This window comes from Drosophila eugracilis, unplaced genomic scaffold, assembly GCF_018153835.1.
Source record: "Drosophila eugracilis isolate 14026-0451.02 unplaced genomic scaffold, ASM1815383v1 contig_2164, whole genome shotgun sequence".
Classification (NCBI taxonomy): domain Eukaryota; kingdom Metazoa; phylum Arthropoda; class Insecta; order Diptera; family Drosophilidae; genus Drosophila; species Drosophila eugracilis.
Genome location: NW_024573049.1, coordinates 112,383 through 184,471, shown reverse-complemented (window position 1 = coordinate 184,471; position 72,089 = coordinate 112,383). Strand labels below are relative to the sequence as shown.

At 38.8% G+C, this 72,089-nt stretch overlaps 1 protein-coding gene and 1 long non-coding RNA gene across 3 annotated transcripts in view; one reads left to right on the top strand and one right to left on the bottom strand.

The window, feature by feature from the left end:
* The first annotated feature begins 26,971 nt into the window (after positions 1–26,971).
* LOC108113822 lies at positions 26,972–43,384 on the top strand. Of its 2 annotated transcripts, XR_001772722.2 has the most exons (3): positions 27,061–27,237; positions 40,162–40,392; positions 42,713–43,384. It is a non-coding gene; the product is annotated as an uncharacterized LOC108113822 (long non-coding RNA). The 2 variants fall into 2 exon arrangements; XR_001772721.2 differs by lacking the exon at positions 42,713–43,384 and having other exon boundaries at positions 26,972–27,237; positions 40,162–40,451.
* A 28,144-nt stretch (positions 43,385–71,528) lies between these two features.
* The window catches only part of LOC121530063, a 2,440-nt gene continuing 1,879 nt past the window's right edge, over positions 71,529–72,089 (bottom strand). The window contains exons 2-3 of the mRNA XM_041818438.1: positions 71,822–72,089; positions 71,529–71,705 (exon numbers count right to left, since the gene is read on the bottom strand). The exon at positions 71,822–72,089 is cut by the window's right edge and continues 137 nt beyond it. Coding sequence (XP_041674372.1) covers positions 71,529–71,705; positions 71,822–72,089 — 445 coding nt within the window. The remainder of the gene's footprint in view (positions 71,706–71,821) is intronic.

Sequence of the window (72,089 nt, the reverse complement as noted above, 5' to 3'; positions counted from 1 at the left end):
TTGTGTTGGTTATAGTTACCAGCATTGATGGTAACGTATATATGGGAAATTGTTTCGCTTTCAGGATTTTGAGCTGCAGTTATATGTTGGTCTAGTCCACTTTTCAACTCTTTATAGATAGGACAACCTCTGCAATTTGAAGTGTGGTTTCCACCACAATTACTACATTTTTTGGCAGAGTGGTTCTCCATGTTTATAGGGCAGGCCTCAGTTAAATGTACGTCCCCGCAAAACTTCATTGTTATTCAAGTGCATAATTTCAGGCTCTAACTCTTCCTTGAACTACCTTGTTTTTATTTAATATAGTCCTAGCCTGTTTGACATTAAAACCCTTGGCACAGTGCTTACAGTTTTCTTGGTAACTTTTGATGCGTTTGTGTTTTTAGCTGACTGTGGGCCTAATCTTCTTTTCTGACTGACGAGAGACGACGTTCGTCTTGTTGTTGCTGCCGAGACTCTTTCATTACAATTTTTTGAGAGAGAGATTTGTAAAAAATTGTATTATCGCTTATATTACTAATTAGAACATTTTATATTGGACATTTCCAATGGACATAGCACAAATACCAATGCGTACACTCTGAGCGTCTTTTCTCGAAATAGAATTCGGCATTTCGGTGAGACTTAATTATACTGTAGCGTGCGCATATAACGAATATACACTCTTCTAACAGAGTATTAAATAGTATTAGTCATAAACAATTAACATAAGTGGTCAGCACTTCTAAGTGCAATCAAAATAATACCACCCAATGTTTACAGTTACTGAATATTTTCCCACCAGTTAAGCTGTGTGAATGCATTTGTATTTATGTGCACGTTGCAAGTCTTGCCCTTCTATATAGTAAGTACATAAGCAGCCGGGTCGCTGCCGACGTAGTCGTCGTCGCAGCCCGCGAAGCTATACCATTGAATAGAATTAAGAACCAAAAATGTAATCAATCAAAAACGGACCGAACGATGAAACCTACCTACATTCTGTTACCTACATGGCGACCGTGAGTAAAAGTTGCTAGAATTAAGGTTAAAATTAAAAGCAACTCACCGAACAAAAAATAAAATGCCAAAATAATTCCAGTGCCAAATAGAAAAAAAGAAAAAAAAACACAACGAATAAAAATAAAATACAATCCGCCCAAATAACCAATAAATCCGAAATACAAATACAAAAGAAAACAAGAGGAAACGCTGTAGTTGTTAATTTTGCTTGTGGAACTTCACAAGGCGCCACCTATTGTCAGAGGAAGTATGTTGGGTATGCTTATGGTGACGTCACTGCCCATGTGAGGCCTTACAACCTTAATTTCTTTATAAATAGCGAAATAATGTTCCGATTTGAAAAATCTTTGGTAAATCGATAAATATTAACAGAAATAAGTTATACAAGGTTAAAAGAAGGTATTCATTATATAATATAAGATAGGCGTTGTCTGCAGTTGCCCTTGCAGAGGCATCTCTTAAATACGTGTTCTTAAGCACAATTTTGTAGCTCTTATAGTTTTCGAGAGTTTTGCATTTTCGGTTTTTCGGGTTTTGTGGGCGTTAGAGTGGGCGTGTCTTGATCAGAAAACCACAATTCGCATTGGGAGCATCATAAAAACCTACATGCTTAATCCGAACTTTCTATCACTTATAGTTACCGAGATATCAGCTTTTCTAGAAAATCCAAAAACCGTCTTTAAAGCCTTGTGGGCGTATGGGTGGGTGTGGCCGCAGAGTAGTACCACTATAAGAATCGCTGGCATCTAAAGATAATACTTTCTGAATTTCAACTTTCTAGCTCCAATAGTTCCTGAGATTTCAGCAATTTTATTTTTTTGCGATCTGTGGGCGTTAGAGTGAGCGTGGCAGAGTGCTGAAACTTGCGCTGTCCCGGGACCTCAAGAATCTTCATGCTTAATCTCAACTTTGTATCTGCTTTAGTTCCTGAGATCTCAGCGTTCATACGGACGGACGGACGGACGGACAGACGGACATGGCTTAATCGACTTCGCTATTGATCCTGATCAAGAATTTATATACTTTATAGGGTCGGAAACGCTTTCTTCTATCTGTTACATACTTTTCAACGAATCTAGTATACCCTTTTTATTCTACGAGTAACGGGTATAAAAACTTGTCCCCCAGATTGTGGAGGTCCTTTACACCTGCCTGCGAGCAGGGCTTGTAATGTAAGCAAACAATAAAAAAAAATAAATTTTTATATATTATATTTTAATTAATTAACATGTATAAAATGAAATGTAAAATATATGGTCATACAAAATTCTAAAATAAATCCATGAACTAAAAAAAAATTGTTCCTGAATTCCATATTGTTACGAAAAAAATGGGTTGGTTTGGATCAGACTCGGCTAGCGTTGTCAATAATGTAAAAATAATTGATCACACTGATGATATTAATTCATTATGGTTATTATTATTAATATTAACTTCTGTTACGGAAGCTAACATTTTCTTCTTATTTTGTATATTAAACACAACAAAATAAAAAGAAACGATACATGAGCAGAGCTAATAACCCAAATGGAGTATGAAGTAATATACCTATGTATTTTTCACACTGTCAAATAAACAATCCTAATGGATTGGAAAAATACAAGAAAAAACTAAAACAAATAAAACTCAAATTTTATAAATCATACAAATGCTTATCTCAAAAATAGGGATACAAAAAACCAACCAATAAATAAACACGCAACTATTTTAGTAGATTCTTTTAATGAAGCAAGACCATTAATTTACGAGCATAAAGATAGTTTCTCAGAAAAACATTGGTCAAGAGGTCTCAAAATTGTTAATAAAACTTAAAGATTACCTTCATGTCATTGTATGACTTGGAATTAAGAATTCCTACAATAATAAATACCCCAATAGAAATCGGAAGTGACCCAAGTATAAGCCAAGAAAAGACGATTCAGAATCAGACGAAACAAAGGACTCTGATAATGAACTAAATATAGGAGACCACACGCTAAAAAGAGAAGACAAGCTAGACTTAACAATTCCTGCTACCTTAACGTTACCAGAATTGCCAAATCAAAGCAGTTCAGAATCAGAACCATATTTAACAAATAGTGACTCCAAAGAATTCGATGGAAAGAAAATCCATCTACAAAGATTCATAACAGCATTGAGACTTATCGATCTTACTAAAGGCACATTTGAAAGCATAGCTGTAGAAGTTATCAAGTACAAAATAGTAGAAGCAACACTATATAAGTGCCAAATTAAACTACTATCAAAGCCATGATAGAAAAACTACAATTGACTATTGTTGGCGATTCATCCGATGTGCTTAAAGCCAAAACGAGCAATATATATCAAAGAGATAAGACGGTAACCCAATTCACAAACGAACCGGAGAGCATCCACAAATCTCTTAAAGCATCTTCATATTGATGAAGGACTAAGTGCTGAACATGCTGACAGATTCAGCACAAAGGAAGCGATACAAACAATGATTAAAAACTGCGAAAGCTGTAAGCAAAAACTATATTTGAGGCAAGCACATTTAATAACAATGAATGATGCCATAACAAAATATATCCATTGTAGCACACAACAACCTAATAGCTTCAGTGTAATGTTCACAAAGTTATAGGGAAATTATTACAGAGGCAATGGTAGAGGTTACTATCAAGGGTAATTTTCCACGGGGCTGAGGATTCATACCAAGGAAATTATCGGGGCCCTTAGAGCGCCATTTTAATAACTACCAAGGCCAAAATAATAATCAAAACTATAACCAACATTATACACCAAGTTATAACAATAACTATAACCAAATTAGGGGTCAACATAACAACAGAGGTAACCGAGGAGGAAACAAAAACTCCCAGGAAAACTTCTAATGCCCAAGTAAGAGCAATTGAAGAGAGAACAGGGAAAACTAAATATTTATGTCCAAATCAATAAACTATCACACAAAAATATTATATACCTTCCCAATAGATCCCGGTTCTGATATATGTACCCTAAAAATAAATTCTGATAATTATGAAGAAATAGACACAAATACCATAGTTTTAATGGTAGGAATAGGTGAAGGTGGTGCTGAATGACAAGGCTTAACAAATATAGAACTACAAACGGGAAAATTCATAATTCATAATGAAAGACTTCCCAATATAATGTGATGGTATATTGGGAATGGATTTATTAAAAGATTGAATTGCCAAAGCGACTGCCAAGTAGATGAAGACTGGTCCGTAATTAGCACCCGAAAATATAAATGACCGAAACTATTAACATTCTTGTTATAAATTCAAAGAAAAACAATTTAATTATCCCAGCAAGATCAGAAGTCTTGAGACAGATCTATTTGAAATTCCCAACAAAGATATTCTAATTAAAAATCAATGTCTATGTTGCAAAAAAAATAACACTTTTTGTCGGAATACTGAACACAAACAATAAAACCAAAATATATTCAGTGATAAAATATATTTTTAGTCATTAGAAAACTATGTAACACCAAAAAATATTGAAATAACAACAAGAAGAAATGAAGTACTATCAATAAATTTTCCAAATAATTTTAGAACTTTGAAGAAGCATAAATTCGGAATAGAAAATGAACCAATAACGACGAATAACTTTTATAAACAAAAATTAAGATTAAAAGACGAAAAAGGAAGAAATAGACAGACAAGTAGAAAAATTAATAAAAGATGATATAGTAGAACCATCGGTATCTGAATACAATAGCCTACTATTACTTTACCAAAATCGGCTCTCCCTGGGCGAAGAAAAATCGATTAACGCCAAATAAAAAACTGCTAGCTGATAATTTCCCACTACCAAGAATAGATATATATTCGATCGTTTGGTAGAGTTTCCACATTTTTCTCATGTCTAGATTTAATGTCCGGATTTCACCAAATAAAGAAATTGGAAGAAAACTCTAGAGATATCATGTCATTTTCAACGAGCCGAACCAGTGCTCGTTGAAATGACATGATATAAACTTTTTAAATGTGTACCCTATGGAGTAAAAATTTGCACCAAACTCGATTCATTCGATTTTATGGAAAGTAGTACTAGCAATTATATTATCTACTTGATCTCCCGTTTGGCCAATCTTTTCCAAATTGGTTAACCATTAAGGCCGGTTCCACCAAATTCCATATTCTAACAACTTATCTGGGTTATATCCTCTTGATGCTATGTCTTCTGAGTTGTCTTCTGACTCTAACACAGTCTCCATTTTACATCTTTAAAAACTACTCATTAGTTCGCCTGGAACAAAATAAATATGTCTTTATTATTCCCATTTTTAATCCATGCCAGTTTGATTGTTGAGAACTAATTCTACATCATTAAACTTGAAAGAAAATGTACAGGTGGGACATAGCTTTTCGATTTTTCTTCGGATTAACCTTGGTAGAATCGACGGCTGCGAATGCTGGCATTTTATCGTGGGACTTAACCCACCGCGGATTCTAATACTTTCAAGTGATGCTAAATTTTCTTTAAAAGACACTCCATTCCTTGGCATCTGGATCGGGCAAGTTTTGAGTCTCATTTGCTCTGTCAACTAGAACTTCCATAAACAATGGTACCAATTATTGTTACTAGAGACAACTAGCCTAGGGGATCATAGATCTTTGCAAGTGGGAGATCACACAATTCGTTTATTAACACTTGGTACCGGGCTCATAATAAAAATGTAATTTAAACTAATCCTTACTCGGCTCCCATTGAGTCCCAGCGTTTTAATCGATTCTTTTTCCGTTTTTTTTCACCAAAGGTTTGAATTTCCTTAACTCTTTTTGCATGCGTTTCATAAAGTTGAAGCGCTCCTTTATTAAATTTTCGGATAATGATGTGTTCAAAATCACATTAACATCCTAAGTTAAGATTCTTTTTTTGAGTTTAACAAATGAATGGATTCATTTATTGAGTCAATAAGCCATTTAATTTGTTTGGATTAATCGTTATCCAAAATGGGCATAGCGCTTGGTTAATAGCTCCCAATCGGCATTATAACTCTCGGCAGAACATCCTAGGAAGTGAGCAACCGTGCTTGTCCCATTCGTTTCTTTCTCCAGAGAAAGTGGGCACTTGTATTTTTGGTAAAACAAGAAGGTCGTCTACTCTATCCATAACCTATACCCTATTATTGAGATCCGTTTTTATCTTGGTAGAATTTACCCTTTCGTTTAGGATATTTAAATGTTTTTGACGTCAAACTCTAATTCTTCGACGGTTTCTTCGAAAGACACATTTTTTTCATATTTCGCGTAAAACCCTTTAATTTTAATATTTGTCCTACTCGATAAAAACTCAATTACATAAGGATACAGGATTCCCGGCTAGCCTTATTAAGTTCGTGATGCGTTTCTTCTAAGTACACCCTTAATTGGTCGTCGAATCGATCGATTACTCCACATATTAGTAAATACGCATGATTAGTACCAAATGGTATTTTTAGATTAGTTAACCTTTGTATTACCTCACTGGATGAAAATATTCACTTAAAAAATAACCTACCACACTTCTGTTAACTAATCTTACCGCAGTAAGTCCTGCTTAATTCACCATTCCACAATCAATGCAGAGCCTAAATCATGGCGTCAAATCATGTCCGCCATATGTGACCACTCACCGGTCGAGATCTAATCCATACAATTATCGATATATATATATACTAAACTATCTTAAGACCTATCGGATGAACTATCGTCCGTCGACATCCCCGACCCTGTGAAGAACCGCTTTACTAAAATACAAAACTGCAATAAAAATCCCAGATATGCCGTTGACGGGTACACGTACTCTAGCGCGTGTGATCACTCCATCCACTACATGTGGAGTGGATGATTCCTCGATGATTCCCTTGCACCACTCTCTTCGGAGCAAGGCTGGATCGCAACCGAAGACCATGTCATCCTGGCGAATCGGCTCCGTTCTCCGGCACCACTTCTCGCGTCGCACAAGCGTTGGCAGGTACTCCAAGACCCACCTCTTCCAGAAACGTTTTCTCAGTAGCCGTGCTATCCTCCATTGCTTCCGTGTAGCGCGCTCCTTGGGCAACTCCACATCTGCGCCAGGCGTGTCCGGCAAGTTGTCCTCTGAGTAGGTCATTTCCGCGACAGAGGCGCTTCCTGGTCCGCATCCACCGGAAAGTGGGTGAGCGGTCGCGAATTGATATTGTCCTCCGCCTCAATCAGGAAACTCTCCAGTATGTGTTCACGCGGCGTCACCTCCTTCAGTGTGTGACGCAGGACCGTCTTGACGCACTGCACCATTCGCTCCCAGACTGCTCCTTGAGATGGGTTTATTCGCCCGGCGGCGCTCGTTGTAACTTACACACGTTACATACTGGGATCACCTTTCGCAAGACTCGTCTCAACTTTGTGTCCCAGAATCTCATCCGGATCTCAGTAATTGTCGCATCCACATTTTGATGCTCCAACTTCGCGTGAAAATGGTAGACAATCATCTCCGTAAGACTGTGTCGATGTGACAGGATTAAAGGCCTCCTCCTCGCACTGTATATAATACACAGTGCGGAATCAACTCTGCAGGTCATCTATGTAGGACATCAGCCCTCGAATGTCGCTTCCATTGGCGACGGCCTTGGAACCCTCTGTCGCCGGCATCTCAAATGCCTCTCGTCGCGCCTGTCTGACCAAGAGGGCTCTCCGCCGCATCACACCCTGCTGCGGTAAGTCCATGTTCCTCAAGCTCGCTTCTTTGTATTCGGCACCTCCGCGTTAACCTTAAGATCCAGCCTGTGGTCCTGAGTAGCCGATTTTAGTTCGAAAATCTCTGAAATTAAATACAAAAGTCGTTTCCAACGCACACTCACTTGAGACTTCCTCAACGTCGTTTATATCCAGATCTCGTTCAACTCCGGATTCAGGCTGTGTCCAGCTGCCCGCTGACTGCCTCAAAACCGCCGGTTCACCTAGCCACCGTGAACTTTGACAGACATCGACGTGGCATTGCGAACGCGTTGCATCATCCGCCTCATTGTCGGCTGTTGGCACTTATCTCCATTAGGATTTCTTTGTCGACTCCAAGATTTCGGCCACACGATTACCGACAAATTGTTTGTAACGACGATGCGTGCTGTATCATTTATGGCCCTGCTCTAGGCTGACAGCGTCCATCAGTCTCGATCCAAGAACTGCTGCCTACAGCTCTAGCCGTGGGATTGATATAGTTTGCATCGGAGCTTTAGCCGTGGGATTGACATAGTTCGCATCGGAGCGCACTTTGTTTGGCACTTTGGCACATACAAAGGATAATTTGCCCTCACTGACTGAAAGAAGGTTGTAAGGTTACTCAAACGGGTTGCGAAGAATACAATCTTTGCTAGGTTGAACTGCCTTGCTCAGTCTGCTGCTGGCGTAAGCTATCACTTGCTCACCTTCCGGGCTTTCCTGGATCAGCACTGCCCTACCCCAAAATGACTTACGTTTGTCTGCAACACAAGCTGCCTTGTGAAGTCGGGGCATGACAGTACCGGCGCTTGGGTCAATCTGGTCTGTATCCGGTCGAACTCCTCCTGGTATCGTGGTTGCCAGTGGAATTTCTTCCCTTTCCTCGTTAGCCCCTGTAGTGGGACAGCTTGCTCTGTAAACTCTGCTGTGAACCTCGTTCGTAGGGGTTGGCGTTGGGAGTCCGCTTATCGCCGCCACCTTATCCGGGCCTGTCCTTATGCCTTGCTCGGTCACAATGTGCCCTAAGTACCTCAGCTCTTTTTGGAAAAAATTACACGTTAATTTTGAGTTTTGTCTCTTGGAGCCTACTGAATACTTCTTGCAGTTTCTCCAGATGTTCCCGTTTATTCCTTCGAATTACTACAATGTCGTCCAGGTATGAGAATGCGAACGAATCCAACTCCGGTCCGATTATTGTATCGAGAGCTCGCTGGAATGTCGCCGGTGCCGTGGTGAGCCCGAACGGCATCACCTTCCACTGGAATAATCCTCGCCTGAGTACCGTAAACGCCGTTTATTGCTTAGTGCCCCCGTCCGTCGGTATTTGTCAATATCGCGACTTTAAGTCACTAATAAACTAATGAACTTGGCCTCCCTGAGCTGGTTTAAAATGAAGTCCATTCTTGGCACTGGGTAGCCGTCCTTCTCCGTTTTTTCGTTCAGCAGCCGGTAGTCCTCGCGCATCCTCCACTCGTTGTTTTTCTTCCGTACCAATACTACAGGTGCGCTGTATGAACTCCGCGAAGGCTCTATTATCCCGAGTTCCAGCAGTTCATCCACTTGTTCGTTTATGATGGCCTGTTGTTTGGGGTTCCGAGGGAAGTACCGCTGCTTTAACCTCTGCTGTTATTTGGAATCCATGGCAGTGCATCCAATCTCCACCTTCCGGGATTTCCTGGGTCAGCACTGCCCTACCCTAAAATCAATTGCGTTTGTCTGCAACACAAGCTGCCTTGTGAAGTCGGGGCATGACAGTACCGACGCCTGGGTCAAACTGATCATTATCCGGTCGAACTCCTCCTGGTATCGTGGTTGCCAGTGGAATTTCTTCCCTTTCCTCGTTAGCCCCTGTAGTGGGACAGCTTGCTCTGTAAACTCTGCTGTGAACCTCGTTCGTTGGGGTTGGCGTTGGGAGTCCGCTTATCGCCGCCACCGGCCGTTCACAATGTGCCCTAAGTACCTCAGCTCATTTTGGAAAAAATTACACTTTTCTGCGTTAATTTTGAGGTTTGTCTCTTGGAGCCTACTGAATACTTCTTGCAGATTCTCCAGATGTTCCCGTTTATTCCTTCCAACGACTCCAACTCCGGTCCGATTATTGTATCGAGAGCTAGCTGGAATGTCGCCGGTGCCGTGGTGATCCCGAACGGCATCACCTTTCACTGGAATAATCCTCGCCCGGGTATCGTAATCGCCGTTTATTGCTTATTTAATTATTTATATTTTATATGATATTTACCATTCATTGTAAAGGTTTCATTTCTTTATCTTATGACGAGCTAAGAGAAATAAAACGTTGTCCCCAGAAATCCATCTAGGGTTTGAATTTCCTTAACTCTTTTTGCATGCGTTTCATAAAGTTGAAGCGCTCCTTTATTAAATTTTCGGATAATGATGTGTTCAAAAATCACATTAACATCCTAAGTTAAGATTCTTTTTGAGTTTAACAAATGAATGGATTCATTTATTGAGTCAATAAGCCATTTAATTTGTTTGGATTAATCGTTATCCAAAATGGGCATAGCGCTTGGTTAATAGCTCCCAATCGGCATTATAACTCTCGGCAGAACATCCTAGGAAGTGAGCAACCGTGCTTGTCCCTTGACAGCGGTTCTAAGGTAATTAAAATTTTAAAGAAGTGCTCAGAAAATATCCCATTCGTTTCTTTCTCCAGAGAAAGTGGGCACTTGTATTTTTGGTAAAACAAGAAGGTCGTCTACTCTATCCATAACCTATACCCTATTATTGAGATCCGTTTTTATCTTGGTAGAATTTACCCTTTCGTTTAGGATATTTAAATGTTTTTGACGTCAAACTCTAATTCTTCGACGGTTTCTTCGAAAGACACATTTTTTTCATATTTCGCGTAAAACCCTTTAATTTTAATATTTGTCCTACTCGATAAAAACTCAATTACATAAGGATACAGGATTCCCGGCTAGCCTTATTAAGTTCGTGATGCGTTTCTTCTAAGTACACCCTTAATTGGTCGTCGAATCGATCGATTACTCCACATATTAGTAAATACGCATGATTAGTACCAAATGGTATTTTTAGATTAGTTAACCTTTGTATTACCTCACTGGATGAAAATATTCACTTAAAAAATAACCTACCACACTTCTGTTAACTAATCTTACCGCAGTAAGTCCTGCTTAATTCACCATTCCACAATCAATGCAGAGCCTAAATCATGGCGTCAAATCATGTCCGCCATATGTGACCACTCACCGGTCGAGATCTAATCCATACAATTATCGATATATATATATACTAAACTATCTTAAGACCTATCGGATGAACTATCGTCCGTCGACATCCCCGACCCTGTGAAGAACCGCTTTACTAAAATACAAAACTGCAATAAAAATCCCAGATATGCCGTTGACGGGTACACGTACTCTAGCGCGTGTGATCACTCCATCCACTACATGTGGAGTGGATGATTCCTCGATGATTCCCTTGCACCACTCTCTTCGGAGCAAGGCTGGATCGCAACCGAAGACCATGTCATCCTGGCGAATCGGCTCCGTTCTCCGGCACCACTTCTCGCGTCGCACAAGCGTTGGCAGGTACTCCAAGACCCACCTCTTCCAGAAACGTTTTCTCAGTAGCCGTGCTATCCTCCATTGCTTCCGTGTAGCGCGCTCCTTGGGCAACTCCACATCTGCGCCAGGCGTGTCCGGCAAGTTGTCCTCTGAGTAGGTCATTTCCGCGACAGAGGCGCTTCCTGGTCCGCATCCACCGGAAAGTGGGTGAGCGGTCGCGAATTGATATTGTCCTCCGCCTCAATCAGGAAACTCTCCAGTATGTGTTCACGCGGCGTCACCTCCTTCAGTGTGTGACGCAGGACCGTCTTGACGCACTGCACCATTCGCTCCCAGACTGCTCCTTGAGATGGGTTTATTCGCCCGGCGGCGCTCGTTGTAACTTACACACGTTACATACTGGGATCACCTTTCGCAAGACTCGTCTCAACTTTGTGTCCCAGAATCTCATCCGGATCTCAGTAATTGTCGCATCCACATTTTGATGCTCCAACTTCGCGTGAAAATGGTAGACAATCATCTCCGTAAGACTGTGTCGATGTGACAGGATTAAAGGCCTCCTCGCACTGTATATAATACACAGTGCGGAATCAACTCTGCAGGTCATCTATGTAGGACATCAGCCCTCGAATGTCGCTTCCATTGGCGACGGCCTTGGAACCCTCTGTCGCCGGCATCTCAAATGCCTCTCGTCGCGCCTGTCTGACCAAGAGGCTCTCCGCCGCATCACACCCTGCTGCGGTAAGTCCATGTTCCTCAAGCTCGCTTCTTTGTATTCGGCACCTCCGCGTTAACCTTAAGATCCAGCCTGTGGTCCTGAGTAGCCGATTTTAGTTCGAAAATCTCTGAAATTAAATACAAAAGTCGTTTCCAACGCACACTCACTTGAGACTTCCTCAACGTCGTTTATATCCAGATCTCGTTCAACTCCGGATTCAGGCTGTGTCCAGCTGCCCGCTGACTGCCTCAAAACCGCCGGTTCACCTAGCCACCGTGAACTTTGACAGACATCGACGTGGCATTGCGAACGCGTTGCATCATCCGCCTCATTGTCGGCTGTTGGCACTTATCTCCATTAGGATTTCTTTGTCGACTCCAAGATTTCGGCCACACGATTACCGACAAATTGTTTGTAACGACGATGCGTGCTGTATCATTTATGGCCCTGCTCTAGGCTGACAGCGTCCATCAGTCTCGATCCAAGAACTGCTGCCTACAGCTCTAGCCGTGGGATTGATATAGTTTGCATCGGAGCTTTAGCCGTGGGATTGACATAGTTCGCATCGGAGCGCACTTTGTTTGGCACTTTGGCACATACAAAGGATAATTTGCCCTCACTGACTGAAAGAAGGTTGTAAGGTTACTCAAACGGGTTGCGAAGAATACAATCTTTGCTAGGTTGAACTGCCTTGCTCAGTCTGCTGCTGGCGTAAGCTATCACTTGCTCACCTTCCGGGCTTTCCTGGATCAGCACTGCCCTACCCCAAAATGACTTACGTTTGTCTGCAACACAAGCTGCCTTGTGAAGTCGGGGCATGACAGTACCGGCGCTTGGGTCAATCTGGTCTGTATCCGGTCGAACTCCTCCTGGTATCGTGGTTGCCAGTGGAATTTCTTCCCTTTCCTCGTTAGCCCCTGTAGTGGGACAGCTTGCTCTGTAAACTCTGCTGTGAACCTCGTTCGTAGGGGTTGGCGTTGGGAGTCCGCTTATCGCCGCCACCTTATCCGGGCCTGTCCTTATGCCTTGCTCGGTCACAATGTGCCCTAAGTACCTCAGCTCTTTTTGGAAAAAATTACACTTTTCTGCGTTAATTTTGAGGTTTGTCTCTTGGAGCCTACTGAATACTTCTTGCAGATTCTCCAGATGTTCCCGTTTATTCCTTCCAACGACTCCAACTCCGGTCCGATTATTGTATCGAGAGCTCGCTGGAATGTCGCCGGTGCCGTGGTGAGCCCGAACGGCATCACCTTCCACTGGAATAATCCTCGCCCGAGTACCGTAAACGCCGTTTATTGCTTAGTGCCCCCGTCCGTCGGTATTTGTCAATATCGCGACTTTAAGTCACTAATGAACTATTGAACTTGGCCTCCCTGAGCTGGTTTAAAATGAAGTCCATTCTTGGCACTGGGTATGCGTCCTTCTCCGTTTTTTCGTTCAGCAGCCGGTAGTCCACGCGCATCCTCCACTCGTTGTTTTTCTTCCGTACCAACACTACAGGTGCGCTGTAAGAACTCCGCGAAGGCTCTATTATCCCGAGTTCCAGCAGTTCATCCACTTGTTCGTTTATGATGGCCTGTTGTTTGGGGTTCCGAGGGAAGTACCGCTGCTTTAACCTCTGCTGTTATTTGGAATCCATGGCAGTGCATACAATCTCCACCTTCCGGGATTTCCTGGGTCAGCACTGCCCTACCCTAAAATCAATTGCGTTTGTCTGCAACACAAGCTGCCTTGTGAAGTCGGGGCATGACAGTACCGACGCCTGGGTCAAACTGATCATTATCCGGTCGAACTCCTCCTGGTATCGTGGTTGCCAGTGGAATTTCTTCCCTTTCCTCGTTAGCCCCTGTAGTGGGACAGCTTGCTCTGTAAACTCTGCTGTGAACCTCGTTCGTTGGGGTTGGCGTTGGGAGTCCGCTTATCGCCGCCACCGGCCGTTCACAATGTGCCCTAAGTACCTCAGCTCATTTTGGAAAAAATTACACTTTTCTGCGTTAATTTTGAGGTTTGTCTCTTGGAGCCTACTGAATACTTCTTGCAGATTCTCCAGATGTTCCCGTTTATTCCTTCCAACGACTCCAACTCCGGTCCGATTATTGTATCGAGAGCTAGCTGGAATGTCGCCGGTGCCGTGGTGAGCCCGAACGGCATCACCTTTCACTGGAATAATCCTCGCCCGGGTATCGTAATCGCCGTTTATTGCTTATTTAATTATTTATATTTTATATGATATTTACCATTCATTGTAAAGGTTTCATTTCTTTATCTTATGACGAGCTAAGAGAAATAAAACGTTGTCCCCAGAAATCCATCTAGGGTTTGAATTTCCTTAACTCTTTTTGCATGCGTTTCATAAAGTTGAAGCGCTCCTTTATTAAATTTTCGGATAATGATGTGTTCAAAAATCACATTAACATCCTAAGTTAAGATTCTTTTTGAGTTTAACAAATGAATGGATTCATTTATTGAGTCAATAAGCCATTTAATTTGTTTGGATTAATCGTTATCCAAAATGGGCATAGCGCTTGGTTAATAGCTCCCAATCGGCATTATAACTCTCGGCAGAACATCCTAGGAAGTGAGCAACCGTGCTTGTCCCTTGACAGCGGTTCTAAGGTAATTAAAATTTTAAAGAAGTGCTCAGAAAATATCCCATTCGTTTCTTTCTCCAGAGAAAGTGGGCACTTGTATTTTTGGTAAAACAAGAAGGTCGTCTACTCTATCCATAACCTATACCCTATTATTGAGATCCGTTTTTATCTTGGTAGAATTTACCCTTTCGTTTAGGATATTTAAATGTTTTTGACGTCAAACTCTAATTCTTCGACGGTTTCTTCGAAAGACACATTTTTTTCATATTTCGCGTAAAACCCTTTAATTTTAATATTTGTCCTACTCGATAAAAACTCAATTACATAAGGATACAGGATTCCCGGCTAGCCTTATTAAGTTCGTGATGCGTTTCTTCTAAGTACACCCTTAATCGATCGATTACTCCACATATTAGTAAATACGCATGATTAGTACCAAATGGTATTTTTAGATTAGTTAACCTTTGTATTACCTCACTGGATGAAAATATTCACTTAAAAAATAACCTACCACACTTCTGTTAACTAATCTTACCGCAGTAAGTCCTGCTTAATTCACCATTCCACAATCAATGCAGAGCCTAAATCATGGCGTCAAATCATGTCCGCCATATGTGACCACTCACCGGTCGAGATCTAATCCATACAATTATCGATATATATATATACTAAACTATCTTAAGACCTATCGGATGAACTATCGTCCGTCGACATCCCCGACCCTGTGAAGAACCGCTTTACTAAAATACAAAACTGCAATAAAAATCCCAGATATGCCGTTGACGGGTACACGTACTCTAGCGCGTGTGATCACTCCATCCACTACATGTGGAGTGGATGATTCCTCGATGATTCCCTTGCACCACTCTCTTCGGAGCAAGGCTGGATCGCAACCGAAGACCATGTCATCCTGGCGAATCGGCTCCGTTCTCCGGCACCACTTCTCGCGTCGCACAAGCGTTGGCAGGTACTCCAAGACCCACCTCTTCCAGAAACGTTTTCTCAGTAGCCGTGCTATCCTCCATTGCTTCCGTGTAGCGCGCTCCTTGGGCAACTCCACATCTGCGCCAGGCGTGTCCGGCAAGTTGTCCTCTGAGTAGGTCATTTCCGCGACAGAGGCGCTTCCTGGTCCGCATCCACCGGAAAGTGGGTGAGCGGTCGCGAATTGATATTGTCCTCCGCCTCAATCAGGAAACTCTCCAGTATGTGTTCACGCGGCGTCACCTCCTTCAGTGTGTGACGCAGGACCGTCTTGACGCACTGCACCATTCGCTCCCAGACTGCTCCTTGAGATGGGTTTATTCGCCCGGCGGCGCTCGTTGTAACTTACACACGTTACATACTGGGATCACCTTTCGCAAGACTCGTCTCAACTTTGTGTCCCAGAATCTCATCCGGATCTCAGTAATTGTCGCATCCACATTTTGATGCTCCAACTTCGCGTGAAAATGGTAGACAATCATCTCCGTAAGACTGTGTCGATGTGACAGGATTAAAGGCCTCCTCGCACTGTATATAATACACAGTGCGGAATCAACTCTGCAGGTCATCTATGTAGGACATCAGCCCTCGAATGTCGCTTCCATTGGCGACGGCCTTGGAACCCTCTGTCGCCGGCATCTCAAATGCCTCTCGTCGCGCCTGTCTGACCAAGAGGCTCTCCGCCGCATCACACCCTGCTGCGGTAAGTCCATGTTCCTCAAGCTCGCTTCTTTGTATTCGGCACCTCCGCGTTAACCTTAAGATCCAGCCTGTGGTCCTGAGTAGCCGATTTTAGTTCGAAAATCTCTGAAATTAAATACAAAAGTCGTTTCCAACGCACACTCACTTGAGACTTCCTCAACGTCGTTTATATCCAGATCTCGTTCAACTCCGGATTCAGGCTGTGTCCAGCTGCCCGCTGACTGCCTCAAAACCGCCGGTTCACCTAGCCACCGTGAACTTTGACAGACATCGACGTGGCATTGCGAACGCGTTGCATCATCCGCCTCATTGTCGGCTGTTGGCACTTATCTCCATTAGGATTTCTTTGTCGACTCCAAGATTTCGGCCACACGATTACCGACAAATTGTTTGTAACGACGATGCGTGCTGTATCATTTATGGCCCTGCTCTAGGCTGACAGCGTCCATCAGTCTCGATCCAAGAACTGCTGCCTACAGCTCTAGCCGTGGGATTGATATAGTTTGCATCGGAGCTTTAGCCGTGGGATTGACATAGTTCGCATCGGAGCGCACTTTGTTTGGCACTTTGGCACATACAAAGGATAATTTGCCCTCACTGACTGAAAGAAGGTTGTAAGGTTACTCAAACGGGTTGCGAAGAATACAATCTTTGCTAGGTTGAACTGCCTTGCTCAGTCTGCTGCTGGCGTAAGCTATCACTTGCTCACCTTCCGGGCTTTCCTGGATCAGCACTGCCCTACCCCAAAATGACTTACGTTTGTCTGCAACACAAGCTGCCTTGTGAAGTCGGGGCATGACAGTACCGGCGCTTGGGTCAATCTGGTCTGTATCCGGTCGAACTCCTCCTGGTATCGTGGTTGCCAGTGGAATTTCTTCCCTTTCCTCGTTAGCCCCTGTAGTGGGACAGCTTGCTCTGTAAACTCTGCTGTGAACCTCGTTCGTAGGGGTTGGCGTTGGGAGTCCGCTTATCGCCGCCACCTTATCCGGGCCTGTCCTTATGCCTTGCTCGGTCACAATGTGCCCTAAGTACCTCAGCTCTTTTTGGAAAAAATTACACGTTAATTTTTGAGTTTTGTCTCTTGGAGCCTACTGAATACTTCTTGCAGTTTCTCCAGATGTTCCCGTTTATTCCTTCGAATTACTACAATGTCGTCCAGGTATGAGAATGCGAACGAATCCAACTCCGGTCCGATTATTGTATCGAGAGCTCGCTGGAATGTCGCCGGTGCCGTGGTGAGCCCGAACGGCATCACCTTCCACTGGAATAATCCTCGCCTGAGTACCGTAAACGCCGTTTATTGCTTAGTGCCCCCGTCCGTCGGTATTTGTCAATATCGCGACTTTAAGTCACTAATGAACTAATGAACTTGGCCTCCCTGAGCTGGTTTAAAATGAAGTCCATTCTTGGCACTGGGTAGCCGTCCTTCTCCGTTTTTTCGTTCAGCAGCCGGTAGTCCTCGCGCATCCTCCACTCGTTGTTTTTCTTCCGTACCAATACTACAGGTGCGCTGTATGAACTCCGCGAAGGCTCTATTATCCCGAGTTCCAGCAGTTCATCCACTTGTTCGTTTATGATGGCCTGTTGTTTGGGGTTCCGAGGGAAGTACCGCTGCTTTAACCTCTGCTGTTATTTGGAATCCATGGCAGTGCATCCAATCTCCACCTTCCGGGATTTCCTGGGTCAGCACTGCCCTACCCTAAAATCAATTGCGTTTGTCTGCAACACAAGCTGCCTTGTGAAGTCGGGGCATGACAGTACCGACGCCTGGGTCAAACTGATCATTATCCGGTCGAACTCCTCCTGGTATCGTGGTTGCCAGTGGAATTTCTTCCCTTTCCTCGTTAGCCCCTGTAGTGGGACAGCTTGCTCTGTAAACTCTGCTGTGAACCTCGTTCGTTGGGGTTGGCGTTGGGAGTCCGCTTATCGCCGCCACCGGCCGTTCACAATGTGCCCTAAGTACCTCAGCTCATTTTGGAAAAAATTACACTTTTCTGCGTTAATTTTGAGGTTTGTCTCTTGGAGCCTACTGAATACTTCTTGCAGATTCTCCAGATGTTCCCGTTTATTCCTTCCAACGACTCCAACTCCGGTCCGATTATTGTATCGAGAGCTAGCTGGAATGTCGCCGGTGCCGTGGTGAGCCCGAACGGCATCACCTTCCACTGGAATAATCCTCGCCCGGGTATCGTAAACGCCGTTTATTGCTTATTTTTTTTTTTATATTTTATATTATTTTTTTTATTTTTTATAGTTTTTTTTTTTTTTTTTTTTTTTATTGTGAAAAGGAAAAAAAAAACGTTGTCCCCAGAAATCCATCTAGGGTTTGAATTTCCTTAACTCTTTTTTGCATGCGTTTCATAAAGTTGAAGCGCTCCTTTATTAAATTTTCGGATAATGATGTGTTCAAAAATCACATTAACATCCTAAGTTAAGATTCTTTTGAGTTTAACAAATGAATGGATTCATTTATTGAGTCAATAAGCCATTTAATTTGTTTGGATTAATCGTTATCCAAAATGGGCATAGCGCTTGGTTAATAGCTCCCAATCGGCATTATAACTCTCGGCAGAACATCCTAGGAAGTGAGCAACCGTGCTTGTCCCTTGACAGCGGTTCTAAGGTAATTAAAATTTTAAAGAAGTGCTCAGAAAATATCCCATTCGTTTCTTTCTCCAGAGAAAGTGGGCACTTGTATTTTTGGTAAAACAAGAAGGTCGTCTACTCTATCCATAACCTATACCCTACTATTGAGATCCGTTTTTATCTTGGTAGAATTTACCCTTTCGTTTAGGATATTTAAATGTTTTTGACGTCAAACTCTAATTCTTCGACGGTTTCTTCGAAAGACACATTTTTTTCATATTTCGCGTAAAACCCTTTAATTTTAATATTTGTCCTACTCGATAAAAACTCAATTACATAAGGATACAGGATTCCCGGCTAGCCTTATTAAGTTCGTGATGCGTTTCTTCTAAGTACACCCTTAATCGATCGAGTACTCCACATATTAGTAAATACGCATGATTAGTACCAAATGGTATTTTTAGATTAGTTAACCTTTGTATTACCTCACTGGATGAAAATATTCACTTAAAAAATAACCTACCACACTTCTGTTAACTAATCTTACCGCAGTAAGTCCTGCTTAATTCACCATTCCACAATCAATGCAGAGCCTAAATCATGGCGTCAAATCATGTCCGCCATATGTGACCACTCACCGGTCGAGATCTAATCCATACAATTATCGATATATATATATACTAAACTATCTTAAGACCTATCGGATGAACTATCGTCCGTCGACATCCCCGACCCTGTGAAGAACCGCTTTACTAAAATACAAAACTGCAATAAAAATCCCAGATATGCCGTTGACGGGTACACGTACTCTAGCGCGTGTGATCACTCCATCCACTACATGTGGAGTGGATGATTCCTCGATGATTCCCTTGCACCACTCTCTTCGGAGCAAGGCTGGATCGCAACCGAAGACCATGTCATCCTGGCGAATCGGCTCCGTTCTCCGGCACCACTTCTCGCGTCGCACAAGCGTTGGCAGGTACTCCAAGACCCACCTCTTCCAGAAACGTTTTCTCAGTAGCCGTGCTATCCTCCATTGCTTCCGTGTAGCGCGCTCCTTGGGCAACTCCACATCTGCGCCAGGCGTGTCCGGCAAGTTGTCCTCTGAGTAGGTCATTTCCGCGACAGAGGCGCTTCCTTCGCGGTCGCGAATTGATATTGTCCTCCGCCTCAATCAGGAAACTCTCCAGTATGTGTTCACGCGGCGTCACCTCCTTCAGTGTGTGACGCAGGACCGTCTTGACGCACTGCACCATTCGCTCCCAGACTGCTCCTTGAGATGGGTTTATTCGCCCGGCGGCGCTCGTTGTAACTTACACACGTTACATACTGGGATCACCTTTCGCAAGACTCGTCTCAACTTTGTGTCCCAGAATCTCATCCGGATCTCAGTAATTGTCGCATCCACATTTTGATGCTCCAACTTCGCGTGAAAATGGTAGACAATCATCTCCGTAAGACTGTGTCGATGTGACAGGATTAAAGGCCTCCTCGCACTGTATATAATACACAGTGCGGAATCAACTCTGCAGGTCATCTATGTAGGACATCAGCCCTCGAATGTCGCTTCCATTGGCGACGGCCTTGGAACCCTCTGTCGCCGGCATCTCAAATGCCTCTCGTCGCGCCTGTCTGACCAAGAGGCTCTCCGCCGCATCACACCCTGCTGCGGTAAGTCCATGTTCCTCAAGCTCGCTTCTTTGTATTCGGCACCTCCGCGTTAACCTTAAGATCCAGCCTGTGGTCCTGAGTAGCCGATTTTAGTTCGAAAATCTCTGAAATTAAATACAAAAGTCGTTTCCAACGCACACTCACTTGAGACTTCTCAACGTCGTTTATATCCAGATCTCGTTCAACTCCGGATTCAGGCTGTGTCCAGCTGCCCGCTGACTGCCTCAAAACCGCCGGTTCACCTAGCCACCGTGAACTTTGACAGACATCGACGTGGCATTGCGAACGCGTTGCATCATCCGCCTCATTGTCGGCTGTTGGCACTTATCTCCATTAGGATTTCTTTGTCGACTCCAAGATTTCGGCCACACGATTACCGACAAATTGTTTGTAACGACGATGCGTGCTGTATCATTTATGGCCCTGCTCTAGGCTGACAGCGTCCATCAGTCTCGATCCAAGAACTGCTGCCTACAGCTCTAGCCGTGGGATTGATATAGTTTGCATCACGACTGCTGTCTGAAAGTAAGGGTGCCCACAAAAAGAGGAGGCTGATCTTACCTGGTCAAGGCTGACTGCAAAAGTCTGCTAGGGAAGAGGTCCTCCTTATATACCCCTTTGATTGGAGTTAGTGTGGCCGTTTGTGTTGTTCGTGTAGGTGTGCCCGCTCGTCGTCGCTAAGGCGAGCCCGCGCCTTCATGGATATTCCCTACAACTATAAATTATGGACTTCATTGATCTGTTACTTCTTCTAACAAAAACTTATATACAACTATTCCTATATGCGCCTACATGGGCGTCATAATTGTCTCGGTAAACGCACAATAGAAGATCAGCCAGTGCTCGGGTTGACCACCAAATACTGGCAGATCAGGAAGCTTGAGTGCCATACAGTTTCCATTGTTCCTGTTCAGTGTCATTTTGGGTAGGATGCGTGGGATTCAGCTATTGACGTCGGTGCCATGATGTTCGATGCTCACACCCGAGCTCTCTCATAATCCTGCTACTTCTCCAAATATGCGATCCTCCGTCCTCTGTCATGGTACAATACCTCCAACCGTGGTAACATTTAAAGGCTGTAAAGCTGTCACGGTTATCGCAGCGGTCTGGCTAGGAATCACCGGCGCCGTAGTAGCTACTACTTTATTCTGCACCGGCATATTTCCCGCGACACTACTCCCTCGTGTCTGAGCCGCAATCGTTTTTAAAGGAATAACCTGTTCCTCGTTCAAGCGGTTACTTCGTCTGGGGGAATGTTGCATTCTGCCCAGGAACTAAATGAACATCTTTACGCTGTCCACGTCTTTGCAGTCGACCTCCAAGACTGCGAATAAAAGATCGTGTCGCTGGCCTCAAGGAGTTGCCTTTAACGGCCGATTTCCACCCCGCGAGTAAAAAGGTTACGCAGGCTGACTGCCGTTGTAAAGCCGTTTGAAAATATTCACTTAAAACATAACCTACCATAATTCTGTTAATTAATCTTACCGCAGTAAGATTAATCTTACCGCAGTAAGTCGTCTTTAAAGCACCACGCGAAATCCATGCGGAGCTTAAATCATGGCGGCAAATTATGTCTGCCCAATATATCTAATCCATTCGATATATATGTATATACTAAACTATCTTAACTATGGTTGCTGTTCGAAGCTGCTGACCGGTGTTGCTAAATATTGCTATGAAAAGACGCTGAGGAAAGTTGCTAGGTAGTTGTTGCGGTGTTCTTGTGATAGTGAATCCTACAATGAATAAAGGGAAAAGGAATATTAAGCCGTTTAACGGTGAAATAATATTCAATGTGGAAGTTTAGAGAGATCTAAGAGATCGAAAGAAACATTTAGCCACAAAATTAAAAGGTGACACTTCACTTCTAAATAATTTTAATTTCTTTGATGAATGAGAACTTATCGCATCAGGAGCAAAGTTAGATGATATGGATAAAATTGTCATTTGCTCCTAACTCTTCCATCCTGTTGTGATGGCGATATAACTGATATAGAGACCAGAGAACGGCAAGGGTACACCCAGACAATGAGTGCACTCGAATCATGTGTGCCTTTTCGGCAGTCAGAGTGTGATCGGCACCCTAAAATAAGGGTGTGTGTCTTGCACAAGCTCATTTCGAATGTGCACTTGCGCACCCAGTACTCTTTTGCACAGACACCCGACACATTCATAGCAAATGAAGCGAGTGTCTGAGACACCCATGTTTTTGGGAAAAGTGAGTCGGGTGTCTTGAAATGAGTCGGGTGTCTTGAAATGATTCGAGTGTTTCGGGTGTCTTCAACTGATCTGAGTGTTTCGGGTGTCTTCAGCTGTATTGCATAACCAGGTCATTGAGGGTTGACCGAATAATTTTACATGAAAGGAAGGAAGGAAATCCGAATAATTTAATCTTAGAAAAGTATATTTGTAATAATACAAATTATTGCCGTCTTCAGTAACTAATATTAAAAAATAAGAGTTTATAATCATTACAAATATTCAATGACAAAGTCTTAAACAACCCAAAAAAACGAACATTACATCAATGTTTTAGGATTTTCCGTGTTGTTATCAAACCATCTACCTGCAAATGTATTCCCGTTTTTTGCAGATGCGTATAAGAATACAGAATACAGATCAGAAGTCAATTGCACTGCGAATAGCAGGTAGATGACCTGACACGGAAAATCCTAAAATGTTTGGCCCGTTTTAAGGGAACATTATTGGGATTTCCTTCCTTTCATGTAAAATTATTCGGTCAACCCTCATGACCCTCATGACCTACTCATGCAATACAGCTGAAGACACCCGAAACACTCAGATCAGTCGAAGACACCCGAAACACTCATTTCAAGACACTCGAATCATTTCAAGACACTCGACTCATTTTCAAGACACCCGACTCACTTTTCCCAAAAACATGGGTGTCTCAGACACTCGCTTCATTTGCTATGAGTGTGTCGGGAGTCTGTGCATTAGAATCATGTGCATAGAATTGAGCGGGTGTCAAAAACGCAAACACTCAAAACGCACAAAGCGTTCTGTGCACTCCGGGTGTGTGCTCTTTTCTTGCTGTTCATGAGTGCGACACACACTCGAAATGTATGAGTGTGATTCGGGTGCCGAAAAAAGACACCCTTGACGTTCTCTGATAGGGACTATATCTGAAAGTAACTTAAAATTAGCAAGCAGTATGTAAGTAAGAGAATGCAGAAGTTCAAGAAGTTTTGAAGGCGAAACTAAAATGTTTTCACTGCCTTAAGCTGGGTAATTTATAGAAAGATTGTTTTCTTTTGAAGAGATTCGGCTGGCTCTGAATTTTATTGAAAACAAAAGAAAAGCTGGGATCTGATGGCAAAAGCACCCCAACCAGAGCGTAGTTTTGCCTTTATGTTAAAAAATGCAACTTCCAATATAAAGACAAGCGTGGCTGAGTTTATCCTAGACTCAGGAGCACCGGACCAACTCATAAAAGACACAACATTGTTCACCGAGTATGAGCGTTTGCAATCAAATGTGACCATCGAGATTGCCAAACGCGGAGAGTTTATCTCTGCTACAGACAAAGGGTGGTTAGATATTTCCAGAAATATATAAATCTTGTTATTTGATGATGTAGTGATTATTACAAACAAATCTGATATAATATCAAATTTTAAATCTTAACTTCATGATAAGATTCGATTTAGATGAAATTAGACACTTTATTGGCATAAAAATTGATAGAACTGATAGATAGATTTTTCTTAGTCAGTGAGCATTTATTTAAAATGTATTGAGAAAATTTAATATGGAAGAGTGTAATTCAGTTAGTACACCCCACCCAAGCAAGTTAGGCTATTCAGCCCTGCAATCAGGGGAATTGTGTGATGCATCGTGTAGAAATTTAATTGGTTGTTTGATGTTCATTATGTTATGTAATCGGAACGACTTAAGTATTTCAACAATAAGGAACTATGGCAATGCCTTAAAAGAGGTTGCAAATAATCAAAAGAGCAAATTGAAAAAAAAATGTATGTAAAGTATATTGCCCCCCAAGATATATCTTCTGCCCAGACAGAGCCACCCAGTGTTTCTCCTCCTGGTGTTTCTCACTTACAGCAGTAATCAATATCGGTACTCTTGAACAGCCAATTCGCCTTCACTGGACGTCTGGCAGGGGTCGGCATCGACCGCGCCTTTTGCACTGCTTGCACCCAGAAATTAAACTTGGATGCATTTCGGGTTTCCATAATTGTAGCATACACATTTAGATGCTTTTTCCTTATATGAGCGCCGTGAAATATCCTAACTTTAAGGATGCGCCTGTACTCTTGAACAGACAAGCATTGTCCTTCAGACGGGTAGGGGTCGGCATCGACCCTCCCCACATGAGCACCGTTGAGAATCGTAACAGTAATACTGTGCCCGCACGCGCAGTCCACATATATCACTGCTGCAGTGAAACTATAGGCATTGACGCTTAACCCAAAACCCAAGCGATATAAAACAGTCACTTCCTCCAATGAGTACAAATTTAAACGCAACTCTTCTTAATCTGAGTACGATTCGTCGTCGGTCGTGGCCAGATGTCTGTTAGTCTCCTCAGGAATGCGGGACCACTCAAAGTCGCGTCATCCGTTAAAATGTCGGCGAACGGCGTCCATCTCCATTGGGCCAAAATCTACACTTCTCTGTTCACAAAGAATTGCTTGTAAAAAGCGCCTTTTGTATGTTTTCCTTTATCCTGGTAGACACTCCAACAGCTTCGCTCGAAGTAGTTGTATAAATGGATACGGTCAATTATATCTAAAATGCAGCTGCTCCACTACTGCATTCACATGGCTGGGATGAAGCAATAGGGACCTTGTCGTGTCGCGCATCATCCCTCAACGCCTTCATTGCATTACCTCGGAAAGTTTTCAACATGCGTAGACCGCCGGCCACTTCACTATGTGGCACTCGAAGACATGTAGTACCGGTAAAGCAAAATCGCGACAAATAACTATTCTTAGTCATAAAATTCACGGTACCGTTTGATATGCGCTCCAAAATGATGGTCTCCCACATGCCACATAGCATTTGGCACTCAACATAACGAGATCAGCACGCTCTGTACCGATCATGCAAGCGAGTTACCGACCAGTCGGTAGGCAACGAGCCTCCGTCCAAACCTCCCAGAGCTACCCTGGAAATGGTACGCTGACTGGGCGGCCACTTATACCCACACATCTGGGTGCAATTATGTTGCAACCGAAGCATTGCTACAAATGCTGACATCGCAACAGGATGCCCCGACCCTTCATCACAATTACTTTGTAAGAGGAACACACAAAAAGTCAGGTGAAGTATTCTTCTGCCAAAATGTAACCATAAAAATAAAAAGTGAGAGTAAAGAAAGATTAAGAAAAAGAGAAGAAAAAGAAAATAATAAGAACAAAAAATTTTATAGGAATACGAGTGTTCTGTGAAATAGTTCTACAATCCCATGGCGTGTTTTGTAAGAACGTAGTTTACATTATTTATGGCAAATGTTGTAAATTAATTTCATATGTGAACAACTCGAGATAAAGACAAAAAAAAAGAGAAGAAAAGAAAAAAATAATAAGAACAAAAAATTTTATATAAATACGAGTGTTCAGTGAAATAGTTCTATAATCCCATGGCGCGTTTTATAAGAACGTAATTTACATCATTTATGGCAAATGCTGTAAATTAATTTCATATGTGAACAACTCGAGATAAAGACAAAAAAAAGAGAAGAACAAGAAAAAAAAATAAGAACAAAAATTTTATATGAATACGAGTGTACAGTGAAACAGTCCTTGCAATCCCATGGCGTGTTTTGTAAGGGCGGCTTCTTGCCCACCGCTGAAAAATACAATCGCCAGTCTAGATTTGAACCTGAAGATCGAGTGTTTAATTTACTGAAGATTGGAACCATAACTAGCGCACTCCAAGTGCCTCTCAGGTTTGGCGATTCTCAATCACACTATCGCACCATGCTATGTCACAAAGTCACAATATTATACAGAATACTAATTTAACTATCGGTGTTGTAACACGCGACAGTAAATTTTTACAAATACATAGTCAAGCATCAAATATAATATGATATTAGCAATATTAGTTAAGTAGGTTTTCGAAGAAAGATGTCAAATTTTGCATGTTGTACGTTGATAATTTGGAAGTGATCACATCCGCCATCCGATTTTGGTTTTAATTCAATTCAATTCAATAATTTTGCTTTATTTTTCCAATATCATTTTCAATTTTGTTTAAAGCTAACAAATTTTTTACTTAGAGTTTAGACTTTTTGACTATCTTTACAACTATAATATTCTATATTTTGTTTATTTAATATTTATTTGTTCATTTTTATTTACATTTAATAACCCAAGAAAAATTTTGGTCTTAATGGTATGTGTAAGATATTCATTAAAAGTTAATAAGCATGTTATATAGAAATGTACTTTATTATTTTTAATAAAAGAAAGTAAGGAACACAATATAATAACTTAAGCTTACAAATTATATCACGTGACTGTCATAGGTCAGAAAGGTCCGTTGGTATGTTTTTAAGAAATATCACGCAAAAAATCGATACTGAATATCGGATTTTATCATCGTTCCATTTTCGACGGCACCAAGTTCAAACCATATGGTCTTATCGCTAATTTGACGTACGCATATAATTTAGTGAAACTGCCACGAAAGTTCTAACTGTATGCGATATCAACGTTTAGAACTTCATATAATTATACATCAGTGAACGAGTTACCTTTTGGATACATTTAAAACAGGAGGTTGTTTTAATTTAAGAGTTATATAAAAACGATTTTATAAAATAAGGCTTTAAGTTATTTGTGAACCTACATATTTACATATGTACATACATTTGAGAATGGTATAAAAATGACGTCCAATTTTTAAAAATAATACAAAAAGGTAATAATAAAATATAGAAGATGATATTTAAGCTTGTGAAAGTGTTCAGGCTCTCTTATACGCGACTTAATTAAATACTGGCAGAAGATAAATGAGAGAAACTTAAATGTAAGTCCAGTTGGCACCTCTGTCTGTCACAGTTTTTCTTCATTGAATGTTGTGAAATATATGTATGTACATATGTATATATACATATATGTATGTAAATAATACATACAGCTAGTCAATATACATAGTATTCGTTTCGAGGTTCTAAATGGCTAAATGCATGTTTTGAGTAAAAAATGGTTCACTTAAGCTTTTGTTTTGAATTAAACACTATTTTAACATCAAAATAAAACAAAAAAATTGCAAAACCGAGAAACTAAGAAATCTTACATCAAAAAAGTATTCGTTTTTTGGATTTGGCACTAAATATAAAGGGTTTTTTGGTTATAGCATTTTGGTTGTAAGCCGTTGGTTTCCTTAATAATCAATTCCACTAAATTTCGTTACGTTTCTTCGGGAATATTAGACCATTCCTCAAGTAATTCCTTTTAGAGATTATTTTTCCACGAAATCGTATATTCTCGGAATTTGAGCTTAAGGTGGACTTTAAGATGTGGTTGACGACGGCTTTTCGGATGCCGTATGTTTTGGGTAATTTTTATACCCGTTACTCGTAGAGTAAAAGGGTATACTAGATTCGTTGAAAAGTATGTAACAGATAGAAGGAAGCTTTTGCGACCCTATAAAGTATATATATTCTTGATCAGGATCAATAGCGAAGTCGATTGAGCCATGTCCGTCTGTCCGTCCGTATGAACGCTGAGATCTCAGGAACTATAGGAGATTCAACGTTGAGATTAAGCATGAAGATTCTTGAGGTCCCGGGACAGCGCAAGTTTATTACAGCATCCTGCCACGCCCACTCTGACGCCCACAAACCGCGGAAAACTAAAATAGCTGAAATCTCAGGAACTATTGCAGTTAGAAAGTTGAAATTCAAAAAGTATAATCTTTAAATGGCAGCGCATCTTATAGTGGTACTACTATCCGGCCACACCCACCCATACGCCCACACGGCTCAAAAGACGGCTTTCGGATTTTCTAGAAAAGCTGATATATCGGTAACTATACAACATAAAAATTTCGGATAAAGCATGTAGGTTTCTATAATGCTCCCAATGCGAATTGTTTTTTTCCGATCAAGCCGCGCCCACAAAACCCGAAAAACCAATAATGCAAAAATCTCGAAAACTATAAGATCTACACAATTTTGCTTAGGAACACGTATTAAGGAGATGCCTCTGCAACTTGCCACGAAATTGCACCCAGCCACGCCCACAAACCACGGAAAACTGTGGCGTCTATAATATTACTATGAATGCCTTCGTTTGACCTCGTGTAACTTATTTCTGTTAATATCTATCGATTTACCAAAGATTTTTCAAGTCGGAACATTATTTCGCTGTTTATAAAGAAATTAAGTTATAAGGCCTCACATGGGCAGTGACGTCACTATAAGCATACTCAACATACTTCCTCTGACAATAGGTGGCGCCTTGTGAATTTCCACTAGCAAAATAATATTTTAAAATTTTGTAAAACAGTAACGGGTATCTTATAGTCGCGGCACTCGACTATAGCGTTTCCTCTTGTTTTTTTTAATGAATTTACATTATAGACCCAATTTAGCAGCACTTGAATATACAGTGGCTCCAAGCTTATTTTGTGCAAGAATAAATCGAAGTTTAAATTTGATACTGCTAAACCAGCAGAGATATCAACAAAATTTAAACGCAGTAATGTAAAGAACGTCGCATATTATTAAAATAATAACAAAAGTTTTTACTAATTTAAAAAACAAACGAATTTTTCATACAAAAACTAAAAAATAGGGTCATTCTGACGCACAAGCTTATTTCTTGCAAGCACTTTAATGGTAAATAACTCTAAACTACGACTTTTAAATCAATTTTTTTTCTTAATACTAGTAAAAATATATTAACAAAAGCATATTTATAAGTTTTCGAGGATGGGGGCACCCAAAAATTACGGACTAACGAGGATTTTCAAACTATGGCGCCACGGAACAACTATTGAAGATTTTTCAAATCGGATAACTATTTCGCTACTTATGAAGAAATTTAGGTTATAAGGCCTCACATGGGCAGTGACATCACTATCAGTTTCTCGACATGCTTTCTCCGACAATAGGTGGCGCTTGGGTAATTTCCACTAGGAAAATCAATATTTTAAAATTGTGTAAAACAGTAACGGGTATCTTACAGTCGCGGCACTCGACTATAGCGTTTCCTCTTGTTATATATTCAGTTATTTACAGGGTTTTCATTCTTTCGTCACTAAATATTACTTGTCCCAGTACTCAGTCAGCACATAATTTATTCGAACACCCATGAGTTGCATTTCGAGCATACATATATTTTAAACATAAAATTAACAAGTTTTAGCTTAAATACTAGATAATTTTCTTAACAACGCAAAATAGTCATTTTTTTAGGCACAAAAATTATTCGTACACTTCATAAAAAGTTGAAAAAAACAATTCCTAAGATTTAAGGATTTTAATCTTTAGTGGGACCTTCGTTGGCCTTAATGGAAGCTTGTAAAAGTTGACACGTGCCTTTTATAAAGTTGCTCGTCTCATCAGCATCAATTAAATCCCATTCATACATTCTTGCCAACGTGCGTAAAAGTTGGAATCAAGTTTTTTCCTTCATGGCTTCATTTGCCTTTTGACATAATTTAAAAGAACCGCCGTGGCCAAAATTTTTAATTGTTGATTTGTCAATAAATATAACGTTTTCCCAAAATAACTCCGGCTTATTTACATGCACTTTTGCGATCTCCAAACCCATTTTTTGTTATAATCAGAAATCAAAGTTTTTACGAACAACTCTACCATGTATACCAACATTGTGCAGGTTTGGGTACAACATTTTTCTGAAGGCTTCTCTTTGGTTTTAAGAATTGTTGTAGATATTATTCTGGGATTCTGTAATGCCATATTTACAACTTTATGCTCCTCCCGTGGTGTCAATATGTGGTTCCTTCCAGAATTTCAATTTTTTACTGAAAATTCTCCAGTGCTTCTATTAATAATATTTCTACCAATTTCGGGTTAATTGCTGTTCGCTAAATATAATTTTATTATAGTTTTTCGAAAACTTTGGGATACTTCTTGAACCCAACCCATTTCGTCCAATTACAGCAAAAAAAAACATCGAAACTAACTAAACAACTTTACGGTTGAAACGGTTACGGTTATTGCACCTCTATCGTGTAAACTATGTCCTATAAGGACATAATGTTTTTTGTGGAAACATTAGGTGCAGATGGAGATGACTATGTTAATTCTTGAAGCCGATAAGTGGTTTTTCCTATTTCCTTCCAGGATTTTTCTCTCTTCTCTGATGGTCAATGATTTTGGACGGCCAGAACTAGGAAGATTTTCAAAGGAATTTCTTGATTAAAATAAATCTATATAGTTGAAGAACTTCTTACATGTCCGTCTGACTGTTCGTCCGTCCGTATAGACGCTGACATCTCAGGAACTGTAAGAGATACAAAGTTGAGATTAAACATGAACATTCTTGGGGTCCCTGCGCAGCATGGTTAAAGTTCACCATTTATAAATCATTTATATCATATTAGTAGACAAAATAGGTATCTTTTGAGATGTATACCGATATTACCAATTTTTAAATTGAAAACCATCTTCGCAACGAAACTTTAATGACCAACTGTAAGGCAATGCGGTACGATTCGGAAAAAGGAAACCATTGATTTCATACAAACGGACCTAGACTGAAATTGTAGACTTTGTTATTGAAATATTTACTCTAAAATGGGTATAGAAAGCCAAATAATAATACTCAAACGGGAAAATAGCCTAGGGCAAACGGTTTGGAATGTCAAAATGTTGTTATAATATTAAACATATGTATATGTAACATACATATGTCATATTATTTTATCTACATAAGTCACATCTAAAAACATTTAAATTTGTACACATTTTCTTCTATGTGTCCATTAAGATTTTTTAATATTTTTTTAGTTAATATAAATATAAATAATAAATTGTTTAATGTTAAACTAATTGTTGAAGCATTTTTTAATATTAAAGTGTTTCAGTACCGAGAAAATGCATTGTCTGACATTTTTAAGTGAATGCCAAGTATGGTAATAGTTTATTATTATTATTATTAATATTAAACATATGTATATGTAACATACATATGTCATATTGTTTTATCTACATAAGTCATATCTAAAAACATTTAAATTTGTACACATTTTTTTCCATGTGTCCATTCAGATTTTTAAATATTTTTTTAGTTAATATTAATAATAATAATCAATTGTTTAATGTTAAACTAATTGTCGAGGCATTTTTTAAAATTAAAGTGTTTCAGTACCGAGAAAATGCATTGTCTGACATTTTTAAGTGAATGCCAAATTTAGCTGCTTATTTCGAGCAGAGTTACTTATCGATTTTTAAGTTTTAAGAGAAAGATTTTCCCAAAGATCCCTAGGTTTTAAGGAAATCCAAAAAATTTAAATTCAGTTATATATTATATATATTTCTATGAAATTCTGCTTTGAATACATATTTACCGAGGAGGTATTGAGAACTATATGGATAAAAAACCAATATAGTTTATCGGAAAACTTTTTTTCTAAATGTTACATACTTTTAAACGAATACTTTTTACCTTTATTTTTTGCGAAAATCGAAAAAAAGAACCGAAAACAGTAAAACTAAGAAATCTTACAGCAAAAAAGTATTCGTTTTTTGTATTTGGCACTTAATATAAAGAGTTTTTTGGTTATAGCATTTTCGTTGTAAGCCGTTGGTTTCCTTAATAATTTCCTAGCTCCTCTGGATCAATTCCACTAAATTTCGTTATGTTTCTTCGGGAATATTAGACCATTCCTCAAGTAATTCCTTTTAGAGATTATTTTTCCACGAAATCGTATATTCTCGGAATTTGAGCTTAAGGTGGACTTTAAGATGTGGTTGACGACAGGGCTTTTCGGATGCCGAATGTTTTGGGTAATTTTTTTTTTTAATGAAGTTACATTTTAGACCCAATTTAGCAGCACTTGAGTATACAGTGGCTCCAAGCTTATTTTGTGCAAGAATAAATCGAAATTTAAATTTGATACTGCTAAACCAGCAGAGATGTCAACAAAATTTAAACGCAGTAATGTAAAGAACGTCGCATATTATTAAAATAATAACAAAAGTTTTTACTAATTTAAAAAACAAAAGAAATTTTTCATACAAAAACTAAAACATAGGGCCATTCTGACGCACAAGCTTATTTCTTGCAAGCACTTTAATGGTAAATAACTCTAAACTACGACTTTTAAATCCATTTTTTTTCTTAATACTAGTAAAAATATATTAACAAAAGCATATTTATAAGTTTTCGAGGATGGGTGCACCCAAAAATTACGGATTAACGAGGATTTTCAAACTATGGCGCCACGGAACAACTGTTGAAGATTTTTCAAATCGGATAACTATTTCGCTACTTATGAAGAAATTTAGGTTATAAGGCCTCACATGGGCAGTGACGTCACTATAAGCATACTGAACATACTTCCTCTGACAATAGGTGGCGCCTTGTGAATTTCCACTAGCAAAATGAATATTTTAAAATTGTGTAAAACAGTAACGGGTATCTTACAGTCGCGGCACTCGACTATAGCGTTTCCTCTTGTTATATATTCAGTTATTTACAGGGTTTTCATTCTTTCGTCACTAAATATTACTTGTCCCAGTACTCAAACTTTTAGTCTTAGTAGGTACAGTCGGCACATAATTTATTCGAACACCTATGAGTTGCATTTCGAGCATACATATATTTTAAACATAAAATTAACAAGTTTTAGCTTAAATACTAGATAATTTTCTTAACAACGCAAAAAAGTCATTTTTTTAGGCCCAAAAATTATTCGTACACTTCATAAAATGTTGAAAATAACAATTCCTAAGATTTAAGGATTTTAATCTTTAGTGGGACCTTCGTTGGCCTTAATGGAAGCTTGTGAAAGTTGACACGTGCCTTTTATAAAGTTGCTCGTCTCGTCAGCATCAATTAAATCCCATTCATACATTCTTGCCAACGTGCGTAAAAGTTGGAATCAAGTTTTTTCCTTCATGGCTTCATTTGCCTTTTGACATAATTTAAAAGAACCGCCGTGGCCAAAATTTTTAATTGTTGATTTGTCAATAAATATAACGTTTTCACAAAATAACTCCGGCTTATTTACATGCACTTTTGCGATCTCCAAACCCATTTTTTGTTATAATCAGAAATCAATGGGTTTTTACGAACAACTCTACCATGTATACCAACATTGTGCAGTTTTGGGTACATTTTTCTGAAGGCTTCTCTTTGGTTTTAAGAATTGTTGTAGATATTATTCTGGGATTCTGTAATGCCATATTTACAACTTTATGCTCCTCCCGTGGTGTCAATATGTGGTTCCTTCCAGAATTTCAATGTTTTACTGAAAATTCTCCAGTGCTTACGTACTTTTTTTTTTATCACACTTTGCTTTGTGGAAGGTGACTTGACAATATTTCTACCAATTTCGGGTTAATTGCTGTTCGCTAAATATAATTTTATTATAGTTTTTCGAAAACTTTGGGATACTTCTTGAACCCAACCCATTTCGTCCAATTACACCAAAAAAAAAAGCATCGAAACTAACTAAACAACTTTGTACACCGAAGCTTGCTCCGAAGTCCAGTTCAAAAATAGAAGTCAAGAATGAGAAGTGTACGAATAATTTTTGTGCGTAAAATATGACTTTTTATTCGTTATTAAGGAAATTATCTAGTATTTAAGTTAAAACTTGTTAATTTTATGTTTAAAATGTATGCTCGAAATGTATATCTTTCTTTTGATATATTACATTTTAATTTCCGTTACGTATTTCTCGAGATATTAGGGAATAAACTCCCAACTCATGGGTGAACGAATAAATTATGTGGCGACTGTATTAGAAAAGGAAAGACACCTTGATATGTTACGGTTGAAACGGTTACGGTTATTGCAACTCTATCGTGCAAACTATGTCTTATAAGGACATAATGTTTTTTGTGGAAACATTAGGTGCAGATCGAGATGACTGTGTTAATTCTTGAAGCCGATAAGTGGTTTTTCCTATTTCCTTCCATGATTTTTCTCTCTTCTCTGATGGTCAATGATTTTGGACGGCCAGAACTAGGAAGATTTTCAAAGGAATTCCTTGATTAAAATAAATCTATATAGTTGAAGAACTTCTTACATGTCCGTCTGACTGTTCGTCCGTCCGTATAGACGCTGACATCTCAGGAACTGTAAGAGATACAAAGTTGAGATTAAACATGAACATTCTTGGGGTCCCTGCGCAGCATGGTTAAAGTTCACCATTTATAAATCATTTATTACATATTAGTAGACAAAATAGGTATCTTTTGAGATGTATACCGATATTACCAATTTTTAAATTGAAAACCATCTTCGCAACGAAACTTTAATGACCAACTGTAAGGCAATGCGGTACGATTCGGAAAAAGGAAACCATTGATTTCATACAAACGGACCTAGACTGAAATTGTAGAATTTGTTATTGAAATATTTACTCTAAAATGGGTATAGAAAGCCAAATAATAATACTCAAACGGGAAAATAGCCTAGGGCAAACGGTTTGGAATGTCAAAATGTTGTTATAATATTAAACATATGTATATGTAACATACATATGTCATATTGTTTTATCTACATAAGTCACATCTAAAAACATTTAAATTTGTACACATTTTCTGCCATGTGTCCATTAAGATTTTTTAATATTTTTTTAGTTAATATAAATATTAATAATCAATTGTTTAATGTTAAACTAATTGTTGAAGCAGTTTTTAAAATTAAAGTGTTTCAGTACCGAGAAAATGCATTGTCTGACATTTTTAAGTGAATGCCAAGTATGGTAATAGTTTATTATTATTATTATTAATATTAAACATATGTATATGTAACATACATATGTCATATTGTTTTATCTACATAAGTCACATCTAAAAACATTTAAATTTGTACACATTTTTTTCCATGTGTCCATTCAGATTTTTAAATATTTTTTTAGTTAATATTAATAATAATAATCAATTGTTTAATGTTAAACTAATTGTCGAGGCATTTTTTAAAATTAAAGTGTTTCAGTACCGAGAAAATGCATTGTCTGACATTTTTAAGTGAATGCCAAATTTAGCTGCTTATTTCGAGCAGAGTTACTTATCGATATTTAAGTTTTAAGAGAAAGATTTTCCCAAAGATCCCTAAGTTTTAAGGAAATCCAAAAAATTTAAATTCAGTTATATATTATATATATTTCTATGAAATTCTGCTTTGAATACATATTTACCGAGGAGGTATTGAGAACTATATGGATAAAAAACCAATATAGTTTATCGGAAAACTTTTTTTCTAAATGTTACATACTTTTAAACGAATACTTTTTACCTTTATTTTTTGCGAAAATCGAAAAATCGAAAAAAAGAACCGAAAACAGTAAAACTAAGAAATCTTACATCAAAAAAGTATTCGTTTTTTGTATTTGGCAGTAAATATAAAGAGTTTTTTGGTTATAGCATTTTGGTTGTAAGCCGTTGGTTTCCTTAATAATTTCCTATTAGACCATTCCTCAAGTAATTCCTTTTAGAGATAAATAATCCACGAAATCGTATATTCTCGGAATTTGAGCTTAAGGTGGACTTTAAGATGTGGTTGACGACAGGGCTTTTCGGATGCCGTATGTTTTGGGTAATTTTTTTTTTTAATGAAGTCACATTATAGACCCAATTTAGCAGCACTTGAGTATACAGTGGCTCCAAGCTTATTTTGTGCAAGAATAAATCAAAGTTTAAATTTGATACTGCTAAACCAGCAGAGATATCAACAAAAGTTAAACGCAGTAATGTAAAGAATGTCGCATATTATTAAAATAATAACAAAAGTTTTAACTAATTTAAAAAACAAAAGAAATTTTTTATACAAAAACTAAAAAATAGGGCCATTCTGACGCACAAGCTTATTTCTTGCAAGCACTTTAATGAAAGTTGAGATTAAGCGTGAAGATTCTTGAGGTCCCGGGACAGCGCAAGCATCCTGGCACGCCCACTCTAAAGCCCACAAATAGCGAAAAACTAAAATCGCTAAAATTTTGGGAACTATTTGAGCTAGAAAGTTGAAATTCAGTATGTATAAACTTTGGATGCCAGCGCATCTTTTAGTGGTACTATTATCTGGCCACAACCACCCATACGCCCACCAAGCTCAAAAGTCGGTTTTTACATTTTCAAGAAAACCTGATATCTCGGTAACTATAAGTGATAGAAAGTTCGGATTAAACATGTAGATTTTTATGATGCCCCAAATGCGAATTGTTTTTTTCCATCTAGCCACGCCCACCCTAACGCCCACAAAACCCTAAAAACCCAAAAAGGCAAAAATCTCGGGAACTAAAAGAGCTAGAAAGTTAGGCTTAAGAATACGTATTTTAGGGATGCCACTGCAACTTCCCACGAGTATTTATCCGGCCACGCCCACTCTAACGCCTACAAACCGCTGAGCACTGTGGCGTCCATAATGATACTATGAATGCCTTCGTTTAACGTTGTATAAATTATTTCTGTTTATATCTATCGATTCACCAAGGATTTTTCAAATCGGATAATTATTTCGCTACTTATGAAGAAATTTAGGTTATAAGGCCTCACATGGGCAGTGACATCACTATCAGTTACTCGACATGCTTTCTCCGACAATAGGTGGCGCTTGGGTAATTTCCACTAGGAAAATGAATATTTTAAAATTGTGTAAAACAGTAACGGGTATCTTACAGTCGCGGCACTCGACTATAGCGTTTCCTCTTGTTATATATTCAGTTATTTACAGGGTTTTCATTCTTTCGTCACTAAATATTACTTGTCCCAGTACTCAAACTTTTAGTCTTAGTAGGTACAGTCGGCACATAATTTATTCGAACACCTATGAGTTGCATTTCGAGCATACATATATTTTAAACATAAAATTAACAAGTTTTAGCTTAAATACTAGATAATTTTCTTAACAACGCAAAAAAGTCATTTTTTTAGGCACAAAAATTATTCGTACACTTCATAAAAAGTTGAAAAAAACAATTCCTAAGATTTAAGGATTTTAATCTTTAGTGGGACCTTCGTTGGCCTTAATGGAAGCTTGTAAAAGTTGACACGTGCCTTTTATAAAGTTGCTCGTCTCGTCAGCATCAATTAAATCCCATTCATACATTCTTGCCAACGTGCGTAAAAGTTGGAATCAAGTTTTTTCCTTCATGGCTTCATTTGCCTTTTGACATAATTTAAAAGAACCGCCGTGGCCAAAATTTTTAATTGTTGATTTGTCAATAAATATAACGTTTTCCCAAAATAACTCCGGCTTATTTACATGCACTTTTGCGATCTCCAAACCCATTTTTTGTTATAATCAGAAATCAATGGGTTTTTACGAACAACTCTACCATGTATACCAACATTGTGCAGTTTTGGGTACAAAATTTTTCTGAAGGCTTCTCTTTGGTTTTAAGAATTGTTGTAGATATTATTCTGGGATTCTGTAATGCCATATTTACAACTTTATGCTCCTCCCGTGGTGTCAATATGTGGTTCCTTCCAGAATTTCAATGTTTTACTGAAAATTCTCCAGTGCTTACCTACTTTTTTTTTTATCACACTTTGCTTTGTGGAAGGTGACTTGACAATATTTCTACCAATTTCGGGTTAATTGCTGTTCGCTAAATATAATTTTATTATAGTTTTTCGAAAACTTTGGGATACTTCTTGAACCCAACCCATTTCGTCCAATTACACCAAAAAAAAGCATCGAAACTAACTAAACAACTTTGAGAATAGTACACCGAAGCTTGCTCCGAAGTACAGTTCAAAAATAGAAGTCAAGAATGAGAAGTGTACGAATAATTTTTGTGCGTAAAATATGACTTTTTATTCGTTATTAGAGAAATTATCTAGTATTTAAGTTAAAACTTGTTAATTTTATGTTTAAAATGTATGCTCGAAATGTATATCTTTCTTTTGATATATTACATTTTAATTTCCGTTACGTATTTCTCGAGATATTAGGGAATAAACTTCCAACTCATGGGTGAACGAATAAATTATGTGGCGACTGTATTAGAAAAGGAAAGACACCTTGATATGTTACGGTTGAAACGGTTACGGTTATTGCAACTCTATCGTGCAAACTATGTCTTATAAGGACATAATGTTTTTTGTGGAAACATTAGGTGCAGATCGAGATGACTGTGTTAATTCTTGAAGCCGATAAGTGGTTTTTCCTATTTCCTTCCAGGATTTTTCTCTCTTCTCTGATGGTCAATGATTTTGGACGGCCAGAACTAGGAAGATTTTCAAAGGAATTCCTTGATTAAAATAAATCTATATAGTTGAAGAACTTCTTACATGTCCGTCTGACTGTTCGTCCGTCCGTATAGACGCTGACATCTTAGGAACTGTAAGAGATACAAAGTTGAGATTAAACATGAACATTCTTGGGGTCCCTGCGCAGCATGGTTAAAGTTCACCATTTATAAATCATTTATTACATATTAGTAGACAAAATAGGTATCTTTTGAGATGTATACCGATATTACCAATTTTTAAATTGAAAACCATCTTCGCAACGAAACTTTAATGACCAACTGTAAGGCAATGCGGTACGATTCGGAAAAAGGAAACCATTGATTTCATACAAACGGACCTAGACTGAAATTGTAGACTTTGTTATTGAAATATTTACTCTAAAATGGGTATAGAAAGCCAAAAAATAATACTCAAACGGGAAAATAGCCTAGGGTTTGGAATGTCAAAATGTTGTTATAATATTAAACATATGTATATGTAACATACATATGTCATATTGTTTTATCTACATAAGTCACATCTAAAAACATTTAAATTTGTACCCATTTTCTTCCATGTGTCCATTAAGATTTTTTAATATTTTTTTAGTTAATAATAATAATAATAATCAATTGTTTAATGTTAAACTAATTGTCGAAACATTTTTTAAAATTGAAGTGTTTCAGTATCGAGAAAATGCATTGTCCGACATTTTTAAGTGAATGCCAAATTTAGCTGCTTATTTCGAGCAGAGTTACTTATCGATTTTTAAGTTTTAAGAGAAAGATTTTCCCAAAGATCCCTAAGTTTTAAGGAAATCCAAAAAATTTAAATTCAGTTATATATTATATATATTTTTATGAAATTTTTCTTTGAATACATATTTACCGAGGAGGTAGGTATTGAGAACTATATCGATCAAAAACCAATATAGTTTATCGGAAAACTTTTTTTCTAAATGTTACATACTTTTAAACGAATACTTGTTACCTTTATTTCTTGCGAGAATCGGGCATAACAAAAACAGACAAATGTGTTCCAGGTAATACTAACAAAGAAGGATTTAGGATATGTGTATAAGCAATACATTTTTAAATATTGTAACATTTTTAAAATTTTTATATTTGTTGATATTAGATTATATTAGGTTATGTATATCCATATAAAACGCATATAAGGAATGTGTGTCGGTGCGGTCGAATAAACAAGAATAGAAACTATCGGTGTATCTATAAACTAACCTATATAACCTATAACAAAACAAATTGTATAAAATATGCATTCTAATTGGTATCCTTTTTTACTTTGATGCTCTCCACAGATGGAATAACAGGATACAAAGACGAGACGTAAAATTTGCAATAGAACAAGGAGCATGTATCCAAAAACTTTTAAAGCTAAAGTGATAGTAAAGCTATTTTAACGACAACCACCAAAATTTTGAGTTTTTATCTTTCTCAGAATAAGACTGCCTTAAATACAGTTTCTTCTTAAAAGAAGTATCAGAATGCTCAGACCACCTCAAACTCAAGGTTTCAATAAATAATAAGTGGTTAGCTCATTTTAATCCTAATTTGACTTACACTGATAATAAACGAACACTGCGACATACATATTCGATTATGCCGAAAGATCCCATCGTTACATATTTAACAGTTTCTTTCAGAAATTGTGTTGTGTTCATATTGTGTTGCTTTGCGTTGAATTTCTTCAAACTTTCCCTGCTCTCAAACTTCCCCATTTATTGCGTGTTGTCATCTCTTTTGACCTTAGAACAATTTGTCGAAATTCCGAACGTTTACCACTAACTCTTTACTCGCAAAGTTAAAAGGTACAATGCATTAGTTGAAAAATATCTAACATGTGGAAAGAAGCGTTTCCGACCCTATAAATTATAAACATTCTTGATCTGGATCAATAGCAGTCGATTTAGCCATGGGTGTCCATATGAACGCTGAGAACTCTGGAATTAGAAAAAAGAAGAAGAATATAAGATATCCGTTACAGTTTTATAAAATTTTAAAATATTCATTTTGCTAGTGGAAATTCACAAACCGCCACCTTTTTTCAGAAAAACCATGTTTATAGCCTATATTTCTCAATAAATATCGAAATAATGTTAAAAAACTTTTGTAAATCAATAGATATTTAAGTAGGAAATTATACAAGGTCAAACGAAGATACACATTTTAATATAATGGACGCCACAGTTTCCCACGGTTTGTGGATGTTACAGTGGACGGGGTCGGATAATAAATCATGTATCTAAAATACGTATGCCTAAGAGTAACTTTCTAGCTCCTGCAGTTCCCGAGATTTTCGCATTTTCGATTTTCCGCGTTTTACAAACGTGGCTACATGGGGAAAAAATAATTCATATTGGGGGTATCATAAAGAACTACATGCTTAATCTCAAATTTCTATCACTTATTGGACCTTCTAGAAAAAGCGAGAACTGCCTTTCAGGCTTGGTGGGTGAAGACTAAATAGATAAGCCATAATCATACTTTAATAATTAATAATTATTTAATATTTCTCCAACCATTTCACAGATGAGGAAGGTTTTTCGTAATTTGTGGCGTTAGAGTTGGCGTGGAAAGATGGTGGTGGTGTCACTTCAAGAATCTGCTTGCTCACTTTCAACATATGGTATTTAGCATGCAGTTTTCAATGTTCTCTTCTAACACCCACGAAACGCAAAACACTAAAAACGCTAAAATTTCGGAAATTATATGAGCAAAAATATTAGGATTAAACATACGTATTTTAGAAATGCCCCCTCATGCACAAATCTCGTGAAATTGGTGACCCTAATATTTCCAATTTAGTTTTGGTTTGAACTTCTATAACATGTTTTTTTAAACTTATCGGTTTATAAGTCCTCACAAGGGCATTGATTAATTATTACTATATTGATTTTGAAATTGAATAACGCAATAACGTTAGCGTATAGCGTTTCTTCTTGTTTTTAAATAAACTTGCGACTCCAGAATCTGTATATTTAATCCAAACTTTCGTTCAAAATTACCGAGATACCAGGAATATACACGGACATACGGTCATGGCTAAATCGGCTCATCTCTTGATCCTAATCAAGAATTTTGATTTTTTTATATGCATATATACGTTATAGGTTCGGAAACTCTTCTTAATAGTTAACAAAAACAAAAGCCTTTTATTTTACAAGTATCTAATAACACGGTTACAGCCTGGCTTTTATGATTTAAACTACAAGTATATTTGCCACGCTGTTCAAAAACTGATTAGTTGCAGGAAAGTGATTCCCGCCTTTTACTGCTTCTGCAATTGTTCTCTAGAACGCCATCGCAAACAGAAACATTCTGTTATTGCTTACTAGAATGTTTGGCCACCCGCTTACCGTTGAGACAGCCCAGCCTTGACACCGTTATCAAGAAGACTTCTATAATTGAGTTCAAGACATGCTCTTAAAAATCTATCTATATATTTATATCAAAATGAATGTAACCATGTATGTATAATCGTAAACGATAGACCGATTTTAATGACATTTTTTGTAAGTGCCTAAAGGGGCTCCGAGTGTGTTTAGAATCATAAACGAGGAAAATTCGTAAAAATTGGAAAATTGATATGCAAGCCAAAGTTGGCAGCTCTCATCAGGTGTTCTATTAGGTGATGGCAACACTGCATTTTTATAGTAGGCAGCTCTACCTCTTAACAACTGAGAGATTATGTACTCGTATGTGGCAACTCTAGAAATTAAGCTGGCTAAAACAGTTAAATTTGAAATTTTGTTGTTTTTTTTTTAAAGGTTTATTTTTATGTAATTTACGTAAGAATTTAAGTAAATTATGAAATTTATGTCTTCTATTTACACCAAACGTGTATACCAGGCATTGATTTTAGTTGATGACATATCCTTGGCAATCGCTAACAAGACACTGGTGCAATTGGAAATGCCTGTTCCAAACCGACCAACAAATGACCTGCTCTATTGTAAATTGCAACGAAAAAGAAACTTTGATTCTCAGGCATAGAATTGACAGAATTGTGCGTGGAAATTATTATATAGGTCGAATCCACAGTGTCTCACAAGAAAGCATTGGACGCGCTTGATCATACACTGCGAGATATAAAAGGAAACTGTGAAACACCTGCTGATCAATTTAATGCACGTCTCAAATCGTCCATTTTATGGCGTCTGTTACACAAATTGACTTTGAAAACCAACATGCGTTTAAAACTACAACTTGATGCATCAGCTGAAATATTTGCAAAACAATTAATGGATATTGGAAATGAGCGAAAGCAAATTGATGAATCTTCGCAATCTATCACCTTGCCAATAAACTTCTGTATGATCACAGAAAGCTTATACGAATTGGTGCTAAAAGTTTTTCCAAACAAAAAGAATTACAAAAATCATCAGTGGTTCAGTACACGTGTTATATTGGAGGGCAAAAACATTGATGTCACCATTAGAGAATGGCAAGGGTACACCCAGACAATGAGTGCACTCGAATCATGTGTGCCTTTTCGGCAGTCAGAGTGTGATCGGCACCCTAAAATAAGGGTGTGTGTCTTGCACAAGCTCATTTCGAATGTGGACTTGCGAGTACTTTTTTGCACAGACACCCGACACACTCATAGCAAATGAAGGGAGTGTCTAAGACACCCATGTTTTTGGGATGAGTGAGTCGGGTGTCTTCGGTGTCTTGAAGACACCCGAAACACTCGAATAAGTTGAAGACACCCGAAACACACTCGGGTGCCGAAAAAAAATTCCCTTGACGTTCTCTGGTCACCACCATCAACATCATTATTCTGAATGAAATACCTGGCGAAATGACAACATATAAATCCATCGATACGGTGATGAATCAGGACGAAGTTGTCAACTATCCAACTGAATTCTCGATTTGCTAGGCTTGCCGCACGATATATTGAATATATGCGTACCCATCATTCTCCTTCGGAATATAAATCCGCCTATACTTAGCAATGGAATCAGGCTCCTCATTAAGAAACTGATGAACAATTTTATCGAAATACGATTTTAACTGGAAAATTCAAACGTGAAGACGTACTGTTGACGCGTATCCCAATGATTCCAAGCACAAGGACAATCATTGCAAGTGTGCGGACTAAATTTGGAGAATCCTTGCTTCTCACATGGACAGTTCTTAGTGGCCTGCTCACGCGTCGGAAAATATTCAGATCTATTCGTTAACGCACCTGATGGAAAAACAAGAAACATTGTACAATAAGAAAAACAACGATTCAATAAATGGTAAATAGAAACCTAAACGAAAATTATTTTATTTTTTTTTTGCCTGCGCATGGTTCATAAGCATTAGAAGACTGTCAAGCTTGAGAAGCTTAAGGCAACATCCTGATACAGACAGTTGGGGACATGATATGATATGAAGGAGAAACACTGCTATGCTGTTTTTTTTAATTGTTTTATGAAATTAAATTTCATGCGAATTTCTGATTAAAGTTTTATTATTTTAATAAGATTATGTAAATTGACTAATTGATTGTATTCGGTGAACAGTGTGTCAACAGATAAAAGTAAGCGTCTCCGATCCTATAAAATATTTTTATTCTCGATCTTTTTTTTTGTAGTATTATTTATATATATTTATAATAAAGATTTTGAAATAATGCCTTCAGCTAGGGTGACAACGAAGAGAAATTTAGGTGAATAATAACTTATAGATCTTATATATTATTGATCTTATATATATTGATTGATTGGGACCCATGTGAGTTTAATTTAAGGGAAATGGTTAGTAAAATGCTTTCTAATGGTAGACAAGATGCCGAACTTTTTTGTTGTACTTACATCAGCTTTACTTCGTTTTTATACGGTTTTTAATTGGTAAGATGGGCAGGTGACATTTTTTTTTACATATATTTGAGTATTGTCATCGTAACGGACTTTTTGTTGCCGAAGAGAAGTGATTCCCTGCAGTATAATTGAAAGCCAGAAATCTGCTCATTATCCGTCTGCGATTTCCTGTTGAGTGACGGAGACAGCGAAGACGATTGCACATAGCCTGGAGAATGCATCTGCGACTCTGATGGCAGATCCTTTGACGAGAAAGATTTCGGCTGCTTAAGTGCGGCTTGAATCGCGACATCAGATGGATCTTATATCACGGCCAGCTCAGAAGTTGGGCAATTTCGCAACTGTGTCCATTAAACCTGGCCCTGGACGTTTTCCTTGACGTTTCTCAGGAGTTCTTAATGTAGTACCTGGATGTCTGAGGAACACGGGGTAGGTATTCGGTTGTAGGTGATGATGCTGATGTATCGTCCGAGATCGCTGATTGTACAGGGCTCGCATTATTTATAATGGCTTCTGCTCGATGGCGTGAAAGTTAGATTACGTACTCATTGATGATGTAGCCGAAAAACTGCATCCTGTCAGGCCCAGTTGACACTTGCTGAGATTGATGCAAAGTCCATGTCTGTGCAGGATCTCCAAGGCGTTTCGAAGATGTTTCTACTGTTTCTTAATTGTATTTACCGTCTATGAGGCATTAACGAAATCGACGTCACGAAAAATACTGTCGACGAATCTTTGGGCATGTGAAGGAAATCCATTTGGAAAAATGGGGTGTAAGCGGCAGTTTTTGAGATGCCACACTCAGTCATTAAGAAATGATAGTTAGCTTTTACCAGATCGAGATCGAGTGTAGAAAATATTTTTTTTTGTAACTGCTCAGAGAGATAGTGGATGTTATAAATTGGGTAGTGATGAGGTACTATTACCACCACCATATGTAATGGTTATTTAATTAAGAAGATTATCTCTGTCTTCGCGTTGATGAGTTTAGACAGGCAGCGTTGGCCACATACAGTATGAGATCGCATTATTTAACGATTTCCTAAGCTCGTCAGAGCCGACTTAAAAATTCAATCGGTAATGTGAAGTCGAATTTTTGATAGTGTTCGATGGACTAGATGTTCGCCATTGAATGCTTGGCTGCCACCTTCCAGTCCTGAAGACGACAACTGCATTAGTTAAACTGAGGTGCAGAGGACCGCAGCTACTGTGGTAAATGCACCTACTGTTGCAGGTGCTGAGACTGGGAACTAGAATCGTTCGTTGCTAAGACAATGCGATTGAGCTCACTTAAGATTGTGTCAACCTTTTTGGCGAATTCGTAGAGATAATGTAACACTCTTGAGTTAGTCACCTCGGCGAGAAACTGTCCGGATTCGTTTTTGACTGGTTTTTTTTTCACTCTGGCTCAAGCTCGATCTTGAAGAGTGGCTGCGTTTTTTTGTCCTATGTTAAAGATATTTTTGACGGGAAAATTCTTTTGCTTAGAGCCACTGCTATGTCATCGGTCAGAACATCTGGTTCAATGACTTTTGGTACAGCCTTCTGTACATTTAAGCTGGTATGAGTAATAATTTCATTTTTGTCTATCAAGATATTTCGAAACAGCCAAAAAGTACTCTTCCGATTTTTTTAGAACGTGTATCTCCGAAATGTCCCCCTTTGTAAGCGGAACAACGTAAAAGTTGTCTTTACCGACCAACTCTGCAATCTTATTGACAAGTGTATTTTAGATTTTCTCTTTCAAATAAATTGGTGGTGTCTTTGGTTTATTTTGGGTAACCTGCTCATCTCCTAGAAGGGCATATCTGTTGCTGCCGTTTTGATAATTTGAAGCCCCGTTTACGACGATTTTTTTTTCGTTAGTTTCTGGCCTTTACGTGTTGCGGGCTCAATTTACTTTTTTCTTTCGCTTGCGTACATGTTTGCGAGAGCTCGGGAGAGTTAGAATGCGCTCTTTTCGGTCACACTGCGAGTCCAATCGATGAGGTGTTGTTGTTTTCAGTAGTTGATTTTATTGTATAGTAGGCATTATATAAGTAAATAAAGATATGGGGTGGTATATTATATTATAATCGGTTATACCTCGCTGCAGTCAGTGGTGTCGCAGATGCTAGAGAGATGTCGTCCCTGGCGGTTGCCGAAGGGTTGCTTCTCCTTGTAGGCAGTGAGCGATGTTTGGGTCCCTGGCGGTTGCCGAGGGAAATTCCTTCTACGACGGGAATTACGATGGGAGCACTTGCTCCGTTATCACGGCCTTTGGGGCACGGTGACCAATTCAATAAAATGAATTTACTATTTAACGGCTATGCCGGAGATTTGATTTAAAGTGCTCTTTATTGTTTGAGACTCTGACAAAAAATGAAACTTAAAGCTAACAAAATGTATTTCATAGCGGCCACGCAAATGTGCAGTGCTCGCCGCTATGTATGGGCATCCGGCCAGACGCTGTGTCAGCAGTTAAATAATCGGTCATTGCCGCTGCTCGGTTAACTTCAGTTAACTACTCCCCCTACAAGAATGAGGCCGCCCTCGGCCGACCCTATTTGGGCTATCATCTCCTTTAGTTGGGCCGCGGTTCTTAGGGCCTGAGTGACTCGCCGATAGGTCAAGCCGATGCAAATTAAAGCGCAGCTCCCGCTATGAACAACAACTGATATAACTGATGGTGGTTGATCTTCTTCCCGAACTCCTTAATATGTTCCAGGTTACGTTCACTCAACTGCTGAAGGTAAGGAAGACTAAGAACGTTCCGTTCCCTAGTGACGTTCAGGGAAGGTGAGCTGGCCACTCCTGGAGCCCTCTTCTGGGCTGTGTCATGATTGACCAATCGGGTTTCATTGACAATGGCACTCTTTTCAAAGGTGACGAGATATGTGCCCCTTATATGGACACAGGTGCCATTATCCACACACACGCGAGCCGAGCGATCATTTACAATTACTATCTCCTCATCAACGTAAGTGATGGAGTGTAAATCGCTTTGTTGGATCTCGTAATGCGCCTCCAGCGTGAAGCTCTTGGGCGCATGATCTTCTGCGAGCCAGCCGGCAAAATGTAGCTCCTGATGTCGGAGAGCACTTTTCCACGGTGTGGATCTCACCGTCGCATTCGGCAATGACGTTGCCTTCCAGCATGAGTATGGTGTCGTGATGTGACACCGGGAAAACGGTGATCTTGCTGCAGGCCGACTTTATTTTCGGAAACTTAATGATAAAATGTAAGATGTTATCGGACTGTAAAATTTTAACGGACGATACGGACAAAACATCTCTAATCGCGGTCTCGGTGGGCTCTTCCATCCACACACCTTCTAGGTCTGCATGATCCAGGATGCTGGGGCTAACAACATTAACCTTGGCAAGTGCCACTGCTAGCATCAAACCCTGCAGCTCCATTGCTATCATCCTATTCCGGGTTAAAAGCATCTCGAATAGGTGCTCAGTATTAATTTGGGATTTTTTTGCTGACCTCAGAAGTTGGTTAACAGTAGCGGAAATTTTATTGATTTGAATTTGTACTTTATTGTTAATATTAACCTGCCTATTGTTTGCATTTATTACTTGGAATTCTTTAAATTTAATTTTTGTCAAAGTCCTCTGCGTCCGGCGTTTCTGACACTACTTTTAACGCGGTCCCTAAGAAGTCTAAGCTTCTTGCTACCCTATGATGGATGCTCAACGAGTCGAGCAGGTCGCGTAGGTGGGCGACATTTAGGGGGATCTCGATTTCTGGAATTTGCCGTTTTTAGAAGGTCTTGAATTTCGCCATTGACGAAATCTGCCGTTCCAATCGGGTACGGATAGGGTCTGGCATAAATGGGCTCCTCATCAACTGTCCTGATGGTGGCTACCACTGATGTGTTGTAAGGTAACGCCTCATCTGGGTTCTCGAAGGCGTTTTTCCTGTCGCTTAGCATTTTTGAAAATGCTCTTCTCACTAAAGGAGGTGCGCTGGAGCAGTCCACCTCAGTGAAATTTACGTTGTGGCATGATTGGAATTCTAGCTGTTCCATCTCGGAGCCCCATTTGAGGTGGCCGGAAGCTGGGTCAAGTGATGCTCCTGCTTGTTTTAATAGATCAAGGCCGATGATGGCATCAAAGGAGGACAAGTCTGGTATGATGAAGAACGTAGCCTTCAAGTTGAACAGGGATATGAAGCATTTTTTTGTTATCGTGGTAACGCCATGGATGGAATGTACTGAAAATGGCGAATCTACTGGGCGGACGCCTTTCAACCCTTCGTATGGATTGATGAAATTTTTTGACGCGCCCGTGTCTATTAAAAGTTTCATTTCTACACCTGCTACTCTTCGTCTGATGACGGGTAGCAGGGACTTTCCCCTAAAAAATTTATGACGTCCGAATCGTAATCTTTAACAGCATCGTCGTCAATTTCTTGAGCCGCGCTTAAAGCTGCGGCAGTATATTAGATCCCGCGACGTGATTAAGCCTCTGCCTTTTGTGTGGGGCAGATCGATCGGACTCAGCCGGCTTCCTGTTTTGGTATGCCGGGGCTTGGGATGGCTTGAGCATCTTGGACAGCGATGGGTCGATGTCCATGGGTTCAGGGGTGCCTCCACTGTGTGGTGCAGAGTGTACCTGCGCCTGGTGTTGCTTGGCGTAGTACGGATATTTGCCAGCGTTTGTTTGTGTATTTGCCTGTCCTCCTGGCTTTTGGAAAATGAAGCCGCGAAGGAGTACCTTTCGTGGTTAGATTCCACTTCTTGTGCCAGAGCGAGAGCTGAAGGCATATTTTTCGGCTTTGCCGAAAAAAGGACATCCGTGAGGCTGCGCTTAAGCCCCGAGATAAATACTTGGAGTGCGTCATCCCGGAATGTGTCACACAAGACCTTTGCCGCCGAGACTTCGTACGACATAGTGGCCTTGTTGGTAAGCAAGGTGAGCTTCTTCTCGACCTCGTCATACTATGGTAGGAGGGTCATATTTCCCTACCTAAGAGTACCCATTTCCTCGATAACGTGAACTTCAGTTAACTTATATACTTCCTTCCGACCCTATAAAGTATATATTCTTGATCAGTATCAATAGCGAAGTCGATAAAGCCATGTCCGTCTGCCACTCTGTCCGTATGAACGCTGAGATCTCAAGAATTATAAAATACAAGGTTCAGATCTGCCAATGCTTCAGGCATTTTACTTTTAGCTAGACTCTTCTTGTTACAGCGAAGGCAATTATGTCTTGGCGTTTTCTTAGATCTGCTGGCCAGTAGGTAGGCCTTCCAAGTGAAACAATATCTATCTTATCTGGGGAAGGGATAGTTTTGAATAGTTGGCGAACCTTATGGCTCAGTCTTAATGTTTTGCATTGTAGTCACAGGCTGCTATAAAGCTCTTACCTAAGGAACTGCCTAAATTCCTCCTCTGCTATATTGAACCGCGTATACGCGTTATACGGCGTAAATTAAACTAAAGACACCTGAAGGTAGTTGTAGCATATGTTTCCAGAACAATTTGGCTGATTCGCTGCTTTATTAGGATACCGCTCCGTGCGATGGTCCTCATTGTTAGCTATCAAAGGACATTGGCAAGGAGACTCCAGTAATCGTCGTGGAAGATGTTTGGTTGGGTGCCAAGCTGGGCGTAGCTGTTTGAGGTTGATTGAAGGCCAGGAAGGTTCTTCTGTGTGTTTGATGGGATTGGCAGGGAATAATCCAATATGAGCTGCTCCCTTATGACCAAACGCTCAATTCGGACCTGTTCTGCCAACAACTGGACCGCTTAAAGACAGCACTCTTGCAGAAGAGGCCATCTTTGATCAACAGAGGCCGAATTATCTTCCACCAGGACAACGCCAGGCCACACACATCTTTAGTGACGCGCTAGAAGCTCCGGGAGCTCGGATAGGAGGTTCTTTTGCATCCACCGTATAGTTCAGATCTCGCACCAAGTGACCACCACCTCCTGTTTCTGTCCATGGAGAACGCGCTCGGTAGTCTGAAGTTGGCCACAAGAGAGTCCTGTAAAAATTGGCTCTCCGAGTTTTTTGCCAATAGGGAAGCGAGCCTCTATGAGAGGGGCATTATGAAGTTGGGAACGCGTCGTCGATCAAAACGGCGCATATTTGACTTGAATCGCATTATTGTAACCAATTTTATGAACAATTGAAAATTCAATAAACATACCGCAAGACTTTTTTGACAACCTAATATATTCTTGATCAGGAGCCATGTCCGTGTGTCCGTCCGTCCGTCCGTATAAACGCTGAGATCTCAGGAACTATAGCAGATACAAAGTTGAGATTAAGCATGAAGATTCTTGAGGTCCCGGGGCAACGCAAGTTTATTTCTGCATCCTGCCATGCCCACTCTAACGCCCACAAATCGCGAATAACTAAAATCGCTAAAATCTCGAAAACTATTAGAGCTAGAAAGTTGAAATTTAGTATGTATAAACTTTGGATGCCAGCGCTGAACATTATTTTGCTACTTATGAAGAAATTTAGGTTCTAAGGCCTCACATGGGCAGTGACGTCACTATCAGTTACTTGACATGCTTTCTCCGACAATAGGTGGCGCTAATATTTTAAAATTGTGTAAAACAGTAACGGGTATCTTATAGTCGCGGCACTCGACTATAGCGTTTCCTCTTGTTTTTTTCTATCTAGCCACGCCCACTCTTACGCCCACAAAATCCAAAAGCCCAAAAATGCGAAAATCTTGGGAATTATAAAAGCTAGAAAGTTGTGCTTAAGAATGCGTATTTAAGAGATGCTACTGCAACACGACGTTAGTTTTCATTAGAGCACTCCCACAAACTGCGGAAAACTGGATTGTCTTCGCTATTTATAAAGAAACGTGACGTCACCATCAATTACTCAACTTGCTTTCTCTGACAATAGGTGGCGTTTTGTGAATTTCCACCACCAAAATTAATATTTTTAATGAATATTTTAAAATTGTGTAAAACAGTAACGGGTATTTATAGTCGCGGCACTCGACTATAGGGTTTCCTCTTGTTTTGTATTTATTTTGGTTGATACTAATACTAATTAGTTGTACCCGTATCGTTAGAGTATCATGCTGGTTTTCGAGGATCTGAGCTGCGGGCACGCTTTATATTCCGTCTTTAGCTCGTTGGCTCTAAGGGTGGTGGTCTTGGTCACCCTCACCACCCACGCTTCGTTACTGTTTTATACAATTTTAAAAATATTAATTTTGCCACTGGAAATGGACAAAGCACCACCATTTGTCAGACAAAATATGTTGAATAACTGATGTTAACATTACTGCCCAAGTGAGGCCTTATAGCCTACGATTCTTAATAAATATTCCGATTTAAAAAATTGTTGGTAAATCGATGGATATAAACTAGAAATGTTATACAAAGTCAAACGAAAACATACATTTTAGTTTTCCGCGGTTAGAGAGGACGTGGCTGCATAAAAATAGCACTTCTAGTGGTATATATATATCATTCAGCATACCACATTGTTATTTGAATGTCCGGCATCGATTACTTTATTTGTATGGACGCTAGTATCTGTGTTAGGATATTTTGATTTTGCTTCATATTTTGCATGGTGTCTTTCAAAAACGACATGAATTCCATCATGCTCTTTTGCAGTGTGGCCACCATGGCTTTGATGTTGCTTTGGTAGCTTCCCGTGGCTTAATTACTTTGTTGGGCTGTATGTCGTTTATGGAACACACATTGAAGATCTGGCTGCCTTGTCGAATAATACTTAAGGTGTTGCTTTAGATTGACCGAACCCATTTCGCTGCATTCGACTCTTTAGCAGCTTGTACACGAGGCAGCCTCTATAGTTGGCGGTGTAGTTTCCACCGCATTTCTGCATGTGTTGGTACTTTGTCTTTCCGAGCATTTTCTCGGGAATGTTCCTCTTTGTAAACGGAACGAAAAATTTGTTTTTTCCGACTAACTCTGCAATTTTTGATACACCTATCATCGGAAATTCTCTCTAAAATAAAAAGGTTGGGGCTTTGGTTTGGTATGCGCCAAAATGCTATATCTGTTGCTGTCGCTTTGATTCTTAGAACCCAACAATTCATTTTGGGAGGATTTATTTTTAGCTGGTTTCCGCCCTAACCCTGTTCAGGGCTTAATTTTCTTTTTACTGATGAAGCGATACAAGTCAGTCTCTATAATCGGGCTCGCATTCTGATTTTTAGGCAAGTTACCAATCTAAGCTGGAGAACGCGAGAAGGATACTTGTTCCAAGTCAGCAGCTCGTTGGTTAGAGTTACGGGGGCTCAGGTTTTTTGGGTTTGCTTGCAAGCTATATTTATCCTTGATCAGGGAGTGTTCTCTAAGAGAGAGTGTTACAATAATTTATTTTTGCTTTTAATTATTCACAATGTTTGTTTGCTTTTTTTTAAGTTAAAGTCTTTTGACTGGATATGGTTTTGAGGCTATTGTGCACAGCTAATAATAATTTTGTACGAATAGACAGAACGATTAAAGACACGTCCATAGGCAGGCGGCGAAGTCAATCGTCTGAATGTTTAAATGTATCCCAATATCTTAATAAATATATTCTTATTCTAACTTTATAACAGCACTCTTCCAGGTATAAACAAATTATTAAAACATCTCCTGAAAAGTCTTTTTAGAAACCAACAGACTTCGCTGGCCACATGGACAAAACTCTCTCCAGTTATTGTTTAATCTGCACCACCGCTTAGACCAGCATAATTTACTGTTCTTCCCTCGTCCAACGTAAAACTGCTAGATAGTTAAAATGTTTAACTGTTAATCAATTCAGCATTACATTAATAAATTTAGATTATTATTACTTGAAATACATATTGCCTTTTTTGAGAAATAGGGTATTAAACGAAAAAGTATTATGCATGTGAGCTTTTCCGGTGTGAAATAAATGCGATATGTAAAACGTTTAATAACATTTGTTTAAAAACGATTCTTTGCTAGCTTATTTATTTTATTTTTTCAACATTATAATGAGTATATGATAGTAACATTACTGGTAAAGCGTACGCTTCTTTTTTTCGATATTTTACCACATAAACATATTTACCAAGCTTATAATTTTTTTTTAGAATTATTATGAAATATACAAAATATTTATTTTTTAATAAAAAAATAATTTAGTCGAGTGTCGCAAATATAAGATACTCTTCACTGTTTTATCCAATTTTAAAATAATTATTTTCCTAGCGTAAATTGTCGAAGCCCCACTTCTGTCAGAAAAAGCATGTTTGATAACTAATGCTGACCACACTGCCCATGTGAGGTCTTATTACTATGACATCTTTTTGGTATATCGATAGATATTCACAAAAAATGTTATACAAGCTAAAAGAAGTCACACATTTTATTTATTTTATAATTTATAAACTTACCATATAGCTTTAGAATATGCGTGGCCAGATGGGGAAAAAATAAAAAGCGCTAATTCCCTACTTTATATCACTAATAGTTAGTTTTAGTTTTTCAAAATTTCCGTGGTTGAGCGCGGAAACCCAAGAACGATAAAATCTCGGGAACTAAAAGATATAAAAAGTTAGGGATACGCACTGTAAAGATGCCACTGCAGCCCGAGGTTATTTTTCATCCCACCACGCCCACATTAACGCCCACAAATCACGATAAGCTAAAATCGCTAAAATCGCACCAGTTATTGAATATGCTTATTGTGACAAAAAATGTTCGCTAATAAAAATAATATTTTAAATATTTATAAAACAGAAACGTGTCCTCGTTATTTTCTGGGCATTCTCTGGCATTTCTCGCACTAGACAAGACCGTTTCTTTTATCAGGCTCCTCCACGGTAATTCTACGATGAAGATGCTACTGAAGCTTATAAACGGGGTGAACTGGGTACTTCTTGGGGTTGATATTGATCTTAAATAATGTCTATGTGATTTTTGCCCTGTTAATCATATTCGAAACAAGTTTGATTTGAAAACCCTGTTTCTTCAGACCTCCCACAGACTATTCAGTCAGACTAGATACTTGAACCCCCTTGCTAATTTCAAGCTGTTATGTGTAAATTTATAGACGCACCATCGAGGAACTGAGAACCAATTTTCTTTATTATTGACTGCAGTTTTGTTTTTTTGGACGTTTCCTTTTTTAATAATTGTAATGTAGAAGTGGTTGGGCCAATCTGCTGTTTGCGTTCCCTATCATAAATTGGGGGCGGTTTTACAGCTTTCGACGCTGCAGTGGGCAAATTTGTTTCCATTGCTGGGTCTGCTAGAGGAGATATCTAATGTTTTGGAAATTTTCTAAATTTTTTCCTTTTTGCTTTTTTGTGGGCTGAGATTTAGTTTTCCAGTCTATACAATGGCACATATTGCGAACTGTGTAGTTTTTGGGAGAGGTACTCATACCCGACACCAGCTTGCAATGAGAGAATTGCCTGGTGAGTCGACGATGACTTGTTGTTGTGATTGCAAAAAGGATAGTTACCGATAGCATCGTAGTAGAAATTGCCTTGTTGAGGGGGTGGGTGGGGCGCGGCGTGGAGAAATGCATTATTTGCTCCATGACTAGCTAGCGGCAGCGCTGTTTGGTCTTAAAAGTCGGGGGTCAGTGGGCGGACCGTGCGCGGTCGAAGACATTGCATTCCTTTTACCTGTTACCTACTTTCCAACGATTACAATAAATCATTTTACTTTACAGGTAAAGAGTATATACATTACATTTCATTAAAATAGAAATAAACGTTTTCGTCTCCCCAATTAAAAATTTTGTATTTTGTCATGAAACTTTTAATGAAATAGTGTTGAAAGAATAATAATTAATATGAAGTTTTATTTTTCAAGCTAAATGATTATCGTTCATTAATTTATGTTTCGATAGAAAGAACTAAAGTTCTTAGTTCTTAGCATATATTGCAGGATAAACTTGTTTTATTTTTTTAAGTAAAAATTAAAAAAAAATGGGTGAGTCCTTGATTTCGTATGCAAGTCGAAAGGAGCTTGATAGTTCCGATTATGCGTCCAAATACTAAGAACACCATTAAAATTTTGACATTCTAGTATATGTATTAATAAAAATATTCTTTTTCATGTTTAGGTAAAATGGACAATCGGAGAGCTTCATATTTTTCAACGCAAGATGACCCTGCCAGAAGAGTTCCCCGTTTGTGGCTTAGTGGTAAGTTTTAAAATAGTTAGGAGGAAATTATAAATTAAGTAGTACATGAGATATTTAAACTTCAGAATGGTAATAGTAGTTTATTTACTACTTCTAAAGTTTTAACATTAATTACTTTAGTTTCTTAGTTTTTCTTTTTTGGTGTTTTGCAATCTCAGGCTTCTCGGGTAACTATCGTTCTTAGCCTTTACGCAAGCTGTACAACCATTATCTGGATTTTTGGGGAAAAAGTACTTGGTAAGCTATTTCATTACGCTTCCTTAAGACGATCTATGGGCACTATCATGTTCAAGCTCGAGGGTATTTTTTGCTTGCGCCAGTATGTGCGTCTTCTACAATTCAAATTCAAATGTAACTACGAATTACTGCAATGATCGGAAGTAAATTGAACAAGAAGAAACGCTATAGTCGAGTGCCGCGACTATAGGATACCCGTTACTGTTTTACAAGGCGCCACCTATTGTCAGAGAAAGCAAGTTGAGTTACTGATAGTGACGTTACTGTCCACGTGAGGCCTTGTAACTTAAATTTCCTAATAAATAGCGAAATAATGTTCTGATTTAAAAAATCTTTGGTAAATCGATAGATACTAACGGTACCACAGTTTTCCGCTGTTTGTAGCTGTTGGAAGTTGCAGTTGCATCTCTTAAATATCTCTAGCATTCTAGCTCTTATAGGTTCCGAGATATTTGCGTTTTTGGTTTTCCGGGCTTTGTGGGCGTGATTAGATGGGAAAAACTAAATCCGTACTTTCTAATACTTATAATTACCGAGATATAAACTTTTCTACAAAATGCTAACACCGTCTTTTGAGCTTGGTGGGCGTAAGAGTGGGTGTGGCCGGATAATGGTACCACTAAGATGCGCCAGCATTCAAAGATTATACATACAGAATTTCAACTTTCTAGCTCAAATAGTTCCTGAGATTTTATTGATTTTAGTTTTTCGCGATTTGTTAGAGTGGGCATGCCAGGTTGCGATGCGTATGGACCTCAAGAATCTTCATGCTGAATCTCAACTTTGTAAATATTTTAGTTCCTGATAACTTATCATTTATACGGGGAGATGGAAAAACGGATAGACTGACAAACAGGGCTCAATCGGCTTCGCTTTTGACCCTGATCAAGAATATATATACTTTATAGGGTCTATCTGTTACATACTTTTCAACGAATTTAATATACCCTTTTACTCTAAGAGTAACGGTTATAAAAAGCGCCTGACGGTTTCAGTTGCATGTTGGTAAGGCGATTTGCAAAAAATTTCTTGACAAGTTCGCGAAGGCTTTAGCAGACCGCTGACACTACTATAACGTCTGTTTTAAGGCTGCGTAGCTGTTGGAGAATTTGTATGGATCTTAGGGGAATGTTTTTACTTTAGTGGATCTCTTTAAAACACTCTTCTCCTAATCGTACCTGAAATTGTTTTATGAGCTGATTGTGAATTGTATATGAACTTGCTAAAAGCTGCGTTTTCTGGTTCTCCCCTGACTGCTAATCGACGGAAATTTGTAGAAATCTCGGACAATTGCGTATTGGCAGATAATTGCACAGTCTTCAGCGAAGGTTGATATAACCACGGCTTGTGGGAATGTCTGATGTGTATCCCTACGATGGGGTTCATCAGTGTCTTTAAATCCATCCAAAATAACTTTTTAATATTTTCTCTCAGTGGCCTCAACTGGGTTACAAACCTACACCTTCCCTCTTATAAAATTAATTTGACAAGCCTTACTAATCGTAAGACGATGCTTGATGTCGTCTTTATCTATAGACTTCTTAAGGCTGAAATTGATAGCCATGCCCTTTTAAGTCGCCTGAATATCCACGTACACCTTAGGATTACTATAAATTATATTCCCCTATCCTTAGAGCGTTGTAGTTCGAACTGTGCCCTACATGAACCCCTTCGGGTACTATGTTCGAACTAAAATAATCTTTATAACATTAGCTGTAACTCTTCTCCTGACAAATTTTCGTTATTTATTTATTTAGCACAAAACTAACTTTTCCTGTGACAGTAGTGGTGTTTCAAATAATTTTGATACACAGGCACTAGGGTTGGGACGATCAGGATAGTGAATTGATTTATTGGCGAATGGGGTTCAAAGACTTTTTATAAGAATTGCAGGATAAGGATGTTTGGGATCTTAAAAGTAAATCGAATTCGACTGCTGGCTCTAGATCTGAAGGAGATCTTCTGAGCCGAAACTTGTTGCAGGTGGGAGAAAGTTCATCTTCGTTTTTTTTTTGTTTTTAAAGACTTCTTGACAATTTACGGAAAGCTGCCTTGGCTGCGGCGTAGATGATTTTGCAGCGCATGATTTCCGATGGGATATAGGGATGGGAGCTTACATATTTTTTAATACTTCAGCCAGTTTGTTATTTTTAAAGCAGTAGGGGTGAACATGCGATCTCTCTTCGCCTTTGATTAAGCTTAGCACCTGCTCCACTGCTCCTATAAATCCATCCAATTTACCAGCGATTCAACATTTGTCGTCGCCATTGATGCAGGTCTAACCTCTGTCATAATAAATCTAGATTTCATTCTATTGAGCTGTCTTTCCTTACTTTTTCCTTACTTTTTTATCGTAATTGTTTATTGTAATTCCTACTGCATGTGCGATTATATACCTGTACCTACGTATCTAATGTGTGCTTGATTTAGTGTATATTTAACATGTCTAATGTGTATTTAATTGTGTTATTCGTGTCTTCTGTTTCTTTTAGTGTGTAGATCTGTGGGTTTCCGTGTGGTGGAATGGAGTTCTGGAATTAGTTTAAAATAAGTACTATTCCTCTCAAATTAATTTTTATACCCGTTACTCGTATAGTAAAAGGGTACACTAGATTCGTTGAAAAGTATGTAACAGGTAGAGGGAAACGTTTCCGACCCTATAAAGTATATATATTCTTGATCAGGATGAATAGCGAAGACGAATTAGCCATGTCCGTCTGTCCGTATGAACGCTGAGATCTCAGGAACTATAAGAGATACAATATTGAGATTAACCATGAAGATTCTTGAGGTCCCTACGCAGCGCAAGTTTATTACAACATCCTCAACCGACACACCCACCCAAAAGCCCACCAAGCTCAAAAGACGGTTTTCGGATTTTCTAGAAAAGTTGATATCTCGGTAACTATGAGAGATAGAAGCATGTAGGTTTTTATGATGCTCCCAATGCGAATTGTTTTTTTCCGATCAAGACACGCCCACTCTAACGGCCACAAAACCCGAAAAACCAAAAATGCAAAAATCTCGAAAACTATAAGAGCTATAAAATTTTGCTTAAGAACACGTATTTAAGAGTTGCCTCTGCAACTTGTCACGAAGTTGCATCCGGCCACGCCCACTCTAACGCCCACAAACCGCGGAAATCTGTGGCGTCTATAATATTATCCTGAATTTACCAAAGATTTTTCAAATCGGAACATTATTTCGCTATTTATAAAGAAATTAAGGTTATAAGGCCTCAAATGGGCAGTGACGTCACTATAAGTATACTAAACATACTTTCTTTGACAATAGGTGGCGCCTTGTGAATTTCCACTAGCAAAATTAATATTTTAAAATTGTGTAATACAGTAACGGGTATCTTATAGTCGCGGCACTCGACTATAGCGTTTCCTCTTGTTTTTAATAGAAACAATTGTGTTCTTCTATTAAAAAATAAGTTTATATGACAAAAAGTTGAATTCAATATTTTTAAGTTTGTATAATTTTATAAAGTATAAAGCAATAGGTGTTAACAAAAAAATTTAATATTATGGACTCCACAATTTTTTTTTTGGCTTACAGTGGGCGTGGCAGGATGCTGAAATTAACTTGCGATACGTAGGCATCTCAAGAATCTGCTAGCTTAATCTGAACTTTGTTTGTCTTATATATCCTAAAATCTTAACGTTCATACAGACAGACGGACATGGCTTAATCGACTTGCCTCTTGATCCTGATCAAGAATATGTATACCTCATTTACAGGGTCTTAAACTCTTATTTCCATCTGTTAAATACTTTTATATCGTTACAATATATGGTTTTACTCTACGAGTAACGGGTATAAAAAGAAAAAATTCGACACATGGGAAATATAATTTCAGGTCTTATTAATTAAAAATAAGAAACACTATATTCGATTATATCCGACTCTAAAATATCTGTTACTGTTTTATTCATTTTTAAAATAATTTCCAGAAAAAGCATGGCCTTCTAATCTACAATTTTTGATTTGAAAAATATTTGTTAAATCGATAGATATAAACTACAAATAATATACAATATCAAACCAAGACATAAATTTTAATAATACGGATCCCACAATCTTTCGCGGCTTGTGTGCGTTTAAGTGGACCTGGACGGATGGCAAATAGAGCTGCGGTGGCTTTTAAAATACGTATGCCTAATCCTAACATTATATATCTTAAAGTTTCCGAGATTAAAACGTCTTTCTTTTCCGCGTTTCGAGGTCGTTAGAGTGGACGTGGCCGGATCGAGAGAATATTACACCCATGGCGGCATCATTAGAACGCACCCTGCCACGCCCACTCTAACGCCCACAAATCACGGAAAATTAAAATCGCGCGAACTATTAGAGCTAGAAAGTTGAATTTCAGTATGTATAAACTTTAGATGCCAGCGCATCTTTTAGTGGTACTATTATCCGGCCACACCCACCCATACGCCCACCAAGCTCAAAAGACGGTTTTCGCATTTTCAAGAAAACCTGTTATCTCGGTAACTATAAATTATAGAACGTTCGAACTAAGCATGTAGGTTTTTATGATGCCCCAAATGCGAATTATTTTTTTCCATCTAGCCACGCCCACCCTAACGCCCACAAAAAGCGAAAAACCAAAAATGCAAATATCACGGGAATTAAAAGAGATAGAATGTTGGGCTTAGGAATATGTATTTTAGAGATGCCACTGCAACTTCCCACGAGTTTTCATCCGGCCACGCCCACTCTAACGCCTATAATAATATTGTGAATGCCTTCGTTTGAACTTGTATAGCTTATTTCTGTTAATATCTATCGATTTATCAACGATTTTTTACAACGGAGCATTATTTCGCTAGTTATGAAGAAATTTAGGTTATAAGTCCTCACATGGGCAGTGACGTCACTATCAGTTAATCGACATGCTTCCTCTGACAATAGGTGGCGCATTGTGAATTTCCACTAGCAAAATTAATATATCAAAATTGTGTAAAACAGTAACGGGAATCTTATAGTCGAGGCACTCGACTATAGCGTTTCCTCTTGTTTTATGTGATTTACTTAAGAATTTATGTTAATTGTGAAATTTATGTCTTCTATTTACGCCAAACGCGTATAACAAGGCATTGATTTTAGTTGATGACATATCCTTGGCAATCGCTAACACGACACTGGTGCAATTGGAAATGCCTGCTCCAAACTGACCAGCAAATGACCTGCTCGATTGTAAATTGCAACGAAAAAGAAACTTTGATTCTCAGGCATATGACAGAATTGTGCGTACAGCACAAAGCCGTGGATTGTTTTTCATAGATCCGCCCGGTAGTACTGGCAAGACTCTTTTTCTGTAGCGGTACAAAATAATATTAAAGCTACCAATGAATACACAAAACTCAGGATCCAATAAGCAACATCAACAAACACTTTGGAATGGGCAAAGTTCTCAAAATATATTGGAATATTGGAAATGGGCGAATGAAAATTAATGAATCTACGCAATCTATCAACTTGCCAACAAACTTCTGTGAGATCACAGAAAGCTTATACGAAAAATTATTGAATATTCCGACGGATATGCAATTGGAATTCCAACGTTCGCAGTTCCCGGTGCGACTTGCCTTAGCAATTTCTATCAACAAAGCACAAAGTCAATTATTACAAGTGTGTGGACTAAATTTGCAGAATCCATGCTTCTCACATGGGCAGCTCTATGTGGCCTGCTCGCGCGTCGTAAAATCAAGAAAGATTTTACAATAAAACACAACAACAATTCAATAAATGTTGACTAGAAACCTAAACGAAAATTATTTTATTTATTTTATTTTGCCTGCGCATGTTTCATAAGCCATAGAAGACTATGTTAAGCCTGAGACGCGGAGCGCGCAGCTCGACGTCCGCTATTCTTTAATAATTTCTAAGATTTCGTTGTTCATGGGGCTAATAAATACTATTTTTTTTTTTTTTATAGATTTACTGAATCTAATCTTAATTTTGAGACTAACAATAAGTTGACGAATCTTAACATTAAAATTTAACTAACAGTATACTAAGACTGCATTTTGGTTGAGCGTCCCTCAGGTCGGTCGCTGGGTAGGTAGGTCATTGCGACGGAGGCGTGATTGGTTGCTCAGCCTTGTTAGACCTCTCGCCAGGTGGCTAGGGTGCACCGATAGCTTGGTGAAGTACTTTACCTTTTGTTCTGCGATCACTTCTTTGACTGGTTGAATGTTTAAGTCGCGGTGTATGTTTTCGTTGCGAACGTACCACGGTGCCCCGGTGATTGTTTTCAGGATCTTCGACTGAACTCTCTGAACAATGTCAATGTTGCTATTTCTGGCGTTCCCCCATAACTGGGAACCGTATATACATATAGGTTTTAGTACCGAGTTGTACAGCATGATTTTAAATTCAAGGCTAAGAGGTGACCGGGTGTTGATAAGCCAATGAAGGCTGCTGTCTTTTAGCTTTAGGTGTGTTCTTTTGGCTTCAATGTGCCGGCGCCATGTGAGTCTTCTGTCGAGATGTACTCCTAGGTAAGTTACTTCGTTTGCTTGTGGGAGTAGAGTGTTGTTTAACGTAATCGGCGGGCAGTTTTGCCTGTTCAAAGTGAACGTAACGTGTTTACATTTTAGTTCGTTCACTTTAATTCGCCAATCTGATAGCTGATGTAATCATCAGATATAGCAGTGTTGCACCTCACAACAAATCTGTCGTGAATGTAAGACTCTAAAATCTTGTGGGTGCTGTAGTGGAGCATTGTCTTGATCTTGTACATTAGACGTTCTAGCCAGACTATATCAAATGCTTGAGATACATCTAAAATATGGCAGTACAGTACTCTCGTTTTTCGAAAGCGTTTCGAATTTCTGATGTTATCCGTTTGACCTTCTCAATTGTTCAATGCTTTCCACGAAACCCAAATTGGTGTGACGGGACTCTTTCCTGGATTCTCAGGTATGTGTTTATCCGAGTCATTAGGCATTTTTCAAAGAGTTTAGATAGGCAAGAGAGTAGGCTTATAGGTCTATATGGCGTGGGGATAGTGTGGTCTTTCCCCGGCTTTGCTATCATTATTATAATTTACTTTTTCCATCTCACTGGAAAGTGGCCAAGTTTTGCAATGGCATTAAACAGCTGTGTTAGAGTGCAAACGGCGCAGTATGGGAGCTCAATGATCATTTTGGGTGTTACGAGGTCGCAGCCCGGGTATTTTTTCGGATTCAGTTGTCTTTTGATGATGTTTACGATTTCGTTTGGACGAAACTCAATTGGCTCATGTTTAGGCTGGGACTCATATGATAGAGTCGGCAAAGTAAACGCATTAGTGGCAGGATTTGGTTGGAAGACATATTTAAGGTGGTTGGCAAACGTGCTGGTTCGGTCTGCGTCACTGCGCGCCCAGCCGCCCGTGGATTTTCTAATAGGGCTCGCGGATTCTTTCGGTGAGCTCAGAGTTGGGTGAGGTCTCCATAGTGAGTGTTTTGTACTATTAGTTGACAATTGCTCAATGTAGCGGCGGTGGGCATATGTTTCTTCTTGCTGTAGAGCTTGAGCAAGTTGACGTGAGGCATGTTTTAAGCTTTGCTTAGCAGATGGTGATCTGTGAAATTGCCATGCTCGACGTAAGCGTCGCTTTTCGAGGACGAGCTGTTCGATTTGTAGATTTGACTTCTTTTGATTGCATTGTGTACAGATTCCAGTGAATTGACAAAACTGTCTACGTTGGCTTCATCGCTGAGGTGAGGAGTTAGCTCAATGTGTGAGCTAATATACTTCCTGTACTTAATCCAATTGGTTTTATGTGAGGTCAGTTTTTATGGTTGATCCCATGTTCCTGGATGTCGGAGTAGAGTAAAAAGAACAGGCGAGTGATCAGATGAAAGATCCGAAAGGCATTCGGCGCTTTTCATGTTTTTAGGAATGTTTTTGGTAATCGCAAAGTCTATTAAATCCGGAAGTTTCTTTGGGTCTGCCGGCCAGTATGTTGGTGTGCCAGAAGAAACATAGTCGAGCTTGTTCTTGGCTTTGATAATTGCATTATAGAGCTGCTTTCCTTTTGAAGTCACGAGACGAGATCCCCAGTGTGAGTGCTTAGCATTGTAGTCTCCTGCTGCTATGAAGTGGTCTCCGAGTGAGTTGAAAAACTGCATAAACTCATCTTCGACTATGGTGTAGCGTGGGGGGCAGTATACGGCGGCTAGCATTAATTGCTTGCCAGTGTATTATTATGGATGTGGCCTGTAGGTAGTTTTTTGCAAATTTGTGATAATGGTGCTTAATACGGGTCCTGATTAAAATTCCAGTCCCGCGGTGTGCTTTACCATCTGGATGGTTTGTTCCATAGAATGAATATCCTCGTAGTTGAAAATTGTATCTGTTTGTAGGATGTGTTTCTGAAAGCAGCATTACGTCGATTTGATTGTCTAGTAGGAATTGCGCTAACTCGAGATTCTGCTGCAAAATGCCGTTAGCGTTCCACGTAGATATTCGTAGGGAAGTCATTATTTGGATTGTTGTGAAATCAGCATTTGTATTTATAGATTTTGGTTTCGCATCAGATCTTGCATTGTTGTACGCATAAACGACATAAACTCCGTAAGGCTTTGTTGTAGACTGCATATCATAGCTTCAAAGTTACTTTTTGGCTGCTCTGGCGGTTGATGCTGCTGAGCCGTGTTCGGTTGTTGGTATGCTGTTTGCGGCAATGGGCTTTTTGAGGCTGGGGTAGACAGTCCTGATTTTAAAGCACTTGCGTATGTAATATCTATAGGAACCTATAAATTGGCTTTTGCCATTTACGTTCTAAAAATAACTTCATGTAAATGTTGTCCTAGGCTCCGTTTCAATTGTTCCATTCGGAAGGTTCAATTTTGCGTCACTTTTTCGAGAATTTCTTGTGTGTTATGTAAGTTATGTAAGACTTTAATAGTGTTCGGATTGTCCACATAGACTAAAGATTTTACATAACCCCACAAAAAATAATCAAGGGGCGTTAAATTGAATGATCTGGGTGATCAGCTTACAGGGCCATATCGCGTGTGTTCATCAATCTAGATGCGAAAGATTTGCTTGTTAAAGTATCCGATTAGCCAAAAATGAGCTTCATCGATGAAACATCGGAGTTGTTCTAAGGGCCATTCACAAAAAACCAGCCACGGTGATAGCTCATTAGGCTTCAATTCTTGCAGAAGCTTACTTTTATAGGCTTTATTTTATTTTACAGGCGTAAAATTTTCCATGTGTAACACATGCCCAATTGCTGAGAACGGCGACGAATTGACATTTCACGATTTGGACACTGGATGTTACGACTGCAATATTTTCTTCTGTACGGACTTTACGCATACGAGTCGATTGTATAATGTCTAACAAAGTAAATTTAGTGCACAATTTAGTGAAAACAGTACGAATTGTTGATTCATTAGGTCGATATAAATGATGGTCGTCATAAATGATATCTCAGAGCAAGAATTTTGCTAATAAATTTCAACAATTTGCAATCGTTGCTCGTTTGTAAAACTTTCCATGAATCTACCGAAAACTTCGCACGTTGACAGACGACGTTTGGATGCTATTATAATTTTTAAAAGCGAAAAAGCGATATATTTTGGTAATATGGTAAAATCGCTGGCAATGTGTGCATCCAATTGTGAGAGAGGATCGACCATGGCTTCACAAGGCAGAACTGAGAAAAGATTAAACGTGTGTGCGTTATTGAAACCCAAAAAAAATCTTGAGTCAACTCGGTGACCTTTTCCCATTTTGTTTTGATTCGGGTGCAGAGTGCTCACTTTTTATTTATTTATTTATTTATTAATGAAGAACTACCAAATAATTTAAAATTAAGGGGTAGCGGTGATGTTGAGCAATGGCAACGGGGGCCTTCAGCTCGGTTTTTACAATAATTACATGAGTACTATTTTATGTATACATTTTGACTAAATTAGAATTATCTTAAATGAGGTGATATAAGTTTGTTTTTTTAGAAATAGTAATATTTTTAATATGTTTGGTAATGTGGGATTTGATATGGATTGGTGTTTTTAAATATTAGTTGTCTTTGGCAGTTTAGTGACTTCCAGTTAGTTAGAAAATGATTACTTAATAAGACATTGGTATCATTTCAGAACGGACAGGACCTGGTTTTGTTCATGTAGTGTATATGTGTAATTTTTGTGAGTCCAAACCTGAGCCTTGTTATTATTTTCTGGTCTCTACGTGTGACTCACTCATCGGAATGTTTTTGGTAATTAGGTGGCGGTTGAGTTGGGGATGGTTAATTTCTTGGCACCGGCGTGATGTTTTGGATATGTTTGGATTTCATTTTCGAGAGATATGTATATTTAATATATTTTCATATGTCTTGTGTTTTTATGTTTTCGATGGCTGTAAGTAGTTGCCTTGTGGCGTTTCTTGCTCTTTTAGTTTTATGTATTTGCAGTGCTTCTATTGCAAGTAGCTCTGCACTCTACTGAAGAGTAGTGGGGTAGGTGATAAAGTTTGATGCATTCAGTTTCGCTTGTGATTGCCGGCCTAGTAATGCCGTTTGATTGAGATCCGACGGTGTAAATGTATGTGTATTTGTAATTGTCTTTTGTAATCTGAAAATTTCAGGAGGGTTACATTTTTTGTCGAATTTATTTAGCGATATGTCTATTTTTAGAAGGTTTGTGTTCTATGTCGTTGTGATTTGTGTATGTGGTGTTAATTGTTTAAATGGCAGTTGGTGGACTTGTGAGTATTCTATAATACGATCTGTTGTTGACTTGTGCTGCGGACGTTTTGGCGGGTGATATGCTTTTAAAATTTTAATTATTGGTGAGGCTTTGGCGTTAAACAGGGACTTAACGATTTTTGACGTATGAAACTCTCGTCTGTTTTATAAGGTGTCAGAATTTGCTTCGTAAGGTATGTTTTTGTCGGAGTGGTTCTGAAGGCTCCGAGGGCAGGTTTAAAGGCTGTGTTGATTGTTGACTTTACTTTCCCCAGTATTGTGTACGAAGCCATAGATTGGAAGACCGTAGTCTACTTTTGAGATGATGTTTGCTTTTGTGAATTGTGCCTTTAATTCTAAGTTAGTCAAATTTGCAATAAAAACAGGTATTGACGCAGGATCAAATTTTGTTGACTCCTTTGTGCAAGTATTATCTAAATTGAATGATGAGTACTTGATTAAGATTAATCCAATAATAATGACTCCAGCAGCTGAGTTTGAAGTTTAAACTATCCTATCTATTTATAAAAAACGAATATAATCATGTTAAGTCCGCTATAAAATCGTAAACGGCTAGTCCGCTTTTGATGAATTTTTTTTGTATGTATTCAATGGGGCCCCGGGTATGCTTAGAATCATAAACGAGAAAAATTTGTAAAAATTGAAATTTTGGAAAATTGATTGAAAATTTTTTAAATTGATATATAGCCATATGGCAACACTATAAAATTAAAGTTCGCAGCTCTGATTAGCTGAGCCATTGGGTGGTAGCAGCATTGCATTTTTAGTTGGCAGATCTAGCTCTTAACAGGTAAGGGAGTATGTGGCAACGTTCTAGAAATTAACCTGGCAGCCTTTTTTTAAACAGTTAAATTTGAAATGTTTTTTTTATTACGTGAGAATTTATGTCAATTGTGAAATGTATGTCTTCTATTCACACCAAAGGTGTATAACAGGCACTGATTTTAGTTGATAACATATCCTTGGCAATCGCTAACAAGACACTGGTGCAATTGGAAATGCCTGCTCCAAACTGACCAGAAAATGACCTCCTCGATTGTAAATTGCAACGAAAAACAAACTTTGGTTCTCAGACAGAATTGTGCGTTCAATCACAGAACAAAGCCGTGGACTGTTTTTCATAGATGCGCCCGGTAGTACCGGCAAGACTTTTCTTCTATCGCTCATTTTGGCAACCATACGATCACAAAATAAAAGTGCACTGGTGCATCATCTGGAATTGCAGCAACTCTTTTGGATGGTGGACGATCAGCGCATTCAGCTTTAAAGCTACCATTGAATGCACAAAACACACCAATATGTAACATCAACAAACACTTTGGAATGGGCACAATGTAATGTCTCACAAGAAAGCATTGGAAGCGTTTGATCATAAACTGTGAGATATAAAATGAAACACATGGATTTTTGTTGGAGCACTCTTTTTATTGTCTGGTGATTTTCGACAAAGACTTCCGGTTATACCCCGTTCAACACCTGCTGAAACATTTTATGCATGTCTTAAATTGTCCATTTTATAGCGTCATTTACAACTTGATGCATCTTCTGACATATTTGCAAAACAATGGATATTGGAAATGGGCGAAGGCAAATTGATGAGTCCACGCAATCTATCACCTTGCCAACAAACTTATTTGAGATCACTGAAAGCTTATACGAATTGGTGCTAAAAGTTTTTCCACACATTGCACAGAGTTACAAAACTCATCAGTGGCTCAGTACGTGTGTTATATTGGCAGCCAAAAACGTTGATGTCAACACCATCAACATCACTATTCTGAATGGAATACCGGACAACATGTAAATCCATCGATACTATGATGAGTAAGGACGAAGTTGTCTTTTCCGCGGTTTTGGGGCGTGAAAAATCGTGCCAAGTTGCATTGGCATCTCTTAAATACGTATTCTTAAGCCTAGCCTTCTAGCTCAGAAAGCACAAAAATCTTTTAAAGACAATGTCCTCAGGACATCTATTATTTGTCCTTAGGACATTGTCTTTGAAAGATTCTTTGTTCATTCGAGGGCAGTCTGATAAGTACCTAGCCTTACCGCCCGACGGCGTCTCTTTCGCAAGAGAAATTTACTATCGTGTAATACATTCTCGTGGCCGGCTACTGTCGAAATTTCAACCGAATCGTACTCGTAGTTTTGTTTTGACTGCGTGTGGAACCCAATCGCCTCGCAAGAAGCTTGTCTTGGGTTCCCAAGACGATCCCGATCCCGATCCCGTCTACAAAGCAACGACCTGCCAAGCCAGCAATAAGCACAATATCAGTCATATGACTTTTAGTTAGATTAATTAGTTTAAGATTTGATACACTTATTGTTAGTCTCCAAAGAAAACAAATGCTGTCAAATTAAATAGATCTGGTGGAGATTGATGCTTCAGAAAAAAAATTTCCGTACAAGGACTCTGTCTTCAATGAGATTTGTTTTGCGCTTAGCACCAAATCTTTTTAAATTACCCATGTTTTTTAAGTGCACAGTTTGACGCGACACATTAAACTCATTGGCAATGTCTTTGACTGCTATTCCAGCGTTAAACTTTGTTACCGTTGGAAATTTGGTAACCAATCATAGCCCAGCCGTTTTACCCATTTTATTTTATAATTTTAAATAACTTTATATCTTATAAACGTTTAACATTGATCAAAGTTAAACACATAAATTGTTTGTTCTTATCGTGCTTAAAAGTGTAAAAAAATTTCCATAAATACTTGTTGTTTTCAAAATACTTGTACCACGCACAACCGTTGTCTGCATACATTCGGCCAAATGTGGGTGGCAATAGTCATTGGGGGCTACTTTTATGATTAATTCCTTAAATTTCCATTGAAAGGGCTGCTTCCTGCTCCTGTGTTTTGCAACATTTTGCAGGGAAACTTATTTTCTGAGATTGTGCATTTAAGCCCATTGCTAGCACGTTCTTCTTTGTTGCCGCATGATGCCTTATTTCAAAGATTTTTGCTGAAATTGTTGACTTAGAATAGGAGCAATAAGCACTTGTATATCGATCTTCGATGGCACTATCGATTAGAAATATATTCACGATCATATAAAACGCACATAACCATCGGCAAAAAAAGAACAAGCTCCGATATTTTCATGCCATAATTTACATTAACAACGCGTTAATGATGTAAATACATTTAATGCTAGAATATGCTAGATAAATTTTAAAATAAGCTATATATCAAGCTATACGCTAGATCGAGAGTTTTCAAGCTTTTCCAGTTCAAAATATGCTAGAACTAGCTTATAATAAGCTAAACTGGCAACACTAATGTCCTAACAGATTATGTCGGAAAAATATGTCACGTCAAATACGTCTAATTATTTAAAAATTTTCCTGAAATCTAAAATATGGAAATTTTTGAAATTCAAAATCATATTTCTTGATTTTTATCATCATAATTCTTAATATAATTCTTATATTTTCGTATAATCGAAACATATCTAGAAAAAATAGCAACAATAACAGAATATTCTTAACCAAAAATGTTCAACTTAAAAATTTTGTAGGCCAAACCTTCTTTTATAAAAAATTTGTCAGTAATCCGAAATCCATGCCGTTTATCTCTTACATTTTTATATCCGTTACTCGTAGAGTAAAAGGGTATATTAGATTCGTTGAATAGTATGTAACAGGTAGAAGAAAGCGTTTTATGCCTTATAAGGCAGATGTGCTCAAAATCATCTTATGGCAGAACATTTACTAACACAAATACAAGAAAGCGCCCACATATTTAGTAGCGCTATTGTGTTGGTTTGCAGCTGTGTATTGAGCGAAAGAAAAACACCTTATTTTTGCTTACCAATTCATCACTCATTTCAACACTTACGTCGATGGCCCACTGCGAAATAAACTCCATATTGGAAACAGAAGTCACACAGAATGAATTTCAGTGCAGGTTCCCGCAGATGTTCTCAGAAAAAACAAGAACAAAATACATTGGAGTTGGCCACGGAATGAGACGAAAAGAGGAAAACGAAAAATAGTCGAAGCTTATGGGCGAAAACAAATGAGCACTCAGATATATATAAATAATATTTATTCTTGATCAGTATCAATAGCGAAATCGGTTAAGCTATGCCCGCATGGCGGTCGGTCTGTCGCTATGTCTCAGGAATTTTAAGAGATGCAGAGTCGAGATTAAGCAGAAAGATTCTTGAGGACCATGCGCAGTTTATTTCAGCATCCTGCCACGCCCACTATAACGCCCACAAACCGCGGACAACTGTGGCTTCCATAATATTATAGTGTATGACTTCGTTTGACCTTGTGTAACATATTTTTCTCCATATCTACCATAATTTTTTGAAAAAAGATGGGGCTTTGTCAATTAACAATGAATATTTTAAAATGGTGTAAATATTGATAACCATGTTGTTATTCAATGTTTACAAACCCAGTGATGCACACTGTAAATAAATATTACAGGAAGTAAATGCACTTGTTGGCATAATTATTGTGCGGAAAAAACGCCCGAGTGGGTTCGATTTCTAATATGCACTGATTTTTAATGTTCGATTTCGAGATTATAATGGAGAGATATGTACATGTATGACTTGCATGTATAAGAGTGCGTAAGGCGAATTCAAAATATAAACATATTATTACACTTAAGTAGAACAAGTTGGCAAGAATTCAAATTATTATGCAAATTAACAAAGATATTTATAAAACAATAATAATTAAATGAAATTAGCATTAACTTATGATGTCATCGAACATTCACCAGGAGTATTCAAACACCAATTTGCTCAAGCAGGGGCGCTATCTTACAGATGGGTCTTCAAATGGTTCCATTTTTCACCTTGATCTCGGCCGCTTTTACTCGTCCATCAGCTCCGACATGCGTGTTGGTGATGCGACCAAGGATCCATTCCTGGGGAGGTGTGTTATCCTCGTGAATTATGACCATTAGACCAATTTGAATGTTGGCATTGGGTTTGAGCCATTTGGACTGCGCCTGAAGCGTATGTAAGTAATCACGCCTCCATAGCTCTTAGAACTGTTGCTTCAAATACGTTACGCGCTGCCACCGCGTAAGATAGGTCTGCTCCCGTCAATTGAAGGCTCCGGTACGGACATTAAAGAGGACCCAATTAGCAACTGCCCTGTGCTAAGCGCCTCTCCATCGTTTGGGTCTTCGGAGAGGGGTGCCATTGGTCTTGAGTTTAAGATTGCCTCCGACTCGATTGCAGTCGTTTGAAGCTCCTCGTACGTTAGCCCAGTGTTGCCCAAGTTTTTCATCATTTGGCTTTTCATGGACTTCACTGCGGCCTCCCACAAGCCACCAAAGTGGGAAGCACGCGGAGGGATGAACTTGAACTCGAATACTACGATGCTGCTG